This window comes from Chiloscyllium plagiosum, unplaced genomic scaffold (genome assembly GCF_037043375.1).
Source record: "Chiloscyllium plagiosum isolate Xiang-an unplaced genomic scaffold, Cpla_swu_hap1 HiC_scaffold_21, whole genome shotgun sequence".
NCBI classification, from domain to species: domain Eukaryota; kingdom Metazoa; phylum Chordata; class Chondrichthyes; order Orectolobiformes; family Hemiscylliidae; genus Chiloscyllium; species Chiloscyllium plagiosum.
Genome location: NW_028270159.1, coordinates 61,493,342 through 61,565,430, shown reverse-complemented (window position 1 = coordinate 61,565,430; position 72,089 = coordinate 61,493,342). Strand labels below are relative to the sequence as shown.

The following is a 72,089-nucleotide window of genomic DNA, read 5'->3' as shown; positions in this document are numbered from 1 at the left end:
CTCCCCCAGGAACACACTGCATCCCCAACCCAAAATCGCTTCCCCAGCAATACACTGCATCCCCACCCCCACACTGCTCCCCCAGCAACACACTGCATCTCCACACACTCACAATGCTCCGCCAGCAACACACTGCAACCCCACACCTGACTCTGATCACCTAGCAACACACTGTAACCACACAGCCACACTGCTCCCCTTGCAACACACTGCATCTCCACACTCCCACAGTGCTCCCAGGCAACACACTGCATCCCCACACTCCCAAAGTGCTCCCCCAGCAACGCTTAGCATTCCCTCACCCATACATCTCCCCCAGCAACCCACTGCATCCCCAAACCCACACTGTTCCCCCAGCAACACACTGCATCCCCACCCCCACACTGCTCCCCCAGCAACACACTGCATCCCCAACCCCACATCGCTCCCCCAGCAACACACTGCATCCCCACCCCCACACTGCTCCCCCAGCAACACACTGCATCCCCAACCCCACATCGCTCCCCCAGCAACACACTGCATCCCCACCCCCACATTGCTCCCCCAGCAACACACTGCATCCCCAACCCCACTTCGCTCCCCCAGCAACACACTGCATCCCCACTCCCACACTGCTCCCCCAGCAACACACTGCATCCCCAACCCCACTTCGCTCCCCCAGCAACCCACTGCATCCCCAAACCCACACTGTTCCCCCAGCAACACACTGCATCCCCAACCCCACATTGCTCCCCCAGCAACCCACTGCATCCCCAAACCCACATTGCTCCCCTAGCAACACAATGCATCCCCGCACCCACACTGCTCCCCGAGCAACACACTGTATCCACAACCCCACTTCTCTCCCCCAGCAACAAACTGCATCCACACCCCAACACTAGTCCCCCAGGAACACACTGCATCCACACAGCCACACTGCTCCCCCAATGACAAACTGCATGCCCAGACCCCCAAACTGCTCCCTCAACGACACACTGCATCTCCACACTCCCACAGTGCTGCCCCAGCAACACACTGCATCCCCAACCCCACATCGCTCCCCCAGCAACACACTGCATCACCACCCCTACACTGCTCGCCCAGCAACACACTGCATCCCCACCCCCACACTGCTCCACCAGCAACACATTACATCCCACACCCACACTGATCCTCCAGGAACACACTGCACCCCACCCTTTACACTGCTCCCCCATCAACACACTGTATTCCCACCTCCACACTGCTCCCCCAGCAACACACTCCATCCCCACACTCCCACAGTACTCCCCCAGCAACACACTACATCCCCACACCCACACTGCTCTCCCAGCAACACAATGCATCCCCACACCCACACTGCTCCCTCAACGACACACTGCATCTCCACACTCCCACAGTGCTGCCCCAGTAACACACTGCATCCCCACGCCCCCACACTGCTCCTCCAGCAACCCACTGCATCCCCCCACCCCCAAACTGCTCCCCCAGTAACACACAGCATCCCCACACCATTACAGCTCCCCAACAACACACTACATCCCTACCCGGAACTACTCCCCCAGCAACACACTGCTTCCCCACAGCCACACAACTCCCCCAGCAACACACTGCATCCCCCCACCCCAACACTGCTTCCCCAGTAGCACACAGCATCCCCCCACCCCGACACTGCTTCCCCAGCAACACACTGCATCCCCACCCCCACACTACCTCCCCCAGCAACACACTGCATCCCCACACGCACACAGCTCCCCCAGCAACACACTGCATCCCCACACACACACTGCTCCCCCAGCAACACACTGCAACCCCACACCAACACAGCTCCCCCAGCAACACACAGCATCCCCTCAGCCACACAGCTCCCCCAGCAACACACTGCATCCCCACATCCACACTGCTCCCCCAGCAACATACTGCATTCATACACCAACACTGCTCCCCCAGCAATACATTGCATCCCCACACACCCACAATACTCCGCCAGCATCACACTACATCCCCACACCAACACTGCTGCCCTAGCAACACACTATATCCCCACCCCCACAGTACTCCCCCAGCAACACATTGCATACCGACACCCCACACCGCTCCCCGAGTAACACACTGCATCCCCACACCCACACTGCTCCCCCAGCAACACATTGTACCCCCAACCCCACATCCCTCCCCCAGCAACACACTGCATCCCCACTCCCACAGTGCTCCCCCAGCAACACACTGCATTCCCCCACCCCAACACTGCTCCCCATGCAACACACTGCATCCCCACACTCCCACAGTGCTCCCCCAGCAACACACTGCATTCCCCCACCCCCACACTGCTCCTCCAGCAACACACTGCATCCCCACACCCACACCGATGCCCAAGGAACACACTGCATCCCCACCCTTTACACCGCTGCTCCAGCAACACACTGGATCCACACCCCAACACTGCTCCTCCAGCAACATACTGCATCTCCATACACCCACAATGCTCCCCCAGCAACACACTGCATCCCCACACACCCACACTGCTCCCCCAATGACAATCTGCATGCCCAGATGCCCCACACAGCTCCCCCAGCAACACACTGCATCCCCACACCCCACTCTGCTCCCCATGCAACACACTGCATCCCCACACTCCCACAGTGCTCCCCCAGCAACACACTGCATTCCCCCACCCCCACACTGCTCCCCATGCAACACACTGCATCCCCACACTCCCACACTGCTCCCCCAGCAACACACTGCATCCCCACAACCCCCAGAGTATTCCCCCAGCAACACTTTGCATCCCCACAACCCCACACTGCTCCCCCAGCAACACACTGCATCCCCACAACCCCACACTGCACCCACAGCAACACACTGCATCCCCACAGCCACACTGCCAACCCAGCAGCACACTGCATCTGCACACACCCACAATGATCCCCCGGCAACACACTGCATCCCCACAACCCCACACTGCACCCACAGCAACACACTGCATCCCCACAGCCACACTGCCAACCCAGCAGCACACTGCATCTGCACACACCCACAATGATCCCCCGGCAACACACTGCATCCCCACACCCACACTACAACCCCACTGATCCCTACACTGCTCCCTCAACGACACAATGCATCCCCACACTCCCACAGTGCTCCCCCAGCAACACACTGTATCTCCACACTCCCACAGTGATCCCCCAACAGCACACTACATCCCCACACACCCACAATGCTCCAGCAGCAGCACACTGCATCCCCACACCCCCACAGTTCTCCCCCAGCAACACATTGTATCTCCAACCCCACATCGCTCCCCCAGCGACAACCTACATCCCCACTCCCACACTGCTCCCCCAGCAACACACTACATCCCCACAATCCCACACTGCACCCCCAGCAACACATTGCATCCCCACAACCACACACTGCTCTTCCAGCAACACACTACATCCCAACCGCTAAACACCTCCCCTAGCAACACACTGCATCCCCACACCCGACAGAGCTCCCCTAGCAACACACTGCATCCCCACACCCACACTGAATCCCCAGGAACACACTGCATCCCCACCCTTTACACTGCAGCCCCAGCAACATGCTACATCCCCACTCCCACAGTGATTCCCCAGCAATACACTGCATCCCCACCCCCACACTGCTCCCCCAGCAACACACTGCATCCCCACAACTCCACACTGCACCCACAGCAACACACTACATGCCCACAACCACACACAGCTCCCCCAGCAACACACAGCATTCCCACAGCCACACTGCCACCCCAGCAACACACTGCATCCGCAAACACCCACAATGCTCCCCCAGCAACACACTGCATAATCCCCACCCTCACACTACTCCCCCAGCAACACACCACCTCCCCACACCCACACAGCTTCCCCAACAACACACTGCAACCCACACCCGCACAGCTTCCCCAGCAACACACTTCATCCCCATACTCCCACAGTGCTCCTCACCAACACACCACCTCCCCACACCCCACAGTGCTCCTCCAGCAACACACTGCATCCCCACACCCACACCGATGCCCAAGGAACACACTGCATCCCCACCCTTTACACCGCTGCTCCAGCAACACACTGGATCCCCACCCCAACACTGCTCCTCCAGCAACATACTGCATCTCCATACACCCACAATGCTCCCCCAGCAACACACTGCATCCCCACACACCCACACTGCTCCCCCAATGACAATCTGCATGCCCAGATGCCCCACACAGCTCCCCCAGCAACACACTGCATCCCCACACCCCACTCTGCTCCCCATGCAACACACTGCATCCCCACACTCCCACAGTGCTCCCCCAGCAACACACTGCATTCCCCCACCCCCACACTGCTCCCCATGCAACACACTGCATCCCCACACTCCCACACTGCTCCCCCAGCACACACTGCAACCCACAACCTCACACTGCACCCCCAGCAACACACTACATCCCCACAGCCACACTGCCACCCCAGCAACACACTGCATCCGCACACACCCACAATGCTCCCCCAGCAACACACTGCATAACCCCCACCCTCACACTGCTCCCCCAGCAACACACCGCCTCCCCACACCCCACCGTGCTCCCCCGGCAACACACTGCATCCCCACACCCACACCAATCCCCAAGGAACACACTGCATCCCCACCCTTTACACTGCTCCCCCAGCAACACATTGTACCCCCAACCCCACATCCCTCCCCCAGCGACACACTGCATCCCCACCCCCACACTACTCCCCCAGCAACACACTACATCCCCACAACCCCACACTGCACCCCCAGCAACACACTGCATCCCCACACCCCACTCTGCTCACCTAGCAACACACTGCATCCCCACACTCCCACAGTGCTCCCCCAGCAACACACTGCATTCCCCCACCCCCACACTGCTCCCCATGCAACACACTGCATCCCCACACTCCCTCAGTGCTCCTCACCAACACACTGCATCCCCACACTCCCACAGTGCTCACCCAGCAACGCTCAGCACCCCCTCACCCACACATCTCCCCCAGCAACCCACTGCAACCTCACTCTCCCACAGTGCTCCCCAAGCAACATACTGCATCCCCACACCCACACTGCTCCCCCAGCACACACTGCAACCCACAACCCCACACTGCACCCCCAGCAACACACTGCATCCCCACAGCCACACTGCCACCCCAGCAACACACTGCATCCGCACACACCCACAATGCTCCCCTAGCAACACACTGCATAACCCCCACCCTCACACTGCTCCCCCAGCAACACACCGCCTCCCCACACCCCACCGTGCTCCCCCGGCAACACACTGCATCCCCACACCCACACCGATCCCCAAGGAACACACTGCATCCCCACCCCCACACTGCTCCCCCAACAACACACTGCATCCCCACACTCCCACAGTGCTCCCCCAGCAACACACTGTATCTCCACACTCCCACAGTGATCCCCCAGCAACACACTACATCCCCACACCTACACTGTTCCCCTAGCAGCACACTGCATCCCCACACCCCCACAGTACTCCCCCAGCAACACATTGTATCCCCAAACCCACATCGCTCCCCCAGCAACACACTGCATCCCCACCCCCACACTGCTCCCCAGCAACAGACTACATCCCCACAACCCCACACTGCACCCCCAGCAACACATTGCATCCTCACAACCACATACTGCTCTTCCAGCAACACACAGCATCTCCACACCCGACAGTGCTCCCCTAGCAACACACTGTATCCCCACACCCCCAGAGTATTCCCCCAGCAACACTTTGCATCCCCACACACACAATGCTCCCCCAGCAACACACTGCATCCCCACAACCCCACACTGCACCCTCAGCAACACACTGCATCCCCACAGCCACACTGCCAACCCAGCTGCACACTGCATCTGCACACACCCACAATGATCCCCCGGCAACACACTGCATCCCCACACCCACACTACAACCCCACTGATCCCCACACTGCTCCCTCAACGACACAATGCATCCCCACACTCCCACAGTGCTCCCCCAGCAACACACTGTATCTCCACACTCCCACAGTGATCCCCCAACAGCACACTACATCCCCACACACCCACAATGCTCCAGCAGCAGCACACTGCATCCCCACACCCCCACAGTTCTCCCCCAGCAACACATTGTATCTCCAACCCCACATCGCTCCCCCAGCGACAACCTACATCCCCACTCCCACACTGCTCCCCCAGCAACACACTACATCCCCACAATCCCACACTGCACCCCCAGCAACACATTGCATCCCCACAACCACACACTGCTCTTCCAGCAACACACTACATCCCAACCGCTAAACACCTCCCCTAGCAACACACTGCATCCCCACACCCGACAGAGCTCCCCCAGCAACACACTGCATCCCCACACCCACACTGAATCCCCAGGAACACACTGCATCCCCACCCTTTACACTGCAGCCCCAGCAACATGCTACATCCCCACTCCCACAGTGATTCTCCAGCAATACACTGCATCCCCACCCCCACACTGCTCCCCCAGCAACACACTGCATCCCCACAACCACACACAGCTCCCCCAGCAACACACAGCATTCCCACAGCCACACTGCCACCCCAGCAACACACTACATGCCCACAACCACACACAGCTCCCCCAGCAACACACAGCATTCCCACAGCCACACTGCCACCCCAGCAACACACTGCATCCGCAAACACCCACAATGCTCCCCCAGCAACACACTGCATAATCCCCACCCTCACACTACTCCCCCAGCAACACACCACCTCCCCACACCCACACAGCTTCCCCAACAACACACTGCAACCCACACCCGCACAGCTTCCCCAGCAACACACTGCATCCCCACACCCCACAGTGCTCCTCCAGCAACACACTGCATCCCCACACCCACACCTATGCCCAAGGAACACACTGCATCCCCACCCTTTACACCGCTGCTCCAGCAACATACTGGATCCCCACCCCCACACTGCTCCTCCAGCAACATACTGCATCTCCATACACCCACAATGCTCCCCCAGCAACACACTGCATCCCCACACACCCACACTGCTCCCCCAATGACAATCTGCATGCCCAGATGCCCCACACTGCTCCCTCAACAACACACTGCATCCCCACACTCTCACAGTGCTCCCCCAGCAACACACTGCATCCCCACCCCCACACTGCTCCCACAGCAACATACTGCATCCTCCACCCCACAGTGCTACCCCAGCAACACACTGCATCCCCCAGCAACACACTGCGCTCCCCCACCCCCACACTGATCCTCCTGCAACACACTGCATCCCCACACTCCCACAGTACGCCCCCAGCAACACACTGCATCCCCACACTCCCACAGTGCTCCCCCAACAACGCTCAGCATCCCCCAACCCACACGTCTCCCCCAGCAACCCACTGCATGCCCACACACCCACAGTGCTCCCCCAGCAACACACTGCATCCCCACACTCACACTGCTCACCCAGCAACACACTGCATCCCCACACACCCACAATGCTCCTCTAGCAACACACTGCATCCCCACACCCACACTGCTCTCCCTGCAACACACTACATCCCCACCCCTGCACTGCTCCCCCAGCAACTGACTGCATCCCCACAACCCCACACTGCTCCGCCAAAACCACACTGCATCCCGATAACTACACACTGCTTCCCCAGCAACACACTGCATCCCCACACTCCCACACTGCTCCCCAGCAAAACACTGCATCCCCACACTCCCACAGTGCTCCCCCAGCAACGCTCAGCATCCCCTAACCCACACGTCTCCCCCAGCAACCCACCGTATCCACAAAAACCCACACTGCTCCCCCAGCAACACACTGCATCCCCACCCCTACACTGTTCCCCTAGCAACACACAGCATCCACACACCCCCACAGTACTCCCCCAGCAACACACTGCATTCCCCCACCCCTACACTGCTCCCCATGCAACACACTGCATCCCCACACTCCCACAGTGCTCCCCACCAACACACTGCATCCCCACACTCCCACAATGCTCATCCAGCAACGCTCAGCATCCCCTCACCCACACATCTCCCCCAGCAACCCACTGCAACCCCACTCTCCCATAGTGCTCCCCAAGCAGCACACTGCATCTCCACCCCCACACTGCTCCCCAGCAACACATTACATCCCCACAACCCCACACTGCACCCCTAGCAACACATTGCATTCCCACAACCACACACTGTTCTCCAGCAACACACTGCATCCCAACCGCTACACACCTCCCCCAGCAACACACAGCATCTCCACATGCCCACAATGGTCCCCCAGCAACACACTGCATCCCTACATACCACACTGCTCCCCCAGCAACCCACTGCATCCCCCACACCCACACAGCTTCCCCAGCAACACACTGTAGCCCACACCCATACTGCTTCCCAAGCAAACCACTGCATCCCCACACCAACTCTGCTCCCCCAGAGACACACTGCATCCTCACACCCCCACAGTACATCCCTAGAAACACACTGCATCCCTACACTCCCATAGTGCTCCCCAAGCAACACACTGCATCCCCACAGCCACATACTGCTCCACCAGCAACACACTGCATCCCCACACCCACACTGCTCCCCCAGCAACACATTGCATCCACACACTGCTTCCCTAGCAACACACTCCATCCCCACACCCACACAACTCCGCCAGCAACACACTGCAACTCACATCCACACTGCTCCCTGAGCAACACGTTGTATCCCCACCCACAAACTGCTCCCCCAACAACACACTGCATCCCCCACACCCACACAGCTTCCCCAGCAACACACTGCATCCAAACCCCGACACTGCTCCCCCAGCAACACACTGCATCCTCACACCCCCAAAGTACACCCCTAGCAACACACTGCATCCCTACACAGCCACACACTGCTCCCCCAGCAACATACTACACCCCACACCCCACACTGCTCCCCTAGCAACACACTGCATCCCCACACCCACAGAGCTCCCCCAGCAACACACTGCATCCCCACACCCACAGAGCTCCCCCAGCAACACACTGCACCCCCACACACCACACAGCTCCCCTAGCAACCCACTGCTTCCCCACACATCACACTGCTCCCCCAGCAACCCACTGCATCCCCACACACCACACAGCTCCCCCAGCAACCCACTGCATCCCCACACCCACACTGCTCCCCCAGCAACCCACTGCATCCCCACATTTACACTGCTCTCCCAGGATCACACTGCGTCCCCACACCCACACAGCTTCCCCAACAACACACTGCATCCTCACACTCCCACAGTACACACCTAGCAACACACTGCATCCCTACACTCCCATAGTGCTCCCCCAGCAACATACTGCATCCCCACAGCCACACACTGCTCCCCAGCAACACATTGCATCCCCACCCCTACAGTGCTCCCCCAACCACACACTGCATCCACGCACCACACTGCTCCCCCAGCAACCCACTGCATCCCCACACACCACACAGCTCCCCCAGCAACCCACTGCATCCCCACACCCACACTGCTCCCCCAGCAACCCACTGCATCCCCACATTTACACTGCTCTCCCAGGATCACACTGCGTCCCCACACCCACACAGCTTCCCCAACATCACACTGCAACCCACACCCACACAGCTTCCTCAGCAACACACTGCAACCCACACCCACACTGCTTCCCCAGCAACCCACTGCATCCCCACCCCGATACTGCTCGCCCAGCAACACACTGCATCCCCACTCCAACTCTGCTCCCCCAGCAACACACTGCATCTCCACACCCCCACAGTACTCCCCCAGCAACACATTGCAACTCCACCCACAAATTGCTCCCCCAACAACACACTGCATCCACACACCCACACAGCTTCCCCAATAACACACTGCAACCCACACCCACACTGCTTCCCCAGCAACCCACTGCATCCCCACCCCGACACTGCTCCCTCAGCAACGCACTGCACCCACACACCCCCACACTGCTCCCCCAGCATCCCCACACCAACTCTGCTCTCCCAGCAACAACTGCATCCCCACTCCAACTCTGCTCCCCCAGCAACACGCTGCACCCCCACATATCCACAGTACTCCCCCAGCATCCCCACAAGCCCAGACTGCTCCCCTAGCAACACACTGCATCCCCACACACCTCACTGCTCCCAAGAAACACACTGCATCCCCACATACCACACAGTTCCCCCAGCAACCCACTGCATCCCTACACCTACAGTGCTCCCCCAGCAACACACTGCATCCCTACACCCACACTGCTCCCTCAGTAACACACTGCAACCACACACTTGCTCCCCCAGCAACACACTGCATCCCCACCCCACCACTGCTCCACCAGCAACACACTGCATTCCCACACCCACACTGCTCCCCTGGCAACACACTGCATCCCCACACCCACACTGCTCCACCAGCAACACACTGCATCCCCACCCCACCACTGCTCCACCAGCAACACACTGCATTCCCACACCCACACTGCTCCCCTGGCAACACACTGCATCCCCACACCCACACTGCTCTACCAGCAACACACTGCAATCCCACCCCTACCGTGCTCCCCCAGCAACACACTGCATCCCCACCCCTACTGTGCTCCCCCAGCAACACACTGCATCCAAGCACCCACACTGCTCCCTCAGTAACACACTGCATCCATACACTTGCTTACCTAGCAACACACTGCATCCCCACAACCGCATAGCTTAGCCAGCAACACACTGCATCCCCACACCCACACTGCTCCCCCAGCAACACACTGCATCCCCACACCCACACTGCTCTCCCAGCAACACACTGCAACCCTACCCAGACACTGCTCCCCTAGCAACGCACTGCATCCCCACACCCACACTGCTCACCCAGCAAAACGTTGTATCCCCACCCACAATCTGCTCCCCCACACCCGCACAGCTTCCCCAGCAACCCACTGCATCCACCCACCCACACTGCTCCCCCAGCAACACACTGCATCCACACACTGCTTCCCTAGCAACACACTCCATCCCCACACCCACAAAGCTCCGCCAGCAACACACTGCATCCCCACATCCACTCTGCTCTCCCAGGAACACACTGCGTCCCCACACCCACACAGCTTCCCCAACAACACACTGCAACCCACACCCACACTGCTTCCCCTGCATAACACTGCATCCCCACACCCCCACAGTACGCCCCCAGTAACACACTGCAATCCCACCCACAAACTGCTCCCCCAACAACACACTGCATCCACACACCCACACAGCTTCCCCAGCAACACACTGCAACCCACACCCACACTGCTTCCCCAGCAACCCACTGCATCCCCACTCCAACTCTGTTCCCCCAGCAACACACTGCACCCCACACCCCCACAGTACTCCCCCAGCAACACACTGCATCCCCACAGACACGCACTGCTCCCCCAGCAAAACACTGCATCCCCACACACCACACTGCTCCCTAGCAACACACTGCATCCCCACATACCACACAGTTCCCCCAGCAACCCACTGCATCCCCACCCTTACACTGCTCCCTCAGTAACACACTGCATACACACACTTGCTTCCCTAGCAACACACTTCATCCCCACAAACACATAGCTTAGTCAGCAACACACTGCATCCCCACACCCACACTGCTCCCCCAGCAACACACTGCATCCCCACACCCACAATACTCCCCCAGCAACACACTGAATCCCCACACCCACACTGCTCCCCCAGCAACACACTGCATCCTCACACCCACACTGCTCCCCTAGCAACACACTGCATCCCCACACCCACACTGCTCCCCCAGCAACACACTGCATCCTCACACCCACACTGCTCCCCTAGCAACACACTGCATCCCCACACCCACAATGCTCCTCCAGCAACACACTGCATCCCCACACCCACACTGCTCCCCCAGCAACACACTGCATCCCCACACACCCACACTGCTCCCCTAGCAACACATTGCATCCCCACACCCACACTGCTCCCCCAGCAACACACTGCATCCCCACACCCACAATACTCCCCTAGCAACACACTGCTCCCTCAGTAACACACTGCATCCACACAATTGCTTCCCTAGCAACACACTGCATCCCCACAAACACATAGCTTAGCCAGCAACACACTGCATCCCCACATCCACACTGCTCCCCGAGCAACACACTGCATCCCCACACCCACACTGCTCTCCCTAGCAACACACTGCAACCCCACACACCCATAAAGCTCCCCTAGCAACACACTGCATCCCCACACACACACTGCTCCCACAGCAACACACTGCATCCCCACACACCCACACTGCTCCCCTAGCAACACACTGCATCCCCACACACCACACTGCTCCCCCAGCAACCCACTGCATCCCCACACCCACACTGCATCTCCACAAACACATAGCTTAGCCAGCAACACACAGCATCCCCACATCCACACTGCACCCCCAGCAACGCACTGCACCCACATACCCCCACACTGCTCCCCCAGCAACACACTGCATCCCCACAAGCCCTGACTGCTCCCCTAGCAACACACTGCATTCCTACAATCCCACAGTGCTCCCCCAGCAACACACTGCATCCCCACAGCCACGCACTGCTTCCCCAGCAACACACTGCACCCCACACCCACACTGCTCATTCAGTAACACACTGCATCCACACACTTGCTTCCCTCGCAACACACTGCATCCCCACATCCACACTGCTCCCCCAGCAACAACTTCATCCCCACACCCACAATACTCCCCGAGCAACACATTGCATCCCCACCCAGACACTGCTCCCCAGCAACACACTGTATCCCCAACCCCACACTGCTCCCCCAGCAACACACAGCATCTCCACCCCCACACTGCTCCTCCAGCAACCCACTGCATCCCCCCATCCCAACACTGCTCCCCCAGTAACACACAGCAACCCCACACCCACACTGCTCCCCAACAACACACTGCATCCCTACCCGGAACTGCTCCCCCAGCAAACCACTGCATCCCCACACCCACACAGCTCCCCCAGCAACACACTGCATCCCCACACCTACACTGCTCTCCCAGCAACACACTGCATCCCCACCTCAACACTGCTCCCCCAGCTACACACTGCAACCCCACAGCCACACTCTGCTCCCCAAGAGCACACTGCATCCCCACAACCCCACACTGCTCACCCAGCAACACACTGCATCCCCACAACCACACACTGTTCCCCTAGCAACACACTGCGCTCCACCCCACACTGATCTCCCAGCAACACACTGCATCCCCACCCCTACACTGCTCTTCCAGCAACACACTGCATCCCCACACCCACACACTGCTTCCCCAGCAACACACTGCATCCCCACACCCAAACTGCTCCTCCAGCAACACAGTGAATTCCCACACCCACACAGCTTCCCTAGCAACTCACTGCATCCCCACACCCCCACAGTACTCCCCCAGCAACACAATGCATCCACATCACCACATTGCTCCCCTAGAAACATCCTGCATCTCCAGCTCCTCCAGTTCCCCTTTGCAATGGTCTGTGATCCCACTTCCATCCCTTTTTCTCAGCAACTGGCTGTGAATTAATTCCCACTGTTTTCCCTGAGCAACAGACAGTGGTTTCACACCCAGGCATTTCCCCTAACAACAGCCTGTGGTCCCATCCCACACTCATCCAAAGGCAATGTCCTTCATCCCCACCACCTCACTGTTCCCCTGACAAAGGACAATGATCGTCCACCCACTTTGTTCCACTAGCTACAGCCTGCTGTATACCACTGTACTGTTCTGTTCACAAGACTCCTTCCCCACAGTATGTTCCCTAGCAACAGACTGTGGTTCCACCCACAACTATAATCCCTTAGCAAAGGTCAGTTGTTCCATTTAAATTCTGTTCCCCTAGCAAAGGCTTCTGAACATATTCCCACTCTGTTCTTCCAGCAACTGTGGTCATACTCAACTTGTTCCATTCACAATCGCCTGCTCTACCGCCTGCACTCTTTTGCCCAAGCACATCTATCCCCTCACAATGGCTAGTGTTCTCACACCCATTGTGTCCTCACAATGGCATTTGGCCCAAGCCTTATTGGTAGCCATGCAATGGCCTGAAGCTCTACGCCTCTCTTTGTTTCCTAAGCAACAGACTGTGGAACCACTTCCACTCTGTTTTCCGAGCAACGAAAAGTGAGAGAGGATTCGAGGAAGAGAGGTTTGGAGAGAGGGAGGTTGGAAGATAGAGGGAGAATACCAAAGAGAGACAGGTTGTAAGGAGGGCCAGTGAAAAATAGTGACAAAATGGGAGAAGGAAACAGACAGAGGGACATTGGGAGAATGGGAGGGAGATATGGAGTTAGATGCATTCTGCCAAGACCATGTTGGATTGAGTGACCCAGAGGTTAAAGCAAGTTCAGAGTGAGTTCAACCCAACTCCAGCATTCAGTCCTTGTCCCCTCTTCTTCTCTGAGGACCAGGACTTGAGGCCGGGTCTGTCTCTCCCCAGTTCAGCTTCTTCAACACAAAGATAACCAACAATAAAGTTCACTCTGCTGCTTGACACTTTTTAATGAACGTTTTTGTTGTTTATAACTTGAGGTATAAATACAGTAAATGCAATGGGGCCTTTCTTCACCAGCTACACCTGCCTCTTTGTCAGCTACGTCAAACAGTCTCTCTTCAGTACCTGCACAGTTACTGTGCCCCAACTCTTCTGCTGTTACATCGATGACTGCATCGGTGCAGCGTCCTGCACCCAGGCTTAACTGGAGCAGTTCATCGACTTCACCCACAACTTCTACCCCACCCTCAAATTCACTTGGTCTATCTCAGACACCTTCCTCCACTTTCATGACCACATCATTCCCATCCCTGGTGATAGTGTACAGGCAGACATTTCCTGTAAACCCACAGACTCCCATGCCTATCTGGACTACACCTCCTCCCACCCAGTACCCTGCAAGAACTCCATTCCATTTTCCCCAAATCCCCTGCCTCCATTGCATCCGCCCAGCCGAGGAAACATTCTGCTCCCAATTATCCCAGATGTTCACCTATTTTGAATGTCAGATATAGGTAAAGCAGTGTTGCTTCTGTAGCCATAATTGCTTCTGCAAGGTGATGAACTAACTTAGAGGAGAAAGTGAGGTCTGCAGATGCTGGAGATCAGAGCTGGAAATGTGTTGCTGGAAAAGCGCAGCAGGTCAGGCAGCATCCAGGGAACAGGAGAATCGATGTTTCGGGCATAAGCCCTTCTTCAGGAATGGGGAAAGTTGGTCCAGCAGGCTAAGATAAAAGGTAGGGAGGAGGGACTTGGGGGAGGGGCGTCGGAAATGTGATAGGTGGAAAGAGGTCAAGGTGAGGGTGATAGGTCAGACTGGGGTGGGGGCGGAGAGGTCGGGAAGAAGATTGCAGGTTAGGAAGGCGGTGCTGAATTCGATGGATTTGACTGAGACAGGGTGGGGGGAGGGGAAATGAGGAAACTGGTGAAATCCGAGTTCATCCCTTGTGGTTGGAGGGTTCCTAGGCGGAAGATGAGGCGCTCTTCCTCCAACCATCGTTTTGTTGTGGTCTGACGATGGAGGAGTCCAAAGACCTGCATATCCTTGGTGGAGTGGGAGGGGGAATTGAAATGTTGAACTACAGGGTGGTTGGGTTGGTTGGTCCGGGTGTCCCAGAGGTGTTCTCTGAAACGCTCTGCAAGTAGCCGGCCTGTCTCCCCAATATAGAGGAGGCCACATCGGGTGCACATCGGATGAACTAACTTACACAATTGTATAATTGTTTCAGCAAAGAGCTGAGTTAGCTAAAACGTGCATGCAAACAATGGAATATGTTACAAGCAAATAGATAAGAAGGGAAAGAACATTGAGTTATGCCAGCTCAGCATATTGCCTCCACGTAGGCACCTGAACGAACCAAGTTAGCTGCAAATAAGGGATAGAACAAATCAGAGTAAGGGTCGCCAGGCTTAGAGTAGTGGGAGAAGTAAACAAGGGCAGAGCGCAGCTAGGCCGGGGCGGAATACAACAAGGAATAGTGATAGGTTTGGCGCGTAATATGCTAGGCCAATTAAATAAACGGGGAAGTACCAAGAGAGACTCAATTAAACTGTATAAATTGTGCAGTAATTTTTGGATCTGTTTGTCTACTTGTTAGCCACCCATCTTGCAAGAACATTTCCATAAAATTCACTGCTTCAGAATTTGGACTGAAATTTATTGATACATGAACTTTGTTTGTCACAATTTGGGTGCTCGTCCGGGGTGTCCATCATCGCCAGGGGGGTAGGCACCGTCGACGGCTGGGAAGACACGTCCCATTCTTTTTAGAACGGTCCTGTGTTCCTTGGTGGTGGGATCCCCCTTCTGGTTGACTGATCGAGATCTGATGAGAGTCTATCTGAACCAGGTGAAAAGGTTGTGAAATAGGAATTTAAGTAGCATCGAGCCACGCAACGCAATGCATGGACCAAATAAAGAAAATTTACTTTTAAGTACTGCCTTGGTGGCTGGGTTTGAGTTCTAGTAGTTAATAAGGGACTAACGAAGGAATTCAATATGGGTTGTGCCGAGGGAAAGGAAAAAGCCTCCGGGGAAAATGGAAATGGAGACGGGGTCCCTGACAACATACTTCCGGAAAGTCCATTGGGAAGGATGTTGTGGAATTGGAAAAATAATACTTGTACAAGGGAAAAAGTTAAGAAAAAGATTATTAAATATTGTTGCTTTGTATGGACTAAGGAATCCATTCTTCATCCCGCCGTCTTCTGGCCAAAGTATGGGTCGGACGAAGACTGGGTTTGTAAATATTAGAATTTATGTCAACAGAAAACAGCCTTTCAGTCAGGAGGAATCAGATTATGCTTCGTGTCGGAAGGGGTAGTAGCTGAAGGGCTATGAGGGTACACTTTGTAACTAAATCATGACCAGACATCCAGAAAAAGATTCAAAAGATAGAGGGGTGAAGCGAGAAGCCTCTAGAAGAGTTGTTGCAGGAAGCTCAGAAAGTGTTTGAGAGATATGATGCGTGTGTGAGGGAGAGAGAGAGAGAGGGAGAAAAAGAGTTGTACAGCTAATAGAAAGTTTAACCCTTTGTGATTCGGTTTGAATGCACATTTGTTTGTTGGTGATTGAATGTTTGTGCTTTGTTCCCTGGAATTGGAGATCTGGGACTGTTTTGAAACTGATTCCCATTATGGAAATTTAACATGATTTCTTTTAAGGTTAAGGATTTTATAGTGATTATGAAATAAAATGTTAACTCCTGTTCTTTTTACAGGTCATGACTGCCTTACTATCAGTTTCTAACTAATCTCTTTTATCCTTACATAAAAGCAATTTCAAGTCAGCTTAATATGGAGGAAAACAACATCATAACCATTTTTTGTGTTTCAGACTCATTTGTTTTCACTTAATATTAAGATTGATGTGTTTCATTGGTGATTATGATGTGCCAGCCGTAGCTTTATTCAGAAAGTTCCCTCCCTCAATGACAGTTGACGTTTCAGTTCAACATTAGATTGTAATAAATCATTTTTAAAAATCCTATGATTAATATCCGTGACCTCGGATTCGGCCATTATTCATGCATTAGAAGTTTTTTTTTAACTTGGATAGACAAATCCTTTTTAAGGCAGCTCTGGTTATTTCACGACCTATAGCATTGTAATTGAGCAATGACTGGTCAGGACTACTTGGGAGGACTAGTTTTGGATTTGAATCGGGGGACTGGAACCAGGTGATTGTGGTGGATTTCAGAGTTGGGAACTGTGTGCATTTTGCATTTTGAATATTAAACACTGAATAAATGAATTTATAATATATAAATATATATTTCCAAGTAAGATTCCAAAAAGTATAGTTAGGAACAGGCTTTAAAGTTAGACAAGCATAAATTGATAAATTGGTTAAATTAGGTTAAAATGAAAATAAACGCAAGGAGATCAACTACAGAAGGGAAGAGAATGGTGCAATAAAAATGATAAAACAGCAGAGTACATTTTTTAAAATGTTTTAGTCACTTGTTGCGTTTTCACCCTGAATTACAGATAATAATTATTTTATTTATATAATTCATAATTAATATTTATAATAAATCAATTGTGTTAGCCTGAATCAATATTAATTGGCAGGATACCTTCACACATTCTCAGTGACCTGTCATAGTGATTCATGGTTAATTTAAAACATGACTGCATTAATTCATTGTTAATTAAAGAATGGAAAGCTACATTACTGGCCGGAGTGTGTGCAGGCAGTGGCAGCAACAGCCTTATTGGTAGAGGAGAGTCAGAAACTTACTTTTGAGGGAGCCTTAATAGTCAGCCCCCCACATCAGGACCATACTAAATCAGAAAGCAGGATGATGGCTCACAGACTCTAGGATCTTGAAATATGAGACAATCTTAATAGAGCAGAATGACCTTGTGTTTGTCACAGACAATTGCTTAAATCCAGCTACATTTCTGTGGCAGAGAGAGGGGGAGGCTCTTAGCAATCCAGAACATTACTGCCTTGATATTATTGACATGAGGAATTAATAAATCAAGTGCTGGATTCCCTGTTACTCCCGAGAGAAATAACGATAGTTCATATAAACGGACATCAGAAAGGGAATGAACCGGAAGTAAGAGGAAATAAACTGGCCGCTGAGGTAACTAAAGAAGCAGCCCTAAGTCCACAAGGAGCAGTGATATACTCCCTAATACTGCAATTCCATATCTTCAGGGTGCCCCGTTGTTTACTGCAAAGGAGGAAAAGGAACTAAAAGATTTAGGGGCTGCAAAGACAGCGGATGGGCGTTGGATGTTACCTGATGGGAGGGAAATGTTGAATAAAATGATGATGCAAGAAATTATGGCTGTCTTACATCAGGGGAGCTACTGGGGAGTGCAAGCAATGTGTGATTTAGTCTTCAGGAAGTATGGATGCAAAGGGAGATATACGATAGTGAAACAGATATGTGAGGGATGTATAACATGCAAAAAGGTAAACAAGAAGGTGTTAAGGAAACAAGTCCCAGGAGGGAGAGAACCTGGGCTAAAACCATTTCAGAGCATTCAGGTAGATTATACCGAATTACCCCGAGTGGGAAGACTGAGGTGTATGCTGGGAATGGTTGATCACCGATCTGGATGGATGGAGGCGTACCCTTTAGCCACTGCCACCGCAAGTGGGGTGTCCAAGATAATATTCGAACACATAATCCCCAGATACGGGATAGTGGAAAGTATAGATTCGGATCAGGGAACTCATTTTACTTCCAGGGTACTCCAGGGAGTGATGAGGGGGTGAAGAATCTCCTGGGAATTTCACACCCCTTGGCACCCACCTTCATCAGGAAAGGTTGAGAGAATGAACCAGACACTTAAGAAGCAGTTATCTAAATTAGTAGTAGAAACAAGACTCCCTTGGACTAAGTGTTTACCTATAGCCCTTTTGCGAGTGTGAACGGCCCCAAGGAAAGATATGGAGCTGTCCCCTATGAGATATTGTTTGCCCTGCCCTATCTGGGAACAAAAGGGGAACTGCCAACCCTGGAGACTAAAGATCTGTTCTTGAAAAAGTATATACTGGGCTTGTCCTCCTCTTTGTCTTTCCTCAGGAAACAGAGTTTGCTGGCACAGACTCCACCCCTTGAATTCACCGTCCATCTGATCCAACCGGGGGATTGGGTCCTAGTCAAATCATGGACTGAGACCAAATTGCAACCAGACTGGGAGGGGCCATACCAGGCACCCTTAACTACTGAAACAGCGATAAGAACGCCAGAGAAAGTCTGGACTCACTACACTCGGATCAAAGGGGCCAGTGGAATCTCCAGTTGAGAGAGAAGTCTGGACAACCAAATCAACAAAAGATCCACTTAAACTCTAGCTAAAAAAAACTTAAATAACTGATTATACAGTAGCGGCGCGAGCGCAGGATAGTTTCTATAGTATTGTATGCTAAGTCTCTCGGTGCTTTAGTACCATTGTAGAATGGGGGGGATGTTTAGGAACACAATATTAGCTCTTGTGGTCCTAGGATTCTGTCAGGCTACAGTGTGGTCTTACTTAGTGATAATGGTTCCTGAAAGTACTAATCCACAAGTCATAGAAACAGATGCCTGTAGCCTAGTGGATTGCAGAGATGGAAGAAATTAGAGGCAATACAGTAACTCAGAGATACATCTTAGGTTCTGTGAAAAAGGCCCCGAAAGGGGTGTATGAGGTAGGGTTGACGGGAAGAAAGTTCCCGGAGAGAGAAGTGTAAGGGATATCTTTGGGATAAAGAATGTAAAGAATGGTGAAGGCAGGGAGACCTCAGAGGTGATCTCTTGATTAATCCACTCGTTACAGTACACCGAGGCCCCTTCCGGCCAGCACTTGACTGTCCCGATAAAAAGTGTAATCCAATATATTTAATAATAAAGAAAACCTCATGGCATGAAGCGGTTCTGGGGGGAGAAACCTATCAGGTCCAATTAAACCAAACATTCGGAATAGAGATGAAAGCAGACAGGAAGAATTTCCTGGGATGTTGTTTTAAAATACAGGTGAAAGACAGAACCCGAGTAGGAGAAAGGAATAGTAGAGCCCCTTACTCTGATCCCAAGATGATAAAAATTGTAGAGGTTTTTTTGGATTAGATTCCCTACAGTGTGGAAACAGGCCTTTCGGCCCAAGCAGTCCACACCGAACCTCTGAAGACTAACCCACCCAGACCCATTTCCCTCTGACTAATGCACCTAACACTATGGGCAATTTAGCATGGCCAATTCACCTAACCTGCACATCTTTGGACTGTGGGAGGAAACCAGAGCACCCTGAGGAAACCCACGCAGACACGGGGAGAATGTGCAGACAGTCACCCGAGGCTAGAATCGAACCTGGGACCCTGGTGCTGTGAGACAGCAGTGCTAACCACTGAGCAGACCATTGAAGTAGGAACAGGATATGGGGATACAAGTGCCTGGGTTGAACGGGTAAAGTACACTGTGAAACGTCTGAACAAAAGCAATTGTAATGCATGTGCCTCTGGGAGACCAGTGACCCAAGTAGTCCCCTTTCCGCTCAGGTGGAAGCGAGACAGGAGGGGCATGACATGCATGATAACCCTGCATCAGGATGAGACTGCATGGAGTAATAAAGATTATATGTCCCTTCTATTAAAGTTCCCTCCTTTAAAGAAAGAAGGTTTAAAGATGCCCCCTATGTTTTCTGCCGTGGTCGGGAATCACACATCATGTATAAACAGGGGAGGAACAGATCGGTCCAGATATTTGGGGGAGCTGAAACCATGTGCTGAAATTGAGTATGTGACAGAAAAGGAAGGGAACTACTCAGCATTAAGGATTCCCCGAACGGATCTGTGGTGGTACTGCGGAGGGAAAATATGGAGACCCAGCCTACCTCCAGACTGGAGGGGCATGTGTGCAATTGTGCAATTGGCAATTCCGTTCACCCTGGCATTTGAAAAGGAAGAGATAGCAAAGGGAGGGGGCCGAAGTAAGAGGTCATTATTGGGTACTTTCTTTGATGATCAGATATATCTAGACTCTATAGGAGTTCCAAGAGGGGTACCCGATGAGCCCAAGGCCCGTAACCAGATCATGGCAGGCTTTGAATCGGCCCTGTTCTGGTGGGTAACAGTTAACAAAAATGTTGATTGGATAAATTATATTTTCTATAATCAGCAAAGGTTCATCAATTACACTAGAGATGCAATTAAAGGCATAGCCGGACAACTTGATGCAACCAGCAGAATGGGCTGGGAGAATAGAATGACCCTAGATATGATCCTATCCGTAAAAGAGAGTATGTGATGTTAGGAGGGAGCTGTTGTACCTTTATTCCAAATAACACAGCCCCAGATGGGTCTATTACTCGGGCCCTGCAAGGTCTAACAACACTAGCGGAAGAATTAGCTGAAAACTCAGGAGTCAAAACATCACTCCTGATGGCTAGAATTGTGTTTCGGAAAGTGGAAGGGTGTGGTGGTTTCAGTCCTTACCTCCTTGATCGTAGTGGTGGGAGTACTAATCGCAGTAGGATGCTGTACAAGGGTTAACCCAAAGGCTGATCGAAACAGCTTTGGCCTCACAAATGCCCCTAAAGAACAATCGGGGAGAAGGGCTCTACCTGTTGAACAATGAGGGAATAAGTGACCGCGGGGAGATTTCCAAAATAAATGAAATCTCGGGAAAGATGCTCGCCAATTTGGAAGCGACATATAAGGAAAATGCAGAAGACAACAAATGATAATTTAAGAAAACGGGGAAATTGGGAGATATAGGTAAAGCAGTGTTGCTTCTGCAGGCATAATTGCTTCTGCAAGGTAATGAACTAACTTACACAATTGTATAATTGTTTCAGTCAAGAGCTGAGTTGGCTAAAACGTGCATGCAAACAATGGAATATGTTACAGGCAAATAGATAAGGAGGGAAAGAACATTGAGTTATGCCAGCTCAGCATATTGCCTCCACGTAGGCACCAGAACGAACCAAGTTAGCTGCAAATAAGGGATAGAACAAATCAGAGTAAGGGTCGCCAGGCTTAGAGTAGTGGGAGAAGTAAACAAGGGCAGAGCGCAGCTAGGCTGGGGCGGAATACAACAAGGAATAGTGATAGGTTTGGCACGTAATATGCTAGGCCAATTAAATAAACGGGGAAGTACCGAGAGAGACTCAATTAAACTGTATAAATTGTGCAGTAATTTTTGGATCTGTTTGTCTACTTATTAGCCACCTGTCTTGCAAGAACATTTCAATAAAATTCGCTGCTTCAGAATTTGACTCGGACTGAAATTTATTGATATGTGAGCTTTGTTTCTCACATTGAACAACGTGGGTTTTCCCCCTTTGTCATCCAGAAAGGCCTCCACTGCCCTTCCTCAATTCCCCACTCCACTGCTCTAACTACCCACCCTGAAACACAATAATGATAGGGTCCTCTTGTCCTCACATACCATCCCACCAGTCTCTGCATCCAACGGATCATCCTTAAATACTTCCGCCAACTCTAATAGAGACCTTACCCTCAAGAACATTTTCCCCTCCCATCCCTCTCTGCCTTCTGCAAGGACTATTCCCTTTGCCAATCCTTGGTTTACGCCACACTTGCCAACAACCCCCCGCCACCCCCCACCCCCACCCACCTGTGCAAACATCTTCGGCTGCAAAATGCAAGCATAAAAGATCCACCACCTGCTGGAACACCAACCCTCTTACTTCCACCCAGGGCCCCAAACAGACTTTTCAACTGGGACAGTGGTAACTCTTCCAACCTAGTTTACTGTAACTGGTGCTCTTGATGTCTTCTCTACATCAGTGAGACCAAACTTAAATTCATTTCACCATGCATCTCACTTGGACCCACAGGGGCTAACCTGACCACCCAGTCACCACCCGCTTCCTACCCCCTTTCTGACATGACCATCCTTGGCTTCCTCCATTGCCATAATGAACCAAACCACAAACTGGAGCAACGACACCCTTCTTTTGCCTGGCAACCTACAGCCCAGAGGACTCAACATTGTGTTCTCCAATTTCAAGTAACCTCCCTTCCCCGACTCTCATTCCAGCCCCTCCCCCTCCCTTCCATTCCTCTCATCGACCCTTCTTCCAGCCACCAACCAGATCCATTCCTCCTATTGATGAATTAGGTTGAACCCTCTACCTGTGTTCACCTATCCCTACCTCACCACTCCGCCCCACTCCCCACCCAAAACCCTCTCCCACGCCCCCCCCTTTATCTTCAGCTCTCCTTACATCCACCCTCGACTTGAAGAAGGGTTACTCCTGAAATGTTGACTTCTCTATCTCCCCTTGCTTCCTGGCTTGCTATGTTCTTCCAGCTTCATGCTTGTCTACATTTTTAATTGGCCAGTGAGTTGAGAGAAACATTGAAATGTTTCCCAGTAACCTGTGGGACAATGTTGGACCATAGTGGCAAGCTGCTTCATTGCTGCAGACATTTCACTGAAATGAGAAAAACCTTGATTAATGAGTGTATTTGATTGATTGATGAATTTGGGTAAAGGGATATTTCAGCACATTCTTCAGCTGCTGTCTGAACTTAGTCTGGGTCACGGCATAAATCGCGGTATTTGTGCAGCAACTGAGGAGCAGCAGCATGAAGCCCAATTCCTGCACAAACCATTCTAGATACACAGATCCATACCCAATCCATGACATCCGGTACCATATGGAAAATACCATTAACGTTGACCATAACAGGAGGAAATTGGCCGAGATCACAAACAGTAAAATGATGGATTTTTTACGATTTTGCATTTCCGTGTCTCTCTGAATATCCCCATTGGTGTGAGCCCGGAGTCTCCTGCGGGCTCTGCTGGTCACTAAAATGTGTCTGACAGTGAAAACATTGAGCAGCAGAATCAAAAGAAATGGTACAGCTGGGTTTAGAATGTAGTGGAGGAACTCAATTGCGGCCCAGACAGGAGAGATGTAAATATCAATTGTTACATAGCAAAACCAAGGTACGTTCTCCAGCTGATACTTACCTGTGAACATAAAATACCAGGAATTGTTCTTTAAACAGCTCAGCACAGTCACTGTTCCCAGAACCACAGCCGCTGTTGTCTCACTGCAATATTTACTTTTCAGCTTCTGGCAACAAATGGCCACAAATCGATCAAAGGTGAAAGTGACGGTGAACCAGACAGAACAGTCAGTGGCTGCATAAAGCAGGACGGCGTGGATATTACACGTGGAGACAGAAAATCTCAGGAAATAAAACTGTTCCTGATAAACAATGGGAATGTGTCTCAGTATCAGGTCGAGGATAATGACCAGTAGATCCGCCAGTGCCATTGCCCCCAGGTAACGACTGATGCACTGAGATAATCCACAATCTTTATAAAGCAGGATTGTCACTACGTTAGCTGTGGGGAAGGAAAACAAACAACTTATACATCAGCTTGGAGGCAACGTTACCAGTTTGATTGAGCATCTCTTGGGATTTTCAATTGTGTCACTACATTCAGAGATTTATTGAAATAATAGGAGCTGAAATGACAAATGGTAAATTCTTAATTACCTACAACAATGTGATGTGAAACACAAGAAACCCTCCCTCCCCAAACACACAGACACACATCCATAAGGACAGAGGATTTCTAGAGCATTCCCACTCATTCAATCACTCAAGAGCAGACACTAGTCACTTCTTTCCAGATCTTCATACAGAGGGTGAAAAAGTTGCTGTCCTTAAGGATTCTCTCTCAGTTGTTTGAAGACAAATGAAGGTTGGAAATTTCTGTCTTTTAGTCTAAATTGTGGTTGATCCTCTGTTGTGAAGAAATGTAAATGCAGGGAAAACATATTCATTGCTTTAACTGCCTGAGGGGACTTTGAAACAGTGTCTCCTTCTCTCTGGAACGAGATCTCTTCCACAGGAATCTTATCTTTTGTTCAATTAACAGATGTCTGGCCATTCAAAAATTATGTCAGCTATAGGATATTCCAGAGAATGTTGGTTTTAACATCTTCTGGAAATTGTCAATTACAGAATGTGATAAAGTCGTCTAGATCCAAAGGCAAAGGCTCTTCTGACCATCTAGCCTCACAATAGCAATCTCTCCCCAAACCTGAGTCAGCTGGTATTTTACACACAAAAGCAATACGATTTGGTCATTATTTTGATATAAAATCCATTTTACATTCAAACGGATGCCATCCATTGTTCAGAGATCTATCCTACTTCCTATTCTATTTGTATAACACTCACAAATGTAAAATGTCCTGGATATTCATTTCCCAATATCAGTTACTATGTAGCCAGGTCTCTTGAATTCCATTAAATTGTTTCTATTTATTTCAATATATACAATGCATGCCTCAATCTTTTATGAAAATACAGAACACATTCAGATAGAGTGCCTTTCATTCAGCTTTTGAAGCCATTTATGCCCTGCTTCATTGTTGCTTTCATTCCTCATTTTGACTCTTTATGACAAAGTCTGATATCATCGTACTCACAAAATCAGACCGGGTTAGGCAATGTACCTTGAAGCACCATCACCATCCCTGGGTATATCCTCTCCCACTAGCAGGACAGACCCACCAGTGGTGGTGGCACGATTCAGTCAGGAAAGGAATTACCCTGGAATTCCCCAGCATTGATTCCAGAACCCAAGACTTTTCAATGTAACAGGTTAAATATGATCAAGGAAATCACCTGATGATGGACATCTACTGCCCTCCACACCTCTCCTTGGTGCATTCGAGAAGGTTCCCCACAGTAGACTATTGCACAAAATACAGAGGCATGGGATTGAGGGGGATTTAGCGGTTTAGATCAGAAATTGACTAGCTGAAAGAAGACAGAGGGTGGTGGTTGATAGGAAATGTTCATCCTGGGGTTCAGTTACTAGTGGTGTACCGCAAGGATCCGTTTTGGGTCAACTGCTGTTTGTCATATTTATAAATGACCTGGATGAGGGTGTCAAAGGATGGGTTCATAAATTTGTGGATGATACTCAGGTCGGTAGAGTTGTGGGTAGAGCTGAAGGATGTTGCAGGTTACAGAGGGACAGAGATTAGCTTCAGAGCTGGGCTGAGAGGTGGCAAATGGAGTTTAATGTGGAAAAGCGTGAGGTGATTCACTCTGGAAGGAGTAACAGGAATAAAGAGTACTGGTCTAATGGTAAGTGTAGATGAGCAGAGAGATCTCAGTTTCCATGTACATCGATCCCTGAAAGTTGCCACCCAAGTTGATTGGGTTGTTAAGAAGACATACGGTGTGTTAGCTTTTATTAGTAGAGGGATTGAATTTCGGAGCCACGAGGTCATGCTGCAGCTGTACAAAACTCTGGTGTAGTCACACTTGGAGTATTGCCTACAGTTCTGGTCACAGCATTATAGGAAGGGTGTGGAAGCTCAGCAAGGATTCAGAGATGATTTACTAGGATGTTGCCTGTATGGAAGGCTGAGGGACTTATGAGGAAAGGCTGAGGGACTTGAGGCTGTATTTGTTAGACAGAAGAAGATTGAGAGGTGACTTAATTGAAACATATAAGATAATCAGAGGGTTAGATAGGTTGAACAGTGAGAGCCTTTTTCTTTGGATGGTGATGGCTAGCACAAGAGGACATAACTTTAAATTGAGGGATGATAGATATAGGAGAGATGTCAGAGGCAGTTTCTTTACTCAGAGAGTAGTACAGGCATGGAACTCACTACCTGCAACAATAGTAGACTCGCGAACTCTAAGGGCATTTAAATGTTCATTGGGTAAATATTTGGGTGAAAATACAATAGTGTAAGGTAGATGGGCTTCAGATTGGTTTTATAGATTGGCGCAACATCGAAGGGTGAAGGGCCTGTACTGCGTTGTAATGTTTATGTTCCATGTTCTATATTGAAGATATTGTCCATTGTGTCATGTGGCATTACCATGCTATTTACGATCATACAGATGTCATCCATTATTCAGAGATCTATCCCACCTCCTATTCTGTTTTGTATAACACTCTCAAATGTAAGATGTTCTGGATATTCAGGTCAAATATTGGTTACCATGTAGCTCAGTCTCTCAAATCCCATTAAATCATTTCCATTTACTTCAATGTATACATTGCATGCCTGAATTATTTTTGGAAAATACAAAACACATTCAGATAAAGTCGGGCCATCAACAGCTGCAGCATCAATGTCAGAAAGTCAGAAGTGAAGCTCACTGACGATTCCATTCATAGCTACACCTTTCCTGAAACAGTCTATTCAGCCCATTAAGAGTTTTAAAGCAGGAACAGAATGAGGCCATTCAGCCATTTCAGCTGTTACTCAGTAATTGTAACAGATCTTTTAATCTCTCATGCCAGTTATGCAGATAAATGGAGGGGAACATTCAGCCTAACAAAGCTGTTACATGGGACTAGGGGGAGGACTGGTTAATGAGGAAGCGGGGATAAATTAGTCTTTCTCAATTTCACACAAATTATCGACTGTGGTGACACAGTGACCAGTGCTTCTTCCTCAACTATTTGCAATCTTTACCAATGTTTTATATACATGGAACAAATGTAATTTAACTAATTTTGTCAATAACGCTACAATAGGCAGGAAACTAAATTATCAAGAGGATAGCGAATCTCTACATTTATAATCCATGAACAACAATTTTGCACATGGAATATAACATGGGTAATTGTGAACCTGGGAATTTTTCAGAAAGAATAAAAGGCTGTATATTCCATAAATGGAAAGAGATTACAGGTTCTGGATGTAGAATTGCTCACTGAGCTGGAAGGTTCATTTTCAGACATTTCGTCACCATACTAGGTAACATCTTCAATGAGCCTCCGGAATCAAGAAAAGCAGGAATAATCAGTGGTACTTCATCTGCAGGATCACTGAAGACTCTGTGGATTCTGGGTAATCTAAGATGGAGGACCGGAAAAGTTTCTGGCTGTAACAGCTGCTCTTTTTTTTTAGGTATTTTAGGTGTTGGAGGTGATTTCCTCGAATCCCAGCAATTACTGGGACAATTACAGTAACAGCAATTACTGTTTTATCTGCTGTTGCATTGTTTTGGAACTTTGGAAAAAAAAGTCAAAACAACAGCAGTTTAAAAGGGAGAAGAGCAGACAAAGGAAGGACATGGTGAGGAACAGTGCAGGAGAGAGAGAGAGAGAGAGAGAGAACCTGCACAATTACTGCCTTTGCTGTTTGAATTCGTGTATCGATGGACATCGGAGTGCATCTGGAAAAAGTAACAAACAGTGAAATTCACAACTAATCTTGGAGGAACTGTTGGGTGAAGTTCCCAACACGGAATCAGATAAGTTAATTGTTGTTTTAAGTCTGTCCAAGAGAAAGGCTGCAGTGGTGGGTATAGTGGATTCTTTCTTGATGATATATTTTTGGAGATAAGTCTCTTGATTAATCTTAAAATATAAGCCATAGCTACTAATTTAACCTGGGGCAGTGTTTGTCGAGGAATAAGACAGTGTTATTTTCTGGGTCTGTAGATTGTGAAGGAGCAAAAATGGCCTTCGCAGTGATATGTACTTTTTGTCAGATGTGGGAGTTTGAAGAGAGTTTAAGGGTTACTGCGGATTATATCTGTCATAAATGCTGTTGGATGCGAATCTTATCAGATCGAGTGGATCGGTTGGAGACAGATAGAAGTGATGAGGAATTTGCAACAGCAACAGTATGTGATGGATGGCAGTTATAGGAAGGGGGGAAAGTCTCAGATACAGTTACATAGATGGGTTAACTCCAGGAAAGGTAAGAGAGGTAGGCACCTAGGGCAAGAGTCTTTTGTGGATATATCCATTTTAAACAAGTATACTGTTTTGGAAAATGTAGGGAGTGATGGATCCTCAGGGGAATGTAGCATGAATAGCCAAGTTTCTGGTATTGAGACTGGCTCTAATGCAACGAGGGGTATGTTGGCTTCCAAGAGATCAATTGTGTTAGGGGATTCTGTAGTCAGAGGTACAGACAGCTGTTTCTGTGGCCAGCAGAGAAAAAGCAGAACGGTGTGTTGTTTCCCTGGTGCCAGGATCAAGGATGTCTCAGGGAGGGTGCAGAATGTTCTCACGGGGGAGAGGGGCCGGCAGGAGGTCATTTTCCACATTGGAACCAACAACATTGGAAGGGAAAAGGTTGAGATTCTGAAGGGAGATTACAGAGAGTTAGGCAGAAATTTAAAAAGGAGGTCCTCAAGGGTAGTAATATCTGGATTACTCCCAGTACTATGAGCTAGTGAGGGCAGGAATAGGAGGATAGAGCAGATGAATGCATGGCTGAGGAGCTGGTGTATGGGAGAAGGATTCACATTTTTGGATCATTGGAATCTCTTTTGGGATAGAAGTGAACTGTACAAGAAGGACGGATTGCACCTAAATTGGAAGGGGACTAATATACTGGCAGGGAAATTTGCTAGAACTGCTTGGGAGGATTTAAACTAGTAAGGTATGGGGTTGGACCCAGGGAGATAGTGAGGAAAGAGATTGATCTGAGATGGGTACAGCTGAGAACAGAAGTAAGTCAAACAGTCAGGACAGGCAGGGACAAGGTAAGACTAATAAATTAAACTGCATTTATTTCAATGCAAGGGGCCTAACAGGGAAGGCAGATGAACCCAGGGCATGGTTAGAAACATGGGACTGGGATATCATAGCAATTACAGAAACATGGCTCAGGGATGGGCAGGACTGGCAGCTTAATGTTCCAGGATGCAAATGCTACAGGAAGGATAGAAAGGGAGGCAAGTGAGGAGGGGGAGTGGCATTTTTGATAAGGGATAGCATTACAGCTGTGCTGAGGGAGGATATTCCTGGAAATACATCCAGGGAAGTTATTTGGGTGGAACTCAGAAATAAGAAAGGGATGATCACGTTTTTGGGATTGTATTGTAGACCCCCCAATAGTCAGAGGGAAATTGAGAAACAAACTTGTAAGGTGATTAGATTAGTTTAGATTACATTACAGTGTGGAAACAGGCCCTTCGGCCCAACTAGTCCACACCGAACCACAGAAGCGCAACCCACCCAGACCCCTACATTTACTCCTTACCTAACACTATGGGCAATTTAGCATGGCCAATTCACCTGACCTGCACATCTTTGGACTGTGGGAGGAAACCGGAGCGCCCAGAGGAAACCCACGCAGACACGGGGAGAACGTGCAAACTCTACACAGTCAGTCGCCTGAGGTGGGAATTGAACCCGGGTCTCAGGCGCTGTGAGGCAGCAGTGCTAACCACAGATCTCAGCTATCTGTAAGAATAATAGTGTAGTTATGGTACGGGATTTTAACTTTCCAAACATCGACTGGGACTGCCATAGTGTTAAAGGTTTAAATGGAGAGGAATTTCTTAAGTGTGTACAAGACAATTTTCTGATTCTGTATGTGGATGTACCTACTAGAGAAGGTGCAAAACGTGACCTATTCTTGGGAAATAAGGCAGGACAGGTGACTGAGGTGTCAGTGGGGGAGCACTTCGGGGCCAGCGATCATAATTCTATTAGATTTAAAATAATGATCAAAAAGGATAGACCAGATCTAAAAGTTGAAGTTCTAAATTGGAAAAAGGCCAATTTTGATGGTATTAGGCAAGAACTTTCAAAAGCTGATTGGAGGTAGATGTTTGCAGCTATAGGGACAGCTGGAAAATGGGAAGGCTTCAGAAATGAGATAACAAGAATCCAGAGCAATTATATTCCTGTCAGGGTGAAAGGGAAGACTGGTAGGTATAGGGAATGCTGGATGACTAAAGAAATTGAGGGTTTGGTTAAGAAAAAGAAGGAAGCATATGTCAGGTATATGTCAGGTATATGCCCTTCCAAAAGAAGGGCTCATGCCCGAAACGTTGATTCTTCTGCTCCTTGGATGCTGCCTGACCTGCTGCGCTTTTCCAGCAACACATTTTCAGCTCTGATCTCCAGCATCTGCAGTGCTTACTTTCTCCTATGTCAGGTATAGACAGGATAGATCGAGTGTATCCTTAGAAGAGTATAAAGAAAGTAGGAGTATACTTAAGAGGGAAATCAAGAGGGCAAAACGAGGAAATGAGATAGCTTTGGCAAATAGAATTAAGGAGAATCCAAAGGGTTTTTACAAATATATTAAGGACAAAAGGGTAACTAGGGAGAGAATAGGGCCCCTCAAAGATCAGCAAGGCGGCCTTTGTGTGGAGCCACAGAAAATGGGGAGATACTAAATGAATATTTTGCATCAGTATTTACTGTGGAAAAGGATATGGAAGATATAGACTGTAGGGAAATAGATGGTGACATCTTGCAAAATGTCCAGATTACAGAGAAGGTAGTGCTGGATGTCTTGAAACGGTTAAAAGTAGATAAATCCCCAGGACCTGATCAGAACTCTGTGGGAAGCTAGAGAAATGATTGCTGGGCCTCTTGCCAGAATATATTTGTGTCATGAATAGTCACAGGTGAGGTGCCAGAAGACTGGAGGTTGGCAAATGTGGTTCCACTGTTTAAGAAGGGCGGTAAAGACAAGCCAGGGAACTATAGACCGGTGAGCCTGACCTCGGTGGTGGGCAAGTTGTTGGAGGGAATCCTGAGGGACAGGATGTACATGTATTTGGAAAGGCAAGGACTGATTCGGGATAGTCAACATGGCTTTGTGCGTGGGAAATCATGTCTCACAAACTTGATTGAGTTTTTTGAAGAAAATTGATGAGGGCAGAGCAGTAGATGTGATCGACTGTTAAGGGGGTGGCACGGTGGCACAGTGAATAGCACTGCTGCCTCACAGGGCCAGAGACCCGAGTTCAATTCCCACCTCAGGGGACTGACTGTGTGGAGTTTGGACATACTCCCTGTGTCTGCGTGGGTCTCCTCCGGGTGCTCCGGTTTCCTCCCACAGTCCAAAAATGTGCAGGTTAGGTGAATTGGCCGTGCTAAATTGTCTGTAGTGTTAGGTGAAGGGGTAAATGTAGGGGCATGGGTCTGGGTGGGTTGCTCTTCGGAGGGTTGGTGTGGACTTGTTGGGCCGAAGGGCCCGTTTCCACACTGACTGTGTGGAGTTTGGACATTCTCCCCGTTTTTGCGTGGGTTTCCTCCGGGTGCTCCGGTTTCCTCCCACAGTCCAAAGATGTGCAGGTCAGGTGAATTGGCCATGCTAAATTGCCCGTAGTGTTAGGTAATGTAAGGGAATGGGTGGATTACCCTTCGGCGGGTTGGTGTGGACTTGTTGGGCCGAAGGGCCTGTTTCCACACTGTAAGTAATCTAATCTAATCTATATGGGCTTCAGTAAGGTGTTCGACAAGGTTCCCAATGGGAGACTGATTAGCACAGTTAGATCTCATGGAATACAGGGAGAACTAGCTATTTGGATACAGAACTGGCTCGAGGGCAGAGGGTGGTGGTGGAGGGTTGTTTTTCAGACTGGAGGCCTGTGACCAGTGGAGTGCCACAAGGATCAGTGCTGGGCCCTCTACTTTTTGTCATTTACATAAATGATTTGGATGCAAGCATAAGAGGTACAGTTAGTAAGTTTGCAGATGACACCAAAATTGGAGGTGTAGTGGACAGTGAAGGGGGTTACCTCAGATTACAGCAGGATCTGGACCAGATGGGCCAATGGACTGAGAAGTGGCAGATGGAGTTTAATTCAGATAAATGCCAGGTGCTGCATTTTGGGAAAGCAAATCTTAGCAGGACGTATACACTTAATGATAAGGTCCTAGGGAGTGTTGCTGAACAAAGAGACCTTGGAGTGCAGGTTCTTAGCTCCTTGAAAGTGGAGTCACAGGTAGATAGGATAGTGAAGAAAGCGTTTGGTATGCTTTCCTTTATTGGTCAGATATTGAGTACAGGAGTTGGGAGGTCATGTTGCGGCTGTACAGGACATTGGTTAGGCCACTGTTGGAATATTGCGTGCAATTCTGGTCTCCTTCCTATCGGAAAGATGTTGTGGAACTTGAAAGGGTTCAGAAACGATTTCCAAGAATGTTGCCAGGGTTGGAGGATCTGAGCTACAGCCGAACAAGCTGGGGCTGTTTTCCCTGGAGCATCAGAGGCTGAGGGATGACCTTATAGAGGTTTACAAAATTATGAGGGGCATGGATAGGATAAATAGACAAAGTCTTTTCCCTGGGGTCGGGGAGTCCAGAACTAGAGGGCATTGGTTTAGGGTGAGAGGGGAAAGATATAAAAGAGACCTAAGGGGCAACTTTTTCACGCAGAGGGTGGTATGAGTATGGAATGAGCTGCCAGAGGAAGTGGTAGAGGCTGGTACAATTGCAACATTTAAGAGACATTTGGATGGGTATATGAATAGGAAGGGTTTGGAGGAATATGGGCCAGATGCTGGCAGGTGGGACTAGATTGGGTTGGGATGTCTTTGATGTGCGACTCCCATCCATTTACAGCTCCATAACTCCATTGTGTCATGCCAAGGGATGCTTTGGGAGTGAAAATCACTGCCAGAGAGATGTCAGCGGAGCAGTTTCAATACCAACAAAGAGGAGGGGTTTGGGATAGAGAAGGTGTGGGAGGGTGTGGGAATGGGGTATTGAGAGATAATATCATGGAAAGATGTGTTCAAGCGTCTAAGAATGCTAAAATTAAGGCATTTTAACTGCATCTTTCAATATGTGTCAATGTTTCAAGGAGTGATGGATGAATAGGATTTTGTGTGAGTTAAGATGATGAAGAGTATTGGCTGAGCATTTGTTCTGCAGCTTTGCAACTGGGAGTAGGGTCAGCAGAGTCTTTGATTCATTGGGCTGCATCTAACAATGATTTATCTCCATGTCATTTAGTTTGACAGAAGGATCACCTGCAGGAGTTTGAGCTAGTTTTCTGATGCTATCTTATAAACTCCATTAACTACCTTACCACTATCCAATCATAATTAGTAATTCGCTTGTCTCACCTTATTTATTCAGCCAAAGACAGCATCGAAATGTTTGCCTCATTACAGAAATACAATTACTCGCAGAAAACATTTTTTGTCCCTTATCCTAGACAGTATCTTAATTGTAGCTTCTTCAATGTTATCAAAGTTCCTATGGTCCGTTATCTTTGACTACCTCTGATTGTAGCAGTTTCATATTCTCCAACTCGATTGGCTAGACAGCTGGTTTGTGACTCAGATGGAAGCCAACAGTGCAGATCAACCTCATCTCCCACCTGAGGTGTGGTGACCCCCAGTTAAACTATAACAAGTGGTCTCTCTAATTAGAGAGCAGAACCATGGTCCTCTGGGACTTGAGTGATTTTATTTTATGACTGTCAGCATTTCAAAATTTTGTCTACATTATGATTTCATTTTCCAAAGTGTTCCCCTGGGTGTTTTGGTCATCCGCAGTTTTGTTTTGTATAACTGTCAGCATTTACCCCCAACACTGCGCATTACTTCCCACTTCCTGGTAATCCTTGATTCCGTTGTTATTAATGAATCTATCTGTCTGCACTTCAAAAATATTCAATGTCTCTGCCTCCAAAGCTCTCTGAGGAAGAGAGTTCCAAAGAAAATAAAACTCCTCATCTCTGCAATAGACTGAAGATGATTTTCAAAAGAAAATAAACATAAAATCTGTCCGCTAGCTGTACTTTCAATCAATGTTTCAGGAAGATTTTCCAAGTATGGGGACGGCAAACGTGAGGGGACACAACTTTAAAGTGAGGGGTGATAGGTATAACACAGATGTCAGAGGTAGTTTCTTTACTCAGAGAGTAGTAAGGGTATGGAATGCTTTGCCTGCAACGGTAGTAGATTCGCCAAGTTTAAGTGCAGTTAAGTCATCATTGGACAGGCAAATGGACGTACATGGAATAGTGTAGGTTGGATGGGCTTCAGATTAGTATGACAGGGCTGCGCAACATCGAGGGCCGAAGGGTCTGTACTGCGCTGTAATGTTCTATGTTCTATTGTGTTGCTGCAGCTGTAACCAGGCTGACTGAGAACACGTCTGGAGGACTGTGTGTGAAAGTTTTTTTTTGTTCCCTTACCTGAGAATTACAATTGCTTATAATTACATTAAAAGCAATTCAGAATGTTTCCCTTTGCTTACTCTTGAAATAAAGAGATATATTATTCTATTTTGAATAGGGCAGCGAGGAGAGAGGGCGGCGCTGGAGCTGGATGAACTGCAGATCATCTGGGAAGCTCAGGAGAAATTGAGAGGATATACAGTGAGATGGTCCCTCCTTAGACACAGGATATGGACAGCTGGGTTATAGTCAGGGGGAGGAAAGGGAACCGACGGACAGAGCAGGGATCCCCTAGGGCCGTTCCCCTCAGCAATATGTATACAATTTTGGATACTGCTGGTGGGGATGCCTACCAGGGGAAAGCCAGAGTTGTCAGGTCTCTGGCACTGAGCCTGACACTGAGGCTCAGAAGGGAAGGGGAGGTGGCAAATAGAAAAGCGCTAGTGGTAGAGGACTCAATAGATGGACTGACAGGAGACTTTGTGGTCAGGAATGGGACTCCCAGAAAGTATGTTGCCTCCTCGGTGCCATGATCCGAGATGGTGCCGATCGGGTTTACAGGATTCTGAAGGGGAAGAGTGACTAGCCAGAAATCGTGATAGATATTGGCACCAATGATATAGGGTTGTCTTCTCAATCCCGCCTCATTATTCAATGTGAACTTGGCTGATCTGCTCCAAAGCTCAACTCTACTTTCATGCCAACTCCTTGGATCCCTCAGCTCACCAATATGTCAAATAACCATGCACCTCATCTGCAAATACTTTCAGTCATCTAACCTCTACAACTCTTTGGGTTAGGGAATCCCAGATATTCACGACCTTCTGAGAGAAGAAACTTCTTTTTTATCTCAGATTTAAATCAACATTCCTTGTTCTGCATCTGTTGACCTTAGAGACTCCGCCCAGCAGTGGAAACATCTTCTCAACATTTACGTTGTTAAGTCACCTCTGTATCTTTCTTGATTCAGTAATATCACCACTCATGCATTTCAATTACAATGATTAAATGCTTAAACATTTTAATTGTTCTTGATCAGTCAACACTTCCTTCCCAGGAATCAGCTGAATAAATCAACCTGGTTACTTGCTGTATCAGCATTCAAACTTTATATTTCATATACAGGAACACCACAATTCCTTTGTACTGCATGCTTTTTAAACATTCTCTCCATTTCAAACTGCATGACCTCATACTTTTCTTTTACAATGCACTTCACCTGCCAATTACTTGCCCATTCAGTGACCTTATCTAAATCTCTTTTCAGATTCCTCACATAATTATTGCCACATGCTTTCCCACATACGTTTGCACCATTTGCTAACTTGGATATACATTGCACTCAGCTCCTGCCATCAAGCCAAGGTGGCTCAGTGGTTAGCATTGCTGCCTCACAGGTTCGATTCCAGCCTCGGGTGACTGTCTGTGTGGCATTTGTATATTCTCCCTGTGTCTGCGTGGGTTTCCTCCCACAGTCCAAAGATGTGCAGGTCTGGTGATTTGGCCATGCTAAATTGCCCATAGTGTTAGGTGCATTAGTCAGAAGGAAATGGGTTAGTCTTTGGAGGACTGGTTGGGCTGAAGGGCCTGTTTCCATACTGTAGGAAATCTAATCTATACATTGTACATAAGTGATGCCATCAGGCTGATATTTGTGGTGTTCCAGGAGATGCATTTTTTTTAACTTGAAAAAGACCCATTAATCCCCACTTTCAGTCTTGTGTGTGTTAACTGACCTCATTCCATGTGAATATATTTTCCATCATTCTGTGAGCTCCTGTCTTGTGTAGGAACTTTTATTTTGTGGCACCTTACAGAAAACTACTGGAAAACCAAATGTGCTGTGTACAAGTTCCCCTTTATCAAGTCTGTTTTTTATATTCTCAAAGAACTCCAACCAAACTTTACATGATTTTACAGGGAAAAACATCATTTCCCTTTCACAAAACCATGTTGAATCTGATTCTGTTAAACTTTACTAAATGCCCTGCTATTCCATCCTTATTAACAGATTCTCACAGATTCCCAGCAGGAATGGTTAGGCTAAATGACCCATTAATTCCTGATTTCTGAATTACTCCTTACTTCTCAGGTTGCAGTTGTATAAGACTCTGGTGCGGCCACATCTGGAGTATCGTGTGCAGTTTTGGTCGCCATACCATAGGAAGGATGTAGAGGCACTGGAACGGGTGCAGAGGAGGTTTACCAGGATGTTGCCTGGTATGGTAGGAAGATCGTATGAGGAAAGGCTGAGGCACTTGGGGTTGTTTTCATTGGAGAAAAGAAGGTTTAGGGGTGACTTGATAGAGGTGTACAAGATGATTAGAGGTTTAGATAGGGTCGACAGTGAGAATCTTTTTCCACGTATGGAGTCAGCTATTACAAGGGGGCATAGCTTTAAATTAAGGGGGGGTAGGTATAGGACAGATGTTAGGGGTAGGTTCTTTACTCAGCGAGTCGTGAGTTCATGGAATATCCTGCCAGTAGCAGTGGTGGACTCTCCCTCATTATGGGCATTTAAGCGGGCATTAGATAGGCATATGGAGGATAGTGGTCTAGTGTAGGTTAGGTGGGCTTGGATCGGCACAACATCGAGGTCCGAAGGGCCTGTACTGCGCTGTATTCTTCTATGTTCTATGTACAGGGCTTCACAAATACCTTGATCCTAAAAAATGGAACAGTCCTGCACATCAGTGCAAAAGACAAGGCTATCATATCTGCACCATCCTCACCCAAAATTGTTGAGTGGATGATCCAGTTCATCCTCCTCATGATGATCGCAGAAGCAGGGATACCAGTCTTCAAACAATTTGATTCACATTACGTGACATCAAGAAGCAGCTGAACACAGTAGATATGCTAAATATAATGAAGCTGACACCATTCCTGCAATAGGACTGAAGTCTTGTGCTGCACAACAAGCTGTGTTCTGAGAGAAACTGTTTCATTCCAGTTCCAACTCTGATGTTTACTTGACAATGTGGAAATTTACTCAAATATCTCCAGTCCCCTAAATGGGGAACAATTACAATCTGACCAGTTGCCATGGTCTCAGTCTCATCACAATCGTCAATCTTTTGCAATTTTGTTTTGACAGAGCTGTCAATCAGCTTAGTGTGGTTTCTGATAGATCCCCATGTAGAGATAGTCACGAGATTACTAATCCAAGGGAACAGGTTTTTGCTCTGGCAGCTTGTGGAAGTTAAAGACAAGTAATAAAATATCTGAAACCAAGATCTGATGTCAGTAATAGTAACCGTGGAGTCAATGTCAATTGTAAACACCCATTTGTTTCACCAATGTACTTTCAGGAAACAAGTCTACCTCGCTTTCCTGATCTTGCCAAAAGTGAGGCCTCATTCTTGGTGAAGGGCTTATGCCCGAAATGTCAATTCTCCTGATCTTCGGATGCCGCCTGACCTGCTGTGCTTTTCCAACACCACACCCTTGATTCTAATCTCCAGCAACTGTAGTCCTCACTTTTTCCTAAAAGTGACTCCAGACACACAGACACATGATGAGCTCATGATTGTGTCAAACTGCTCTAAGGTCTCAAAGGATAAACTGGAGAGAACACATGGCTCCATCCTTGGTATCTGAAAAGGAAGCGGGAAACCTTGTGGAGATCTCCTTCCTAATGTCTAAGACATTAAGACTTGCGCCAACATTTACACAGCTTTCCCACAGACTACACAGAAGCACAGGAAAAGGAGTTAGCCATTCAACACTTTGAACCTCCATCTATTTTAGTTCATCTCCTCAATGCACTTTTCTCCACACAATGTACATATTCCTTAATCTGATTACCATCACAAAAAATATATTAATTAGGAACTTTGATTTTGTTCCCCAATCCATGTACTGTTGGCTGATCTTCTCGCTCTATACTATAGTCCTATTCTCTCTCCATCCAGAAATCCTTATTTACATTCAGTGCTTTGGTTTCCTCAGCCTTATGCAGTTGAGAATTCTCTGGGTTCCCCAGTCTCTGAGCACAGAGATTTATTTTCATCTCAATGCAAAATGGCCTGTCTGTATATAATACTATGCTCCCTTGTTTCAGACATCCCAGCCAGAGGAATTATCATTCCTGCTTTCAATCTGTCTCACCCTATAAAAATTTTATATATGTCAGAGATCTGCACTCATTTTCCTATAACTTAAGAAATACAGGCCATGCCGACACGAACTCTGATTCACAATAGGCCTGTCATCCAAGAGATCAGTTTGGTCATCTTCGCTGCATTCTCTAAATGTCAGGTTTGATCTTTATTAAGTAAGGAGACCAAAACTGCACACAATACTGCACAATGTTTTAGATGAGTTCTCACCAGGACCCTGCGCAGTTGCACAAAGACAGCCTTACTCCTGTGCCCAAATCCCTTTGAAATGAAGGTCAGCACAGCATTGATTCTCCTAACTGTTTTCTGCTCCTGAAAAATTGCTTTCAGTGACTGGAGTACACAGAGATCCAGAGTTCCAGCTACCCATTTGGCGGGGCCAATGTACACTGGCCAGTGTGCCAATGCCATTCCTAGTATTGACTTATGGCTTCAGAACCCGCTGCCCTGAATGGACCCAGGACGCCTGCACAGAAGAAAACAAAAAAATGAACAGAAGTCCCTTTAAAGATAATCATTTTTTAAAAATTAATCCCTTTTCAAATGGAAGACTGTTGTTCTTTTTTTCCCACCAAAATGCACACCATCACATCTATCTGAACTGCTATTGTTGTGCCACATATTTGCCAAATCACTGCACTTGTCTTAATCACCTTGGATCTTTTTAATGTCCTCCTCACCATTCACAATCCAACATATTTTAGTGCCATCAGCAGACTTGGAAAGATTTCATTTGATTCCTTCCACCAATTTGTTGATGTGTATTCTGAATAGCTGGGGTCCAAGCACCGATCCCTGCAACACACCACAAGGCTTCCACCCCACAAGACATTCTTTTGTTCCTGCTCATTGTTTCCTGTTAGCTCGCCCATTCTAAAACCATGACTGTGTATTAGCTGCAATCCCACAGGATTTGATTTTGCACACAAAGCTTAGTACTTGATTAAAAGTTTCTGAAAATCCAAATGCAATGCATCCTTTGCTGCTGCATACTTTATCAATAAGTCGGTTTCTTAAATATGATTCCTATTTCATAAATCCACGTTGATTTTTGTCTATGTCCATTAAATTCAGTCCTAATAATTTCTCCCAAACCATGTATTTACTTATTTCATTCTATTCCTTTTCTCTCACTGGACTTAGCTTTTCCAGTATTGCTGGGAAGATTTATTTTATTCATTTTCTTTTGTGAAGACAGAGCTGAAGTGGTTGCTCCATAGTTCTGTCATTTACCTGTTCTCCATTCTCTGCTTTCAAACTGGAGGGAAGCTGCACTTGTTTTCTCTTGCCCTTCCCATTGACATAAGTTTAGAAGCTATTGCTGTTCACTCTTATAACCCTTGTTAATAAAGTTTTCAAAACCCATCAATTCCTGTCTTAAGCTGCTCATTGATTGATCTTCCACAACCACACAATCACAGAAGCATAGACTCTGTACCGTCTACATTAGTCCCATTTTCCTACATGAGTGTCATAGCCCGTTATTGTTCTGACACTTTAAGTGCTTGTCCAAGTACTTTTTAATGATTGTGAGGTTACCTGTAACAACTGCCCTCTCAGGAAGTGTATTCCAGATCGCCAACACCCTCTGGTTGGTAAGCAATCATCAAACCTCAAATGCTTTACTTTAAAAGTGTGCTCCCTTGTTCTTGACCCTTTGACTAAAAGGAAAAGCTGCTGTCTGTCCACCATGTCCATGCCCCTTGTAATCTTATACTTTTGAATTATGTCCCCCTCAGCTTTCTGTGCTCTAAAGCAAATAGTCCAAGCTTATCCAGCCTCTCCTCATAGCTAACATGCTGCTTCCCACAGACGATTCTGATGAATCTCTGTTGCTCCCTGTCCAGTGTAATTACATCCTTTCTGTAATATGTTGCCTTGAACTGCCCACAGTATTCTATCTTGGCCTTAACAGAGTCCTGTATAGTTCTTATAATCTATTCCTCGATGAATAAAGGCCTGTGGTCCACCTTACCTTCTTAACGAGCCTATTAACCTCGCCCATCACTTCAGCAATCAATGGAGAAGCACCCTCTCAACTTCCTCATGTGCTGCCATTTATTGAATGCTTTCTATCTGGTTGCTTTTTCCAATGTGCATCACCTCATATTTATTAGGTTTAAATTCCATCTGCCATTCATCTTCCAATCTGACCATTCCATCTATGTCTTCCTGTAACATAAGACATTCCTCCTCACTGCCAACCACTCAGCTAATATTTGTGTCTAACACAAACTTAATTATCATTCTCCCCCCACCCCATCCACATTCACATCTACATCATTTATGAATACACCAATATTAAGGGACATAGCATTGATTCCTGTGGTACACAGGGGACACTGGTCTCCAGTCACACAGCCTTTGACCGCCATCCTCTGTGTCCTGCCACTAAGGCAATTTTGAATGTAACTTGCCAAGCTATTCTTGATACCACAAGATTTTACTTTCTTTATTAGTTTCCCATGTGGGGCTTTGTCAAAGGTCGTTATGAAAAACCATACAAATGATCTCCTCAAAAATAAATTTTTAAAACATTCGTTAGTCATGACTTCCCTCTGATAAAGTCATGCTGACTACCCTGAACAAACCTTGCCTGTCTGAACATAGATCAATTTTCTTCTTTTCTATTTTCTCCATTAATTTCCCTAACAATTATCTGATACTCACTGGCCTATAGTTCCTTCCTGTAAAGTGGAACCACACTTACTATACTCCAGTCGCCTGGCGTCTCCCCTGTGGCTGGATACTATGGAAAAACATGTGTCAGGGCCTTTCCTCCCTTATCTCCCACAGCAGCCTGAGGTGCAACTTAACTGGACCTGGGGATTTGTCCAATTTCATACCAGGCAAAGCCACCAACCCCTGCTCGCATCTTATATCAATCTGCTCGAGAGCTTCACAGTCCGTCTTCTCGAAGTCTGGATTTGCATCCACGTTCTGCCAAGAAAAACAGATGCAAAACACTCATGTAACAATCTATCAATATTCTTCAGCTTCACAGATACTTGGTTTCTACTGAGGCCTACTTGTTCCCTGGTTATTCTGTCCCATTAGATGTACATATAGAATGTCTTGGGATTCTTCATAATCTTACCTCTTTGCACGTCTCTATGCCCTTACATTAGTAAATCCCCTCTGTGTGAATTTTCGAAGTTTCACTGCCACTTTGAATCTCGAGACAGCACAGCCAAAATCCTCATCAGACAATCTTATCATCTGAGGCATTAACTTCCAGAAATCCCATTGCACTTCCTCTGTGATCAGTATATTCGTCCTTAGATTGGGACACCAAACTGTCAGCAAGACATTACTTCAGCAAGGCATTTGATAGGGTTCCCCATGATAGGCTCATTCATAAAGGCAGGAAGTATGGGATACAGGGAGATTTGGCTAGCTGGATTCAGAATTGGCTGAGCTGTAAATTTTCTTTGTTCTTTGTTCTTTGTTCTTTGACAGAAGGCAGAGAGTGGTTGTAGATGGAAAGTATTCTGCCTGAAGGACAGCGTTCTTGGGCCTCTGCTCTTTATAGTTTTATAAATGACTTGGATGAGGAGGTTGAGGGGTGAGTTAGTAAATTTGCAGATGGCACAAAGGTTGGAGGTGTCATCAATAGTGTAGAGGGCTACTGAAGGCTGCAGCATGACATAGACAGGATGCAGAACTGGGCTGAGAAATGGTAGATGGAGTTCAACCTGGATAAATGTGAAATGATGCATTTTTGAAGGTCAAACTCGAATGCTGAATATAGGATTAAAGACAGGATTCTTGGCAGTGTGGAGGAACAGAGGGATCTGCATGTGCAAGTACATAGATCCCTCAAAGTTGCCACCCAAGTGGATAGGGTTGTTAAGAAAGCATATGGTGTTTTGACTTTCATTAACAGGAGTATTGAGTTTAAGAGCTGTGAGGTTTTGCTGCAGCTCTACAAGTCTCTGGTGAGACCACACTTGGAATATTGTGTCCAGTTCTGGTTGCCCTATTATAGGAAAGATACAGAGCCTTTGGAGAGGGTACAAAGAAGGTCTACCAGGATGCTGCCTGGACTGGAAGGCTTGCCTTCTGAAGAAAGGTTGACTAAGCTCGGACTTTTCTGTCTGGAGAGAAGGAGGAAGAGAGGAGACCTGATCGAGGTGTACAAAATAATGAGAGGAATAAATAGAGTCAATAGCCAGAGACTTTTCCCCAGGGCAGGATTGACTGGTACAAGGAAACATAGTTTGAAGATATTAGGAGGAAGGTATAAAGAAGACATCAGAGTAGGTTCTTTACGCAGAGAGTTGTGAATGCGTGGAATGCATTGCCAGCTGTGATGGTGGAAGCAGAGTCATTGGGGACATTTAAGCGACTGCTGGACATGCACATGGAGAGTTGAGGGGTGCGTGGGTTGGGTTACTATATTTTACATTAGGATTAAACTTCGGCACAACATCGTGGGCCAAAGGGCCTGTTCTGTGCTGTACTTTTCTATGTTCTATCCACAATTCTCACCAACACTTTGTGCAACTGCGAGAGGACGTATTTACTTCTATAATCCAATTCTCGTTAAATGAAGGCAAAATTAATTCTTACCATTCAATCTGCATGTGTTCCTTCCAACATTTCGCTTTCATTTATTTACTAACTCACTGTGTGAGATTGTAAAAATTCCTCCAACTATACCGCATCCACTAGTGCTCCATTGTCTCTGTCTATAGGAAACATCATCAAACAATTTGTCAGTCTGATTTTCTGTTCATAACTGTGTGAGCATTCTTTCCAATTTTTGCTATGGATTTCTAAATATCCAATATCAAACCATTTCTAAATTCTAGATTCCAACAGATTCTCTACTTTGGATAATAAATGAACCAATTTGTACATCGTCACTCTCCCTTTTCTTCCTTCCTTTAATCATCCGATTACATTAATAAACTTGCAGTTATCCAGAATGGCTTCTTGCCTTTGCAGAAGGTATGGGAAAAAACACAGTGATTACCAATACAATCAATGTGTCTACTTCTGCTTCCCCTGAAAATTTGGTATAACATACATCTATTCCATCAGACTTACCAATGCCTAATCCACCCATGTTTTCAAATATGACCTCGTCACTGATGTGAATGAATTTAGTCTTTAGTTACAAATGTCTCAAGGTCTCTTGGCATTTCTGGGAAATTTTCTGGATCTTACTCCATGAAGATAGACACAAAGTTAATGCTTTGTTTTCCTGGAATTCCTCCCTTCTCTGCAATAAATGATCCTATCCGCACATTGTTCGACTTTTGTTAGCTGACGACACCCTCATCCTGTTAGAACATAGAACATAGAAGAATACAGCGCAGTACAGGCCCTTCGGCCCTCGATGTTGCGCCGATCCAAGCCCACCTAACCTACATTAGCCCACTATCCTCCATATGCCTATCCAATGCCCGCTTAAATGCCCATAATGAGGGAGAGTCCACCACTGCTACTGGCAGGGCACTCCATGAACTCACGACTCGCTGAGTAAAGAACCTACCCCTAACATCTGTCCTATACCTACCCCCCCTTAATTTAAAGCTATGCCCCCTTGTAATAGCTGACTCCATACGAGGAAAAAGATTCTCACTGTCGACCCTATCTAAACCCCTAATCATCTTATACACCTCTATCAAGTCACCCCTAAACCTTCTTTTCTCCAATGAAAACAACCCCAAGTGCCTCAGCCTTTCCTCATACGATCTTTCTACCATACCAGGCAACAACCTGGTAAACCTCCTCTGCACCCGTTCCAGTGCCTCCACATCCTTCCTATAGTATGGCGACCAAAACTGCACACAATACTCCAGATGTGGCCGCACCAGAGTCTTATACAACTGCAACATGACCTCAGGACTCCGGAACTCAATTCCTCTACCAATAAAAGCCAGTACGCCATATGCCTTCTTCACCGCACTATTTACCTGGGTGGCAACTTTCAAAGATTTGTGTACATGGACACCAAGATCCCTCTGCTCATCCACACTACCAAGTATCCGACCGTTAGCCCAGTACCCCATCTTTTTATTACTCTTACCAAAGTGAATCACCACACACTTAGCTACATTGAACTCCATTTGCCACCTTTTTGCCCAGTTCTGCAGCTTATCTATATCCCGCTGTAACCTGCCACATCCTTCCTCACTGTCTACAACTCCTCCGACTTTCGTATCATCCGCAAACTTGCTCACCCAACTTTCTAACCCCTCCTCCAGGTCATTTATAAAAATGACAAACAGCAATGGTCCCAAAACAGATCTTTGTGGAACACCGCTAGTGACGGCACTCCAAGATGAACCTTTGCCATCAACTACTACCCTCTGTCTTCTTCCAGCCAGCCAACTCCTAATCCAAACCTCCAACTCACCCTCAATGCCATACCTCCCTATTATTTGCAGTAGTCTACCATGGGGAACCTTATCAAACGCCTTACTAAAATCCATATACACCACATCTACCGCTTTCCCCTCGTCCACCTCCTTAGTCACCTTCTCAAAGAATTCAATAAGGTTTTTGAGGCACGACCTGCCCTTCACAAAACCATGCTGACTATCCTTGATCACATTATTCCTATCCAGATGTTCATAAATCCTATCCCTTACAATTCTCTCTAAGATTTTGCCCACAACAGAAGTGAGACTCACCGGCCTATAGTTACTAGGGTTATCCCTACTCCCCTTCTTGAACAAGGGAACCACATTTGCTAGCCTCCAATCTTCTGGCACTACTCCTGTAGACAACGAGGACATAAAAATTAAGGCCAATGGCTCTGCAATCTCCTCCCTTGCTTCCCAGAGAATCTTAGGATAAATGCCATCAGGCCCAGGGGACTTATCTATTTTCACCCTTTCCAGAATTTCCAACACCTCTTCTCTACATACCTCAAAGCCATCCATTCTACTTAATTGTGACTCAGTACTCACATTGACAACAATGTCCTATTCCTGATTGAATACTGACGAAAAGTATTCATTTAGTGTCTCCCCAATCTCTTCAGCCTCCACACGCAACTTCCCACTACTATCCTTGACTGGACCTATTCCTACCCTAGTCATTCTTTTATTCCTGACATACCTATAGAAAGCCTTAGGGTTTTCCCTAATCCTACCAACTAAGGACCTTTCATGTCCCCTCCTTGCTGCTCTTAGCTCTCTCTTTAGGTCCTTCCTGGCTACCTTATAACTCTCAATTGCCCCAATTGAACCTTCATGCCTCATCTTTACATAGGCCGCCCTCTTCCATTTAACAAGGGATTCCAATTCCTTATTAAACCACGGCTCCCTCACACGACCCTTTCCTCCCTGCCTGACGGGCACATACTTATCAAGGACACTCAATAGTTGCTCCTTGAACAAGCTCCACATATCAATTACACCCTTGCCTTGAAGCTTACTTTTCCAGGCCACACACCCTAAGTCATGCCTCACAGCATCATAATTTCCCTGCCCCCATCTATAACTCTTGCCCTGTAGTGCACACTTATCCCTCTCCATCACTAGAGTAAAGGTCACCGAATTGTGGTCACTGTCCCCAAAGTGCTCACCTACCTCTAATTCTAACACCTGGCCTGATTCATTACCCAGAACCAAATCCAGTATGGCCTCACCTCTTGTTGGCCTATCTACATATTGTGTCAGGAAACCCTCCTGCACACATTGGACAAACACTGACCCATCTAACGAACTTGAGCTATAGCTTTCCCAATTAATATCAGGAAAGTTAAAGTCCCCCATAACAACCACCCTGTTAAAGAATAAAGATCTTGCTTTCAGCTTTTTGTTTCAACTCTTGGTGGCATCTTTTTAGCAAGCTTTATGTTTCTTTTAGTTTGCATTCCTATTGTCTTTTTGATTTCCTTCTCAGTTCCTTTTTCCTTCCTCGCTGGGTCATAAATTTCTCTGAATCCATGGCGTCCCACAATACTTAGTATTTTTCTGAGCCACTTCCTTTGATTTAATGCACTCTTCTTTTGTAAACCATCGTTGAGTCAACTTTTTTTTTTGCTGTTTGCACCATGGGGGCTATGTGTATATTATACATCTTACAGTGTTTCAATAAGTAACAGACATTGCCATTTCTCCATGAAATCTTTTTCACGAATTTTTCCAATTCACTGAAGCCAACTTGCCCCTCATGGCTTGTATGACTTAGGTATATACCTGTAATTGCTTTTCAAAAACTGTTTTGTATTAAGAAATCATGTAAATTTCAATGTATTATAATCACTACTTCCAAAAGTTCCTTTACAGCAAGGTTTTCAATTCGCACTTCTGATCGCACAACACCAATTCCAAAACAGCCTGATCTCTAGTTTGGTGCTCAAGCAAACCACCTCATACTTTGCTCATGAAATCCATTTTTCTCAGCATTAGCATTCACTTGGGTTAACAGTTTAGATGAAACTTGAAATCGTCCATTATTACTGCAGTACCCTCAAACTTGGATATCGAATTTCTTGTTTTATAACATGCCCAACACATATATTGCAGTTTTCACTTTGAAATCTAACTCCCATCAATGCTTGCTTCTCCTTGATGTTGCTCTAACCTGAGTGGAAACCTTATCAAACACTAGAAAAGGGTTTTTGACACTTTACAGGATCATAGTGAGATCGCATCTGGAGTAATGTGTACAGATTTAGTCTCCTCACTGAAGAAATGATATTGTTGCATTGGATCAGCTCAGAGATTCTTTTCCCACAAATAATTCCTGCAATGAATTTGTAAACTCATAAGGAAAGGATAATCAAGTTGATTCAATGCCCACGAGAGTTTACAGGAATGAAAGCTGAGCTTATTTGTAGATAGAAGACCGTAGTGTTCAGGGATGTGTTGGTATGGTCCATTAGTCAGGGGAAAAGGTACAGCAATAGAGTAGGAGAATGGGTATGGAGGGTTAACCTTCAGAGTGCCAGTGTGGACTTGTTGGGTCAAATGGCCTGTTTCCACACTGTAGAGATTCAATGTAACCAGTAGAATCACAGAATGACCAGTGCCGGGTCCTCAGCTATTTACAATCTATATCAATGATTTGCAGGAATGGAACAAATGTACTGTAACTGGGTTTGGGGCTAACACTAAGATAAGCAGGAAATTAAATTATCAAGAGAAGGTTGGAAGTCTTAATCCATGGACAGGTAAAGTCAATGGATAATAGTTGGTATCAAGAGTGTAGTGCTACAAAAGTACAGCAGGTCAGGCAGCATCTGAGGCGCAGGAGAATCAACATTTTGGGCATAATTCCTGATGAAGGGCTTATGCCCTACATGTCATTTCTTCTGCTCCTCAGATGCTGCCTGACCTGCTGTGCTTTTGTAGCACCACACTCTCAACTCTGATTTCCAGCATCTGCAGTCCTCACTTTCTTCCAGATAATTGTGTGGCAGGTGGAATATAATATGACACATAACTTGTCATTTTGGCTTTCAGGAAGAATGGAAGACGGTATATTACTGAAATGGAGAGACATATTCGTACAGTTTGAACTGAAGGGTTCACTCTGAACCATTCAGACATTGGAAGTGTTGCTTCATTTCCCTGATATTCTGCTTCTTGATGTCCCCGCTGGCCCCTTTGCTCTGAGTACACAAGGGATATTTTGATGTGGTTGGTTGACGGTGGGTAGTGGTGTGGGGGAGGGTGTTTTCAGTCATGAATCAGGGGGACAGCCTTTATCTGAGGGGCCATCCTTTCTTTCTACATGGAGACCTGAAGTTGATGGGAATGGCTGACTGCATCAGAATGAAGAGGCTGTGGGTTTTTCCCAATAAAGCAAAAGCTTGTTTAATTTTTTTCCCCTTTTGCCACAAGTTGTTTCAAAGTCCATCAGTCATCTTGAGCTCAAAACCAAAATTGATAAAATAATAAGAACATAAATAACGAATAATCAGCAAGGATTCGAACACAACAGCCAACTCCTTTAGTATCATTTTACTTTAATTAAGTTTTTCAGCACTATTTTGTTCTAATCTTAATCACTTTCAATGTTTCTCTCCCAGTACAAGTATAAGGACCGAATAAGGGTAGAAGGCTTGTATTTTAGTCGAGTTAGGGCATGATGATTGAGACAGCCTTAGAGGGCCGAAGGACCTGTTCCTGTGCTGTACCTTTCTTTTGCTCTTTTGTTGCTTTGGGTACAGTTGCTTCCCTGGCATTTCTGGGAAATTACTTGTGCTTTCTTCTATGAAGGCAGAACAAAAGCAGTTGTTTAATTGCTCCATCATGTCCTTGCTTCCCATTATCAATTTACAGCTGAAAATGTGTTGCTGGAAAAGCGCAGCAGGTCAGGCAGCATCCAAGGAGCAGGAGAATCGATATTTCGGACATGAGCCATCCTTCAGGAATGAGGAAAGTGTGCCAAGCAGGCTAAGATAAAAGGTAGGGAGGAGGGACTTGGGGGAGGGGCGTCGTAAATGTGATAGGTGGAAGGAGGTTAAGGTGAGGGTGATAGGCCGGAGTGGGGGTAGGGGCGGAGAGGTCAGGAAGAAGATTGCAGGTTAGGAAGGCGGTGCTGAGTTCGAGGGTTGGGACTGAGACAAGGTGGGGGTAGGGGAAATGAGGAAACTGGAGAAATCTGAGTTCATCCCTTGTGGTTGGAGAGTTCCTAGGCGGAAGATGAGGCGCTCTTCCTCCAGCCGTCGTGTTGCTATGTTCTGGCGATGGAGAAGTCCAAGAACCTGCATGTCCTTGGTGGAGTAGGAGGGGGAGTTGAAGTGTTGAGCCACGGGGTGGTTGGGTTGATTGGTCCGGGTGTCCCGGAGGTGTTGTCTGAAATGTTCCGCAAGTAGGCGGCCTGTGTCCCCAATATAGAGTGCACCATATTGGGTGCAGCGGATGCAGTAAATGATGTGTGTGGAGGTGCAGGTGAATTTGTGGCTGATATGGAAGGATCCCTTGGGGCCTTGGAGGGAAGTAAGGGGGGAGGTGTGGGCGCATTTCTTGGGGTTGCAGGGGAAGGTGCCGGGAGTGGAGGGTTGGGTTGGTGGGGGGTGTGGACCTGACGAAGGAGTCATGGAGGGAGTGGTCTTTTTGGAACGCTGATAGGGGAGGGGAGGGAAGTATATCCCGGGTGGTGGGGTCCATTTGGAGGTGGCGGAAATGACGACGGATGATACGATGTATATGGAGGTTGGTGGGGTGGTAGGTGAGGACCAGTGGAGTTCTGTCCTGGTGGCGATTGGAGAAGCGGGGCTCAAGGGCGGAGGAGCGGGAAGTGGAGGGGATGCGGTGGAGAGCATCGTTGATCACGTCTGGGGGGAAGTTGCGGTCTTTGAAGATGGAGGCCATCTGGGTTGTTCGGTATTGGAACTGGTCCTCCTGGGAGCAGATGCAGCGGAAACGAAGGAAAATTCCTTCATCTCCGCCGCATCTGCACCCAGGAGGACCAGTTCCAATACCGAACAACCCAGATGGCCTCCTTCTTCAAAGACCGCAATTTCCCCCCAGACGTGATCGATGATGCTCTCCACCACATTTCCTCCACTTCCCGCTCCTCCGCCCTTGAACCCCACCCCTCCAATCGCCACCAGGACAGAACCCCACTGGTCCTCACCTACCACCCACCAACCTCCATATACATCGTATCATCCGTCGTCATTTCCGCCTTCTTCAAACAGACCCCACCACCAGGGATATATTTCCCTCCCCTCCCCTATCAGCGTTCCAAAAAGACCACTCTCTCTGTGACTCACTCGTCAGGTCCACACCCCCCCCCACCAACCCAACCCTCCACTCCCGGCACCTTCCCCTGCAACCGCAAGAAATGCAAAACTTGCACCCACACCTCCTCCCTTACTTCCCTCCAAGGCCCTAAGGGATCCTTTCATATCTGCCACAAATTCACCTGCACCTCCACACACATCATTTACTGCATCCACTGCACCCGATGTGGCCTCCTCTATATTGGGGAGACAGGCCACCTACTTGCAGAACATTTCAGAGAACACCTCTGGGACACCCGGACCAACCAACCCAACCACCCCGTGGCTCAACACTTCAACTCCCCCTCCCATTCCACCAACGACATGCAGGTCCTTGGACTCCTCCATCGCCAGAACATAGCAACACGACGGCTGGAGGAAGAGCACCTCATCTTCCGCCTAGGAACCCTCCAACCACAAGGGATGAACTCAGATTTCTCCAGTTTCCTCATTTCCCCTCCCCCACCTTGTCTCAGTTCCAACCCTCGAACTCAGCACCACCTTCCTAACCTGCAATCTTCTTCCTGACCTCTCCACCCCCACCCCCATTCCAGCCTATCACCCTCACCTTATCACCCTCACCTTAACCTCCTTTCACCTATCGCATTTCCAATGCCCCTCCCCCAAGTCCCTCCTCCCTACCTTTTATTTTAGCCTGCTTGGCACACTTCCCTCATTCCTGAAGAAGGGCTCATGCCCGAAACGTCGATTCTCCTGCTCCTTGGATGCTGCCTGACCTGCTGCGCTTTTCCAGCAACACATTTTCAGCTCTGATCTCCAGCATCTGCAGTCCTCACTTTCCCATTATCAATTTACCCCATTTCAGACTGTAAGTATGAAGAGTCTTGAAAAATTTGTCTTCGCTGATCTTCTTACATATTTTGAGAAGATTCTATAGTCAACCTTACAAATTTACTTCTCATACTTTATTTTTGCCCTCGTAATGAACTTCCTGGACCTCCTTTGCTGAAGTCCACCCTGCTCCAAGGCTCAGGTTTGCTACTTCCTTGAGCAACTTTATATGGCTCATCTTTGAAACTAATATCTTCCTCTAAGTGTTTTGTTAGCCATATGTGGGCCACTTTTTCTTTTGTGCTCTTTTGTCCAAAAGCAATGTATAATGTTGCAGTGCATGTATTCATTCCTCAGATATCAACCAGTGTCAAGCCTATTAATGAAGTTACCTTGTCTAGCACAGCCAACTCATATGCTTGTAATTTCCTTTGTTCGGATTTAGGGCTTCAGTTTTGTATTGAACCACGTTACTTTCTATCCCAATGAACAATTCTGTCATACTGTGGTCAACTTTCCCTAAGCACCTCACACAATACACTTATTGATTAACCCCTTATCATTGCCCGTAGTGTTCATTTAAGCAAATTTAGGATAACCTGTTCCCAAGTTGGTTCCTCAGCATTCTGGTTGAAAATCACTCATGTACACTTCCAGCAAATCATTGTCACTGTACTATTACGAATGTGGCTTGCCAATCTATATGGAGATTAAAATTATGATTAATGGAGCAGCCTTGTTGTATGCATCTCCAATTTCCTCTCATCTCCTTCCACATCAGCTTGATTAGAACTCTATTAAGAACTTCCATGAATGCATTCTGCCCCTTGTTGCTTCTTAGGTGCACCCAGACTGATTGTACATCTAGGTTTCTTGCTCTGATATATTTTCTCACTGTTGCATTGATTCCATCTTCACCACACCCCACCCCACCCCACCCTCTAAATGATTGAATATCCTTTGATAGCCATTTTTCCTCTGCTTTCATTTGCTTTCTACTTTCCTATCTTTCCCTCACTCCCTTTCTCCCTGGTCTGGTTCCCACCTCCTTACCACTCTGGCTTAAACCCTCCCCCTCAGTACTCGCAAGTCTCCCTTGCAAGGATGTTGGTACTGGTGAGAATCTGAAATCTGAATACAAGCTGAAGTAACTGGCTGTAGTCAGGAACAACCATTTAATACATGCTCTTACTAACATAAACAGCAATAAATTGGCTTCTTAATGCAAATAACATGACAATGGCTTCTCAGCTACAAATTGACAATTCTGCTTAAAGCTGTATAAAATGGCTTTTAACCCGGCTAAAGCTGCATAATTTACTTAACCACAGTCTGTCTCTACAGAGATTAGCAGACAATGCTTCCTTTACAGCATAGAAATAACTAGACTAAATAAGACTTTACTGGAAATTGTAACTGACCTTTAGTGCAGATGCAGAGACTAAGTTCGTGAGATAGGAGTACTTGGACGTTGGAAAACAAAGTTGGTTCCCAGGAAATATCATTGAGCTAAGTTGCTGTCAATAAAACCATTTTGTTAAAATTGATTGGTAATTGTTTGAATGTGCTGTATGATTATGGCCTGTACCTCTTTTTAAGAAAAGTATAGAAATGTCTTTGTTTTAAGCCATGTGCGCAGTTTCTCCGAGGAACATGGAAGTGTTTAACCTCTGTGTTACTGGACAACCTGTGCCCGGCCGAGATTGAATAAAGTGTGAAATCATTCAGAAACAGGCCATATTGCTAGTGTTCATTGATCGATCACGGAACCGAGAGCCCCCTCCCATAGGTCAAGATCTTCACTGGGGTGGCTGTGGTGCAACCTGCATGGGTTGTAAAGATTCCACCTTCCCCATCCTGAAGAAAACATTGTATTCACCTCATCCACCATAGTGGTGACATTGATGTTCAACACGATGTCCTGAAGAATCTAAATCCCAACCTCTAATCAATCCCTCCAGGCAAACATTCAGCTTGTTTATTCTGCTAATCCTTGTCTCATTAGTACTTGGCATTGAGAGTAACCCTGAGATTATTGCCTTTGGAGTTCTGCTTTTCTCATTGATTTCCCAGCTTGCTATATTGTGCTTGCAGGACGTCACCCTTCTTTTATCTACATCTGGTCCCAATATTGACCACAACCTCTGGCTAATCTCCCTCCCTCGTTTAGCGACAAGCAGAAATTGCAGAGAGCAAGTATTAACCTCTGAATGGCCTCTCTCTACGCTATGCATCATGTTCACTGTAATTATTTGTTCTTCTGCAAGGACCTTTGAGGTCCATGTGCATCAGCAACTTTCGAAATTGGAAGTCAATGGATTTCAGCGAGATGTTCAAAAAGGTTCCACATTATAGACTGGTTAACAAGGTAAGATCACATTGAATCCATGGAGAGTTAGTCATTTGGATACAAAATTACTTAGAAGGTTGGGGACAGAGGGTGATGATAGAGGGCTGCTGAACCCTCAATGCTGAACCTTGTGGTACACTGTATTTTTCATTTATATAAATGATTTGGATGTTAGTACAGGAGGTTTGGTTAATAAGTTTGCAGATGACACCAAAATTGGTATAGTCGACCATAAAGAAGGTTAACTCAGAGTACAAAGAGACATCGATCAGATGGGCCAATGGGCCGAGGAGTGGCAGTTTAATTTATCTAAATGTGAGGGGTTGCATTTTGGTAAGGCAAAACAGGGTAGGACTTGGACAGATAATGATACGGTCCTGGGGAGTGTTGCTTGTGGTGCAATTTCATAGTTCCTTGAAAGTGGAGTCACAGGTAGACAGGATAGTGAAGGCAGTGTTTGGTATGCTTGCATTCATTGGTCAGTCCATTGAGCCGAGCAGTTGGGGTGACATGTTATGGCTGTACAGAACATTGGTTCAGATACTTTTGGAATACTATGTTCAATTTTAGTCTCCCCACTGTTAGAAAGATGTTGTTAAACTTGAAAGGGTTCAGAAACGATTTACAAGGGATTTGATTAGATTCCCTACAGTGTGGAAACAGGCCCTTTGGCCCAACAAGTCCACACCGACCCTCGGAAGAGTAACCCACCCAGAACCATTCCCCTCTGACTAATGCACCTAACACTACGGGTAATTTAGCATGGCCAATTTACCTGACCTGCACATCTTTGGACTGTGGGAGGAAACCGGAGCACCTGGAGGAAACCCACGCAGACACAGTGAGAATGTGCAAACTCCACACAGACACTCACCCGAGGCTAGAATCGAATCTGGTACCCTGGTGCTGTGAGGCAGCAGTGCTAACCACTGAGCCACCGGATGTTGCTGGTGTTGGAGGGTTTGAGCTATTCCGAGAGGGTAAACAGACTGAGATTACCTTTACTGCAATATTGGAGGACGAGGGGTGACCTGAGAGATGTTTATAAAATCATGAGGGGCATGGATAGGGTAGATAGTCAAGATCTATTTCACAGTGTAGGTAAGCCCAAAACTAGGTGGTATAGGTTTAAGGTGAGAGGGGACAATACATAAAGGACCTAAGGACAATGTTTTAAAGCAGGGGGTAGTGTGTGTATGGAATAAGCTTCCAGAGGAAGTGTCGGGAGCTAATACAACATTTAAAAGGCATTTAGATAGATAAATAGATGGGAAGGGTTTACAGGGATATGGGCCATATGCTGGCAATTGACTAGATTCATTTACGATGTCTGGTCGGCATGGACAAGTTGGACAGAAGGGTAGGTTTCTATGCTGTACAATTCTATGACTCTGATTTATGTAGTTCAGTGCATAGTCACACTGCAGCATTAATGGAATGAGAGGTCCTTCAGTTTCTCTGCCTCTCCACATTGTTGTCAGTATCCCATCAAACCATGCACACCACTGGGAAAATGAGGATACACTCGACAGCTCCCTGCTGAGGGAGAAAACATTGTATTCACCTCATCCACCATAAATGTCCTCCATCACCAAGTGGTGACATTGATGTTCCACATACTGGGAGGTGATGGGTATGTCACCCACTCCCTGCCTGGAAAGTTCCAGATCCTGGAAGCTGAATGAAACTATGATCCTAACAGCCATTGGCAGCTCCGTCCTCCCCCTGGTGTGAAGATGCATGTCATGTTGAAGGAGGTGACACCGCTCTGTGACCAGCTCCTTGTTTAGTCAGGGTCCCCTCACACTCTGCTCCTGGGTTATGTGTAACTTGGGAAACTGGTCTTTAAACCCTGGGTGGATACCTTTCCCCATACACACTAACTCCATGATGTCAGAACTTCCTCTCTCTGCAGCCTCGGCTCCATTTGTTGCTCCATTTGTTGTTAGATGCTGTAAGTACAGTGCCCATGCTCCATCCAGAGTGTCTGAGGCAGCTCACAGCACAACCTCCAACAAATCATCCCCAGCACCTCCACAAAACTTTCAAGAACAGGAGTCAGTTAGAAGCCCCTCAGCTACAAGTTACAATAATACTCGAGAGCTTCCTCCTGTTGCTGAACGCATGATCACCTGAGAGAGACAAACACAGGTGTTCAGTGCACAGGCATAGACCTAGTTTCAAAGATGTGTACCAAAGCTGCTGACACCCCCTGTCCAACATGAACCATCACATGGGACACACTAGGAAGTGCATAACAGTCCAACATACACTATTTGATTGTTTCTGAGCTTCACAATGCCAGCACTCGATGTACCTAGGAGCCTAAAACAAAAGCCAGGAAAAGGTGCATAAGGAACAAAAGACTCAGATTAAAGACAGAAACAGACAGTTAATTATAACTGAGTACATGCTGTGGAAATATGAAGGGAAAAAGATGGGAATGGGTCTAACTGGAGAGGTGAGGCATTGCAGGGTCTAAATCACAAAAATGATTACTTTGAAGAATAAGTAGAAATAGAACATTAAAGAAAATTCAGAATCTGCCTCACAGAACCATCCCAGACACCATAAACTGGGACAAGACAACAAATCCATCAAAGTTGGTATAATCTGTAAACTTACTAGCCATATATCATATCTTCACATCAAAATCATTTATTTAACAGTGTAAAAAGCATTGTACCCAGTACCGGTCCTAGCAGCACACTGCTGTCACAAGCCTCCAGTCTGAAAAGCAACCCTCCACCACCACCTCCTGTCTTCTTCCTTCAAGTCAGTTCTGTACCCAAATGGCTCATTCTGTCTTATTCCATGTGATCCAACCTTGCTAACCAGTCCACCATGGGGAACCTTGTTTGAAAGCCTTACTGAAGTCCACATCAATCACGTCCACCACACCGTCCTCATCAGTCCTCTTCATATTTCTTCAAAACATTGCATGGTAACAAGGCAAGTGTTTTATTATGTGCACGTTGTGTATGCGCACACACGTATGTGTGTTGGTGTGGTGGAAGGGGGCAGGGGTAGGTGAAAATAGCATAGCTTCAGAGAGAACACGCATGGAAAAAAAATCATTTTAAATATGAACAACTGGCAGGGTTTTGGATAATTGACAGAGAGAAAGAGACAGAGGGACAGTTCATGGTCAGATATGATGAAGTGCTTGAGAATATTAAAATAAAGGCATTGCCAGATACAAAAGCAATATAGACCAGTGACACAAGAATGACGGATGTTTCAGATTTTTGCTGTAAATTTGGATACGAGCCATGACTAAGCGTGCTTAGCAGCTTGAAGCTGGGACGGTCAGCAACAGATTGTTGGCATCCTTAACACTATGTCATAGCTCAATGTTCAAACAGCAGATGGGATCAGCCAGTGAAGTATATTCTTGAGGTGTTAGTAATTAAACTTAGGAATGGTCAGGGAATGGTTTTAGGATTCCGCTCATGGCCAAAGGGATCACCACCGTTGTGACTCATCTGTTTCAGCCTCAGATCAGATTGGATGTCAGAGGAAAGAAATAGAGTTTGTAACCAGAACAGAACCTCTTGTTCCCAAAATGTAAATACCAAGGACAGGAATGCAATGAATCATGGTTCACAGCTGAAGCTGAGTAGGTAAACAGAGAAGCACCTACAAGGAGCACTGCCAGAAGCATACGTGTAATAGTGGTTTATGGAGTGCATATCTGGATTCAGAGTCTCAGCAGAAACAAAAGATGCAAAATGGAATGTAGAGTAAATAATAACAACAGTAATACAGTCATATATGGTTTGTAGAAATAATAATTGGAATGTAAGACTTACCAGGGAGACCAAAGATAGCCAGAAGAGGATAATAAAAACATTGAGTAATCAAAAGTGCATATTGGACCCTCTGCGATAATGGCAACCGATCATGATATGTAGAAAGGTACCAAACATTCCAGGATAAACCCCTGTCCATTGTTGGAATATTCCACTGTATTATTCTCAGATTTTGATCCATTGTTGGAAAATACCAGTCCAACATTCTCAGATTCTGATCTCTCCTCCTCCTCCTATCTCTGGAGCTGTTGATCCCTGTTAGTTCTAAGGTGATGCTCCCACTCATACTACTGGGTAACACATTGAGTGGAGCCCATTTATCATGAAAGGATGGAAACCCTCCACTGGGAGAATTAAAATCCAAGATGAGTGGTATTTATTGCAGCTCCTGAATAAACAGGATCAGTTAACCCCTTTGTTACATCACTTTTCATATCACAATTAAAGGAAAATATATTCAATCTCGATAGAATATATGAGGGTTGCTGAGGGATGGATCATAAGTCTTTTAATCGCATTAATCTTTTTGCCTTGTGTTTGGGAGTAGTGCAGGACCATTGCAGGGTTGTACATATTCCATGTCCTGAATCAGGACAGGGATAAAATAACTGGCAAACTGCGTAAAATGTTTGGTGGGGAAATTTCTAGAGACCATAACCCAGTGTAACATTATTTACTGTTCATTAACTTTGTGTAATACAGCTCCTAGTTTTAAGTGTCTTGTTATTAAATCCTTTCCTTGTGACATCATTCAGAGCATTGAGACGGCTGCTCAGGAACAGGGGGGAGTAATTCTGTCCCCATCTGACTGTTACAGAGAGACAGGAGAGGACCATTCAGCCTGCTGAGCCTGTTACAGAGGGACAGGAGGAGGCCATTCAGCCTGTCGAGTCTGTGACAGAGGAACAGGAGGAGGCTATTCAGCCTCTCAAGTCTGTCATACAGGAACAGGAAAAGGTCATTCTGGCTCTTGAGTCTTATACAGGAATAGGAGGAGCCGATTCAGCCTCTTGAGCCTGTTGTACAGGAACTGGAAGAGGTCTTTCAACCTCTGCAGTCTACGAAACCGAAGCATCCCAATCGAGCTTGTTACAGTGGAACAGGAAGAGGTCATGTAGCCTTTCAAGCCTGTTACAGAGATGGACAGTAGGATTCCACTCAGCCTCTTCAATATGTTCCACAGAAACTGGAGAAGGTCATTCAACCTGTCAAATCTGTCATAAAAAAGCACAACTAGTCAACTTTCTGGTTCAATTACTGAGAAAAATAAACACAAATACATAATTCAGAGAATTCTAACTGTGTGGAAGCAGGCCCTTCAGCCACAAGTCCACACCGACCCTCCAAAAGAGTGAGCTAACCAGATCCATTCCCTAAACCTATTACTCTACATTTATTCTTAACTAACGCACCTAACCTACACAGCCCTGAAAGTATGGGCAATTTAGCATGGCCAATTCACCTAACTTGCACATCTTTGGATTGTGGGCGGAAACCAGAGCAACCCCATACAGATACTAGGAGAACGTGCTAACTTCACACAGACAGTCACCCGAGGCTGGAATTAAACCTGGGTCCCTGGCATGGTGAGGCAGCAGTGCTAACCACTAGGCCACTGTGCTGGCCTAATCCAGCGTTTGAAGATGCTTTACAGAAAGAGGACGAAGGCTTTCAATCAGTAGAAGCTCAAAGAAAGGTCCCTCATTTCCATTCCACAGAATAAGTAGCTGACCACACAATTATTCAAGCCTATTACATAGCAGCAGGAAGTGGACATGTATTTTCACAAACCTGGTATACAGTAACAGGAGGCAGTCATTCAACTGTGTGAGACTGGTACCCTCGAAAATCTGGAAGCTAGTGAGCCTCTGAATCCTGTTAACCAAGAACAGGAAGATGCAACTCATTCCTCACCAGTGTAGTGCACTGGGAGAGAAGGGCTTGTTACAAACAGAAATATATGTATGAGATGCATGAGGGGGCCATTCAATAAGATCACGGTGGATCTGATTGTGACAGCTCATTCCATTTTACAGAGATTCCCCTCTCTGCAACTTTTATTCAATTTGTAGTGCATGCTACAGACCCAGATGCTCCAAATACAGTCACCACGGCTCATTCAGAGTGGGTCACAAAATTCTCTGGTCTTTCTGAATGTCTACAGCAATGTAAATCACAACCTCCAGGAAACCATTCCCAGCATCTCCAAAGACTTTTTAATATCAGAAGGATTTGGACAGGTTAGGGGAGTGGGCAAAGAAGTAGCAGATGGAGTACATCATGGGAAAGTGTGAGGTCACATACTGTATTAAGAAGAATAGAAGCATGGACTATTTTCTAAATGAGAGAAAAAAAAAGTCCGAAATGTAAAGAGACTTGAAAGTTCTAGTCCAGGATTCTCTCAATGTAAACTTGCAGGATGAGTCAGTACTTAGGAAGTCAAATGCAATGATGGCATTTATTTTGAGAGGAGTTGAATATAAAAGCATGGATGTACTTATGAAGTTCTATAAGGTTCTGGTAACTCCACAATTAGACGACTGTGCATAGTTTTGGGCCCTATATCTCAAGAAGGATACACCGGTCCTGGAGCGGGCTCAGACGTGGTTCAAGATAATGGTCCCAGGAATGAAAATCTTAACATATCAGGAACATTTGAGGACTCTTGGTCTATATTCGAAGGAGGTTCGAAGGATGATGGGGAATCTAATTGAAATTTCAGAATACTGAAAGGCCTGGAAAGAGTGGATGTTGGGAAGATGTTTCCATTGGTCGGTAGGACTGGGGACACAAGGGAGCAACCTTAGAGTAAAGGGAAGACCTTTTAGAACGGAGATAAGGAGAAACATCTTCAGCCAGAGAGTGGGGAATATACAAAATTCACTGCCACAGAAGACTGTGGAGACCAGATCTTTGAGTATACCTAAGAGTGAGATAGATAGGTTCTTGATTATCAAGAGGATCAAAAGTTACAGGGAAAAAGTGAGAGAAATGGAGTTGAGAAATGTATCAACCATGATTGAATGGTGGAGTTGGCTCAGTGAGCTAAATAGCCTAATTTATGTTCCTGTGTCCTATGGTCTGATGGATGTCATCAGGTTGAGACACGTCTTTGTAACTTGTTCTGTCTCTCTTCACAGAACGCCTGACCTCGACACTCTCTGCAGATCACGTGTTGAGTATCAGGAGGAATCCCTTCGACTGTTACTGATTCAGACCAGTCTTCTAACTTGGGGTTAAATGACATTTGACGAGCTCAGGGGTTCTGCTCAGCCATTTCCTTGTTCCCCACTGCTGTTTCTGCAATGTCACTTTCCAGTCGTGCAATGCCTGCTTTTGCCTTTTTTTTGTCCTTCATATATCTAAAGATACTTTTACAATCTTCCTTTATATTACTGGTTATATTGCCCTCTTATTTAATCTTTTCCCTCCTATTTCTTCTTTTGTTGCCCTGTGTTAGTCTTTGTAAGCTTCCCAATCCTCTGGTTTCCCACTACCCTTCACCACATTATATGCTTTCTTTTTTACTTTTATACTAGCCGTGTCTTCCCTAATCAGCCATGGTTGCCTCAGTCCCCATGTACCATGCTTCATTTTCCTTGGGATGAATCTCTGCTATGTCTCCTGAATTATTTCCAGAAACTCCTGCCATTGCTGTTCCACTGTCTTTCCTGCTTGGTTTCCCAGTCAATTTAAAGCAGCTCATGCCTCGGTAGCTGCCTTTACTCAGTTGAAATTCCATTACCTCTGATTCTATCAGGACACTAGGAAGTGAAAAAAGTGTGAGGTACAGTTGTTCAGTTGTTTATGAACTTCTTAATGATAGCACTTGATGCTCCAGGTTGAACAATACCAAAGGCTAGGGAAAGACACTCATGTTAAAGTTATTCACGTTAAAATTGGACAATTGCTTAATGGACAACTTGCAGAAATATGGGAGTAGATAAGACAATGGGACAAGCTAGAGAAGTCAGAATTTGGAGGGTCCAATCATAAATATGAGAACATCAAATAAGGTATTGCAAGATCAAATGTTTGGTTCTATCACATTCTCAAATCACCTCACAGAACAAGCCCAGTCACAATAAAGCGAGATGAGATATCTGTTCAGAATGAAGCACTGTGCAGACCATGCTATTATACTGGTCAATCAACTGATAACCTGGCCAGAATGGAACATTATGCATATTACACCATTTCATGGATCCATAAACCCAGACTAGATATTGCCTAGTTTTGCAGACTGGCATATATTGAAAATTGTGTGATAAGCTACCGTAAAACTCAATTAAAAATTGCAAATGCTAAGAAAAAAAGGGAGCTTGCAGGTGCATTTGAAACAGACATAAGCAAATCTCAAAAATAAACATTAGCCTAGATATTGTAGTTAGAAAATGGGGAACCTCTTGTGAACATACGTAATACAAACACTGTCGGCTTGACCTGAAGGTTAGGGCATGAGAAACGGTTCATGGTTTCAGAGATGATCAAGTGAAAAAAACATAAAAACACAGAATGAGCTGTTGCTGTTGAGAGGTCTCAACTTGTAACCATCTGTGATAAGAAATAAAACTGGATATTTTTTAAAATGGTGGATTCTTTCCTTAATTCTTAGGAATCTAACAACTTGGTTTAGTCAACAGGATCACAAAGACGAATGTTGGAACACTAATAACTCCCCCCACCCGATTGGAGAGGTAAAGACTCCTCTTGATTCTAAATGTCCTCTGGTGATGGTGAAAGGTCATGCCTACTTTATCTAACGTGATCCATAACCTATGCATGATTGGCAATTTGACTCCATAGTGTGTATATAATTGGCAGAGTGTGATCTGCCTATGGCCCATTGAGTCTCTTCAGCTCTAAGTCCATATAAATATCCAGAAATGGTGTCCAAGTCGGAATTACTGATAACAGTGAAAGGAGGACTGACCCTATCTGACATTTCTGAATCTGAAGTTCTCCAATAAATAAAGGAATAAATTGAACAAAAATCTGACCTCTCAAAAATTTGAAGGAAATACTTCAGTAATAGGGAATCTCCAAGGCATTTAATGTAAAACCACCCAATAAAATGAGGAAAGGCTGAGGCACTTGGGGCTGTTTTCATTGGAGAATAGAAGGTTTAGGGGTGACTTGATAGAGGTGTAAAGATGATTAGGGGTTTAGATAGGGTTGACCATGAGAACCTTTTTCCACGTATGGAGTCAGCTATTAGGAGGGGGCATAGCTTTAACTAAAGGGGTGGTAGGTATAGGACAGATGTTAGGGGTAGATTCTTTACTCAGCGAGTCGTGAGTTCGTGGAATGCCCTGCCAGTAGCAGTTGTGGACTCTCCCTCATTATGGGCATTTAAATGGGCATTGGATAGACATATGGAGGATAGTGGGCTAGTGTAGGTTAGGTGGGCTTGGATCGGCGCAACATCGAGGGCCAAAGGGCCTGTACTGCGCTGTATTCTTCTATGTTCTATGTTCTAAAATAATTTTGAAAATGGACTTGCTGGTATCTAATTTTAATGCAACAAATTAGACACCAAAAAAAAAATAATTGGACAAATCTAGTCATAATCGTAAATTAATAGGCTGATAGGCTGGGGCTGTTTTCCCTGGAGCATCGGAGGATGAGTGGTTACCTTATAAAGGTTTATAAAATGATGAGGGGCATGGACAGGGTAGATAGACAAGGTATTTTCTCTGGAGTGGGGGAGTCCAGACCTAGAGGACGTAGGTTTAGGGTGAGAGAGGTAAATTTTAAAAGAGCCCTAAGAGGCAACCTTTTCACTCAGAGGATGGTGCATGTATGGAATGAGCTGCCAGGGGAAGCTGGTGGAGGCTGGTGCAGTAGAAAGGCATCTGGATGGGTATATGAATAGGAAGGGTTGACAGAAATGTGGGCCAAGTGATGAAAAATGGGACTAGATTATGTAGGATATCTCGTCAGCATGGATGAATTGGACCAAAGGGCCTGTTTCCATGCGATATTTGTATGACTCTATGACTCTACAATAATCTAAAGGAACAATTAAAAGCTGTTTATGAAGAACTTAAAGCAACAAAACAAAAATTGGCTGAGAAGGAGAAAGTTCCAGTCATGAAAAGTCCTTCACGCCCACTATCTCTGAGTACTCCCTTGTATATCAGCTATAATAAACTGCAAGATCTGGCTGAAATGCAGGTCCTGGGAAATGGCAGTGAACAATATGGTCTCAGTTCTAGTGAGTCTGAAGAAAAGAACCAAGTATTTAATTTACGGCCAGTACAGACCAGCAACCATAAGGAGGAAAAACAAAGGTTGATTACGGTATAGTTAAATATGGATGTACACAACGGACAGCCCACAAGCCTCCCATTCCAAACTGGTGGAGAAATTGTCCAAAAAAACCCACCTCACCTGAGAAAGGGAAGCGTGAAAAGCTGCAATGAATTGCAAAAGTTTAAAAATGCATCCAGTCTGCACCCTATAGATGGAGTACAAGTATTGTCTGTCATGGTAATAAAGGAGAATGAGCAGGAAACTGGTTAAGAAAGTTAGAGAGGAATGAGGTGACAATGGACAAGGCCTCGACGATGAATAGAAAGCTATTAGGGATTGGTTGAATGATTACGGCCCTCGTAAAACAGATTGGAGTAAAATCATAGCATGTCAACAAAAAGGTAATGAGGAATACAGGCTGCAGAAAGGTATGTGGCCATCTGGATAAAGCATTCTGATCTAGCAGGGGATACAGGTACAGAAGAAATTGACAGAGTAGTCTGGCACCGCTGAAATCTGCCTTTGTCACAGGATTAAAACCGAACCAGCAAAAAAGTTAAAGGTTATGGTATCTGATTTGGAAACTAGTCGCAGAGCCGATGGTGAATTCATTGAATATGCTAATTGCTTGGAACTGAATATGGAATCTAAACTTAGAACCATGCAGACCGTAGTAGCAACACTGGAGTCTTGGCAGATAGATGGGTCTTTGTCACACCTGTGGATGAGAAGGACATTGGGAAAAGACCTTTAGGATTAAGAACAAGGCTTTATGTAGTCCAAAGCTTGCTCAGGACAGGAATCTTACCCATCGGAGAAATTGACTGAATGCATCAAGGTCCCCTGACCAACAGAAGGCATTCTTGGATATATTTTCTTTTAGATACTGGTGCTGAACTGACATGTTTAGCTTTGATTGACATACATAATCTGCCCTTTGATAGTGAGTGGAGGACTACAGTTGGACTAGGGGGAAGCTGTAATGGAAGCGAAAGAGGAAGAAAGACCAGCTTTTGAAACTACGGTCACTGAACCAAGTGTTAACCTTTGTGTCTGGTTTGAATGCATCTTTGTTCCTTGGTGGTTAAATGTTGTCCTGTGTAATATTTGTGTTTTCATTCCTTGGAGTTCGAGATTGGGGAATGCTTTGGATTTAGTTTGCATTTTGGGTATCTATGGTGATTTGAAAGTGTGATGTATATCTGTAGCAATATGGAACATGTTTGTTTAATATAATGCCCTTTTAAGGAACTATCAGTAATTGTGTAAAGCCAAAATTGCAAAATAAAGTTGACTTAAAACTTCAGTCTAAATGTACCTCTTGGGATTGAAAATTATCACGTTTTTATGGCCAGAGTGAACTTTCAAATATTGTTTTAACACGTGAATGTTTCATTCAGGATGATAAGATTTACTCATTGTAAATGTATTTTGGTTTGAAAGTGTCCAAGTAGTCATAAAATTAGAATTTTGGAAATGCAGCTCTCTTTGAATAGAATTCTGATGATGTGTTCCAAAATCTGAGAAAGCCTCAAGGAGTGCTAATAAAGGAGAATGTGCAATCTAAGAAAGGAGGTAGGCCTTTCATTTGTCAAATCTAACACCCTTATTTCTATACATGAGGGAGAGTCAACATAATTATGTGCAGGAGTTTTCACCCCAACACTTATGCCACTATTAATTAACCCATTCTGCTTGAAGTGGAATGGACGGTAGGTTTTTGTTTTTCAGCTAAGAGTGCAAGCTTCTGAACATGTCACAAACTTTCAATGTTGCAACACAGTGATCAATGAGCCATCCTCAAATCATCAAAGTATTCGTTAAGCATTGGAGAACTACTGTGAAAACATTTCGGAATTTCAATGTAGATAATTGTGTTAGCGACTTTGAGGGGGTAAACAGAACTTTGAATTTCGACAAATTTGCACAGAGTTATATCAAATATCTAGAATAAGCTCTAAAGTAAGTTTTTTTTAAAAAGTGTCATCTTAGAGAAAAAAATGAACAGAGTATGTTTTGCCTGAATCCAACAGAAGTGTTTGACTTCTGTTTTAAATATTATAAGATGATTTACGATGGACTACACATCTCTTCAGATTAGATTAGATTACAGTGTGGAAACAGGCCCTTCGGCCCAACAGGTCCACACCGACCCACCGAAGCGCAACCCACCCATACCCCTACATTTACCCCTTACCTAACACTACGGGCAATTTAGCATGGCCAATTCACCTGACCTGCACATCTTTGGACTGTGGGAGGAAACCGGAGCACCCGGAGGAAACCCACGCAGACACGGGGAGAATGTGCAAACTCCACACAGGTCAGTCGCCTGAGGCGGGAATTGAACCCGGGTCTCAGGCGCTGTGAGGCAGCAGTGCTAACCACTCTGGAATTAGAGAAGTGGTAATAGCTAAATGGCAAAATTGGAAGAGAGGTATTTAGGGATGGAGAGTAATGGCAAAAGAAAAGCCAATTAGAATAATTGTTTGAAATGACAGTTGAAGTAAACATGCATTTCAGTGAAAAGGAAGTTTACATGAGAATACTAAACTGATGACACAAAGGTTGGAGGTGTCGTTGACAGTATAAAGGGCTGTTGTAGGCTGCAGCGGGACATTGACAGGATGCAGAGATGGGCTGAGAGGTGGCAGATGGAGTTCAACCTGGATAAATGCGAGGTGATGCATTTTGGAAGGTCGAATTTGAAAGCTGAATACAGGATTAAGGATAGGATTCTTGGCAGTGTGGAGGAACAGAGGGATCTTGGTGTGCAGGTACATAGATCGCTTAAAATGGCCACCCAAGTGCACAGGGTTGTTAAGAAAGCATATGGTGTTTTGGCTTTCATTAACAGGGGGATTGAGTTTAAGAGTTGTGAGATCTTGTTGCAGCTCTATAAAACTTTGGTTAGACCGCACTTGGAATACTGCGTCCAGTTCTGGTTGCCCTATTATAAGAAAGACATGGATGCTTTGGAGAGGGTTCAGAGGAGGTTTACCAGGAGAGCTTATCTTATGAGGATAGGTTGACTGAGCTCAGACATTTTTCATTGGAGAAAAGGAGGAGGAGAGGGGACCTAATTGAGGTATACAAGATAATGAGAGGCATAGATAGAGTCGATAGCCAGAGACTATTTCCCAGGGCAGAAATGACTAACACGAGGGGTCATAGTTTTAAGTTGGTTGGAGGAAAGTATAGAGGGGATGTCAGAGGTGGATTCTTTACACAGAGAGTTGTGAGAGCATGGAATGCGTTGCCAGCAGCAGTTGTGGAAGCAAGGTCATTGGGGACATTTAAGAGACTGCTGGACATGCATATGGTCACAGAAATTTGAGGGTGCATACATGAGGATCAGTGGTCGGCACAACATCGTGGGCTGAAGGGCCTGTTCTGTGCTGTACTGTTCTATGTTCTATGATAACTTTCTCCTGGTGCTGTTTGTGTTCTTGTCTTTTCTTGGTGAATTTGATGATCAAGCCAGCACCCAAAGTGTCGGGACTGTATGTGAACAGATAAGTCGATATGATCATATGGGATTCAAGGATGCATGACGTAGTCTTGGGATACTGATGTAAGTGTACAAAAGTGTTATCTCAGAGGTGACAAACAGGAGTGAATGCTTGGTAAAAAAGAACTGAAGAACGGGCCTCAGACATTTGCACTTACTTGACGAACAGATTTGTGCGCATTGTTTGAACAATTAGACGTTGACACATAATCCATAGAGAAACTGACTTTGAAACAGTGAAAGTGAGCTGAAGTGAAAGGGCCCAAAAAGGATGACATACATAAATGATGAAAAGGGGAACTGGGGACTTTGACTCCGTGTATGAAGGTAATGAGCAACCAGTGAATGAACTTGAAGCTTGATAAGAATTGTTGCAACAATCCAAAATGGGAAAGTTGATTGTATTACTTTTAATTGTTGGGATTCTTATTGTATATTTCTTGTTTATGTTGTATTCAGCAAAAGCTGAAGCCTAACATTTGGTATTTTACTGCTCTCCAATACATTAGGCCACCTACATATTGTAATTAATCTACTTTGCTTGGGCGATGCTGTTTGGGAAGAATCAAAAGGGGGGAGTTGTGGTGTATATTGTGTGATTAAGCTACAACATAAAGATTAAAATTAACACAAGAACGGGGATTAGAGGTGCAGCTGAAACAGTTTGAAGCAGAAATAAGCATATATCAAAAATAAACATTAGCCTCGACAATGTGGTTAGAAAATAGGGAACCTCTTACAACCATACGTAACACAGAACTGTTGCCGAGAACTTGGGGTTAGGGTCTGATGAACAATTCGTCGTTTTGGGGAGGACCAAGCAAAAAAGAATGCATAAAAAAAACACAAAATGAGCTGATGCTGTAGAGAGTCTCAACTTGAAACCATCTGATCGACATCAAAGAAGAATTGAAATCGGACAATTACCAATGTTGCGGATCATTCCTACTTCGTTGGAACCTAACAAGACCACATTAATCCATTGACCTATAAAACTGGACCAGCTGTCTGCCCTGCATGAGTGTCTGTACAGATGTCACCGGTGCATTGATGTATAAACCCGGACGAGATATCTGTACCACCTGTGGAGCTGTGCAGACCACACCAATGCACTGATTTGTAAACATGGACAAAATATCTGTCCAGCAAGGGGAGCTGTGCAGACTACATCAGTGTATTGTTCTATAAACCTATCAAAGATATCAGTCCAGAACATGACCTTCAGCCTTTGAATGGAGATAATGTAGGTGCACTTTTTTCTGTATCTAATCCTGTGCTAACCCTGTCCTAGGAGTGTTTGATGGGCAACAGTGCAGAGGGAGCTTTACTCTGTATCTAACACCTTATTGCCCCTGTCTAGTAGTGTTTGAGGGGGACAGTGTGGGTTGTGATTTATTCAATATCTAACCTATGCTGAACATGGCCTATGCATTTGAAAGGGACCAGTGTAGGTGGAGTATTAATTTGCATCTAAGCCTGCCTGTCCCTGTCCTGGGAATGTTAGGGTGCAGACAGACGGAGCTTCAATTTATATCTGAGCCTGTGCTGAACCTGTCCTGAGGTTGTTTGATGTGGACAGTGTAGAACTGAAATATCAATCTGTATTTGACCTCGCACTATATCTGTCCTTCAATATTGTGGTGGACAAGGGAGGAGTGATTTAGTGAGTATACAGCCACATGTAAAACATGGGCTGGAAATTTTATAAGGGCCTCTTTCTCTTTCAAACCCCTGTCCTGAGATTGTGAATATAATTAGTGAATATATAACTCAATTTGAACATAGGCTGGAAATCTGATAAAGTCTTCTTTCAAATCAAACACTGTGCTGTACTGGTCTTGGATATGTTGGTGGATGACAGCGTAGATGGAGATTTGGTCTGTTTCCAGACCTGTATTGTACCTGTCCAGGGGATATTTGATGGGGACAATATAAAGGGAGCTTTAATACATGTCTAATGCTGTGCTGATCAGTCCTGGGAGCATTTGTCAAGAAGAGCTTTACTGTCAGTTTAAAAGTGTCAAAGCAGTTTTACTTTCCGGTTAGAAGAGTATTGAACTGAATTCTATTGTCATGTGCACTTGAATGAGTGCAGTGAAAAGTTTGCATTGGTCACCACTTATGCCGCCATCTTGGATAAAAGATATCTAGGTGCAGATACTTCTGTATTTCATATAAAATTGAAAGAATAATAAGTAGAAGTCCAGCATCAACATAAAAAGAAAGAAAAGTACTCAACTTACAGTCCTTTCACCTCAGTCTGTGCCAGCTCTAAACCTCCAGACCGTACTGGACTGAGTCTCCAGATCATTCCTGGCTTCAAAACTCAGGACCGCATCTCTGATCTGAAAGGGCCTAGGCTCACCGCGCCAGCCTCCGGTGTGGGGCTCACCTCACCACGCCAGCCTCCGGTGTGGGGCTCACCTCACCATGAAGGTCTCCAATGTCAGGCTCGCCTCATCATGAAGGCCTGCAGTCTGGAATCCATTGGCTGCTGATTCAGGACTCATCTCCAGGGTCAGAGTACAGGCTGAACATGGCCTGGACATTTCAAAGGAGTTAGTGCAGGGGATGTTCTATTCTGTTTCTAACACCATGTTGTACTTTTCCTGATGTGTTTTCCTGAGTGCAGAATGAGTCTCACACTGCGTCTAATACCTTGCTATACTGTGCTTCGGTGTTTGTTTTGGTCAGTGCAGAGTCATGTATTGTAGCTATCCAGAGACTATTTGATGAGGACAGGTTAGTATCTGCAATAATCAACATCGACCATGCTGAGTATGGCCTGTGTGTTTGATGAGGACAATGAAAGCAGGATCTGTAGGCTGAGGCCTATTGGTATCACCATTAGACTGCCGATCCTGAGATCCAGGTAATACTCTGAGGCATGGGTTTGAATCCTACCCTGGCAAATGATGGAATTTGAATTTAATAAAAATCTAGAATTACAGATCTAATGGTGATCATGAATCATTTGTTATGTTTTTTCCCTTCAAAAAAACAATGTCTTTTAGGGAAGGAAACTGCTATCCTTACCTGGTCTGGTCGGCATGTGACTCCAGTGCCACAGCAACGTGTTGACTCATAGATGCACAGTAATACTGGTCGAGCCTGTGATGCCCACATTGTGTCAATGAATAAAAGAAAATGTCATATCTTTCCCTGCACTGTAACTGTCCTGGCAGAGTTTTTGGGGGATAATACGGACAGTATTTTGTTTTTCTGCATGGTAAATCTGATGGACTACTCTTCAGAATTTAACTTCATGTTTAGCACAAAACCGTGGGCCGAAGGGCCCATTCCTGTGTTCTATGTCCTAATCAGTCTCACTTCTGGACACACGCATCTCACATCAAGGACCAACACCTCAGTACTCTACCACAAGCCCACGGCTAACCTCACGATGCTTCCCTTCTCTAACTTGCATTCTAAATATGTTGAAGAAGCCATCCCCTGTGGACAAGCCCACCATATACACAGGATCTGCTCAGATGAGGAGGAATGCCAGGGACACTTGCAAATACTCTCTCCGCCCTGGATGCTTCCTGCCTCTATTCCGGATGAAGGTCTTTTGCCCGAAACATTGATTTTCCTGCTTCTTGGACTTGCTGTGCTTTTCCAGCACCACTCTGATGTAAACTCTGGTTTCCAGCATCTGCAGTCCTCACTTTTGCCCACTTGCAAATACTGAAAGACACCCTCATAAGAATGGGATACAATGCTCAACTCATCAATCGCCAGTTCTGAATTGCCACAGTGAAAAACCATAACGTCCTCCTCAGAAGACAGACACAAGACATAACTGATAGAGTGCTCTTCGTTATCCAGTACTTCCACAGAGCAGAGAAACTACACCATGTGCTTCACAGCCTTCAACATGTCATTAATGACGATGATCATCTCCCAAGGCATCCCTACCTCCCCACTTCTTGCCTTCAAACAACCGCCAAACCTTAAACAAGCCATTATTTGCAGCAAACTATCCAGCCTTCAGGACACATGGAGCACAACACCATACACTGTTTCTCTTTGGGGTTTGGGGAGTCTGTTTCATACTGGGGACTGGAGCGGTCACTACACTGTTTCACACTGGGGACTGAGGCTGACAGTGTTCATTGTTTCACATTGATGACATTGCTGTAAGGAGTA

At 46.2% G+C, this 72,089-nt stretch overlaps 1 protein-coding gene across 1 annotated transcript; it reads right to left on the bottom strand.

Annotated features, from left to right (window-relative positions):
- Positions 1-23,959: 23,959 nt before the first annotated feature.
- On the bottom strand, positions 23,960-58,355 carry LOC148146269 (putative G protein-coupled receptor 139). The gene is made up of 2 exons (XM_087998622.1): positions 58,175-58,355; positions 23,960-24,864 (listed from the first exon to the last, which is right to left on the bottom strand). Exons 1-2 carry the CDS (start codon positions 58,353-58,355, stop codon positions 23,960-23,962), a joined length of 1,086 nt encoding a protein of 361 aa, XP_087854748.1.
- Between the last annotated feature and the right edge of the window lie 13,734 nt (positions 58,356-72,089).

Bases quoted from the DNA above. Each gene is read 5' to 3' on its own strand.
- LOC148146269 (XM_087998622.1), bottom strand. From the start codon at position 58,355: ATGGATCAAAATCTGAGAATAATACAGTGGAATATTCCAACAATGGAC. The intron at 24,865-58,174 runs GTAAGTCTTACA...CCTTCCCCACAG, and splicing joins GGCTATCTTTGGTCTCCCTG to CTAACGTAGTGACAATCCTG.